This window comes from Lichenostomus cassidix, chromosome 10 (genome assembly GCF_008360975.1).
Source record: "Lichenostomus cassidix isolate B80296 chromosome 10, HeHo_3.0, whole genome shotgun sequence".
In the NCBI taxonomy this organism is placed as follows: domain Eukaryota; kingdom Metazoa; phylum Chordata; class Aves; order Passeriformes; family Meliphagidae; genus Lichenostomus; species Lichenostomus cassidix.
This window is the reverse complement of record NC_139491.1, coordinates 687,798-749,388: the sequence shown is the minus strand read 5'-3', so window position 1 is coordinate 749,388 and position 61,591 is coordinate 687,798. Positions and strand designations below refer to the sequence as shown.

Here is a 61,591-nt window from a genome sequence, read left to right as displayed (position 1 = left end):
CACTTTGTGCACGGCAGGGTGACTGGGGAGTCCAGCGAGCTCTGAAATGGAAACCTTCCCTGAGCACTCTGACCCCACATCCAACACAGATTAATCCCACATTTGGGCTCTCTGGAGACACACTGTTCATGCCCCGAATGCCATTTAAAGTTTGTGGTGTTTTTCTCCCTACAGAGCCATGTTTCAGGCACTGTCTCGATCCTTTCATTCCCCCATGGCAGCCTCTGCCCTTCCAGGGCACCAACAGGACTCCAGAGGTGACAGTGCTGGACACCTCTCACTCAGCCAGGCAGCCCCATGCCAGCTCTCCCAGGCCATCAGTCCCTTGGAACTGGTGTCACCACTCCAGCCTGGCACTGCCACCCTGGCACTGCTGGCACAGGCGATCTGACCCTGCCTGGCACAAAGCAAAGCAGCAGCACCAGCTGGAAACTGGGGAGATCTGGATTCTTTGGTTCTTTTCTACCCTTGGCAACCAAGTGCCAATAGCTTCCTATTTCCAATAGCTCTGAAGGTACAGGACTGGAAAAGCAAACTCCACAAGCGCACCCAAGGTGCTGCATGTCAAAGGGCTGTTTGCCCAGGGATGTGCACAAACACGAGGCAGCAATATTCATGTCCATTCAGAAATCCAAGGAAAACGCTCAGCCCTGGCACCAGCAGATCTGGGGCAGATGACCTGGTTTGAGTGGTTTGGATCTGAACCATTGTCTGCCAAGTTGTCACAGTAAATAGTTGGTTCGTTAAAAATAGACTTCTTTACCAAAAGTTTCAGCTTTACAAAAATATTATCGGATTCTCAGGATCAAGCTAACAGCAGTAGCTTTCCCCTTTTCCCACCAAATCTGCGCTGTTTAAAGGAAGCACCTTCTGAGTCATTCCAGTACGAGGGAAAGCAGAATCTTAAAAATAACTCTTTGCTCTCGAGTCAGTGCTGAGAAGCTGCACAGAGCAGTTCCAAGTGCTCGGCCAGTTCCGGCGCCGTTCCCTGTCCCCAGATAATCACACACATCCACACGTTACCCCAGCCAGCTCTGCTCTGCTGAGGGCTCAGCAGATGCTGCACTCGGAGGATGGCATCTGCCTTGCGATCCAGCTCCGTCCCTGGAGTCGATCCCAGGGGAAGCGTGTCCCAGGCACAGCACGGTGCTCACTGGCCAGATCTGTGCAGGGCAGAGCCTTCAGCCAGAGCAGCTGGAGCACAGCCTTCCCATTTTTTCCCTGCTGTCAAAGCAGGAAGTTCCCTATCTGAACACCATCTCCCAGCCCGATGTGTCAGCACCAGAACAAGATGTTTCACGTTGAATTACTGGAGCCTGACTTGTCGGTGTGAGTGGCATCCCAGGGAGCCCAGCTAACCAACCTCACCTCCCAGTCCCCAGGCCAAGCCAGGACATTCCAGTGCAGTCCGGACAGATTCCGTGTCTGGCCCTTCCCTGGCCACACTGCCAGAACTATTCCCTCATTCTGGACACTTGTACAGGCTTTTTCTCCAGACTTCTCACTTCACTCTTCAAATTAATTCAGGCTGCTGCTGCTAAGATTCTTGGCACGTAGTTCCCACTACATCACCCCTCTGTACATCCCATCCCTTCTCTGTCTGTTAGCTAGATGATATATCATGGAATCATAAAATCCTGGAATGCTTTGGGTTAGAAAGGACCTTAAAGCCCATCCAGTTCCAGCCCTTGCCATGACCAGGACACCTTCCACAGACCAGGTTGCTCCAAGCCCCATTTTTGTTCCTGGTTGTTTTTTTTCTGCTCTCGCCATCACTCCATTCCTGGTTCTTGGCTCCTGTCCCTCATTGTCTGGCCAGACATTCTCCCAGCTCTCTTGGAAGTGAGACGAGCTGGGACAAGCCAGCCTGCTGTGGTTTGTGTTCCCAGTGCGTGGGCACCAAGAGCAGAGCACAACCTGAGGCTGGTGAGATAAGGACACTTCATGCTTTCCAGAGAGAAATCTGGAGCTCTCGCTGGAGATTTGTTCCCCGCTCTCCCCAGCTCCATGATTTCTCCATCTGTGATTTTACCCTTCAAAGCACAGGTTTCCTTGGAGCAGTGGCTGACACTGCACATCTCTGTGCACTGACTCAGGGCTCAGTGGATGTTGTGGCTCAGCAGTTCTGTGAGCAGGGAAGCTGTGTCCGCAGGGCTGCCGGGAGCTGCAGGCACGGCTGCCTGCACTGACACACACTTAGTGCCATCCCAGTGACCAGGGCTGGCGGCTGAGCTCAGCGAGCAGCTTATGCAGCTCCCAAACCATCACCCTGTGTCTGCTCAAACGGCTCATTTTTGTGACAACCTTCGCTTACAGCAGCACAACAAAGGGGAGATTTATCCCGACAATGTTTGCCTGATAAGTGCCGAGTTAATGGCACACGAAATGTGCTGGCTGGTCCTCTGCAGGCCTGGGATCTAATTAATCTCTGGCAAGTCCCCCTGAAATAGAAGCAGTGTTGGCCTGCACATGTAGCAGTCGAGACTGACTAATTGGAGCCAAACTGTACAGCAAGGCAGGAGGAAGGAATTGCTGCAGCACGACAGGATTTCCAGAGTTACAGTGCCAGAGCCTGCCTTTCTGCTCCATTGGAGGAGCATTTGTGCCATTCTCTTACCCTGCTCAGAGCTCAGAAAGCTTTTGAATCAGAGTCACAAAAGCACCGAGCCAGGTAGTCACACACTCCACAAAATGAGGTGGTACCGACTGTCTGAGAGGGTGAGGCCCATTTCCATGGGGATGTGACTCTGGCACCTCCACCTGCGCTCAGTGACACTTTCCTGCAGCCACAGAGGAGCTGGACAAACCATGGCAACAGCTGTCCTCAGAAAGAGTCTCAGCAAGCTCTGGTTCTCTGCAGTTTCACACCACAGAGAAGCAGATCGGTGTGAATATATTCCACTTCTCCAGGGGGTTCATTTATCAATCAATTTGTAACGGGACATAAAAATCAAACCCCAGCATGACTGAAAGGGAAACACGCTCTTGGCTTTCTATTTCCACCTGGGTCATTAAATTACCCAGCCACCTCCTGCATCGCTTGCTGCCTTAATCATCTGGATAAATTAATCCCCATGCTAGGCACACACACGGAGGAGGATATAATTTTATCTCCCTTTGCTCTTGAGTCCAGGAAGAGTCCCAGTCTCCACTGCAAGGCTAGAGTGGGGCCTTGTTCCCATGGGGTGTGTGACACCCTGCAGGGTGCAGTGTCCCTGGCAGGGCACAAGGCTCCATCTGATGTCCCTGGGAGCTGGGTGTCAGGGTCACAGCAGGCACGTCAGGGGAGCAGTGATGGCCACAGGGACAGGAGCATCCTGTCCTGCACTGCTGCATGGGGAGGGGACACTGCCCCAGGGACGTACAGACAAGCTGTGGGAGGTTTAACAACCCACAGCCAAAGCAATCTGGTGTCCAAGCTCTACAGAGTCATGGCATTATAGAATTGTTGAGGCTGGAAAAGATCTCTAAGGTCATCAAGTTCAGCTGTCAACCCAGCACCACCAGCGTGCTCAGCACTAAACCTTGTCCTCAAGTGTCAAATCCGTGTGCTTTTTTGAACACTTCCAGGGAGGGTGATCACACTGCTTCCCTGGGCAGCCTCTTCTAAAGCTTGATAACCCTTTCAGTGAAGACATTTTTCTTCATATCCTACCTAAACCTCCCGTGGCTCAACTTGAGGCTGTTAGCTCTTGTCCTGTGGATTGTTCCCTGGGAGAAAAGCCCAACCCCACATCACTACAACCTCCTTTCTTCTTACTCCTTTCACCCCCATTTTGCTCTGGTTTCCAAGAGAGGGAGGAGGAAGAGAGCATGTTTAGACAGCAACCTGCGCTCAGCAGTGTTTGCACACTGAGCTCTGAGCCCGCCTGGCCTGAGGCCGAGCTCGGGAAAACAAAGCGTGTGCCAACCTCTCAGGAGCCGAGCACGACGAGCGCCCGGTGCCAGCTTGGCTGCTCTCCCTCGCTCCTCGCGGCTACTGCAGAGCAGTGCCCGACAGGCACAGGGAAAGCTCACCCTGCGCACGGAGCTGTGCCCAGACCGTGCCTGGCAGGAGCTCCTGGAGAACTGCAGCCAAAGGGCAGCGCTGGGAATGGGAACAGGTGGGATAAGGCTTTCCAAAGCTGTACGTCAGGTCACAAGTGGGTGTAGAAACCAGGGCTGCTGCCTGCTGCCAAGGCAGCCTACAGAACAGGCTGTCCTGAGGATTCATTACCGATTAAAACACACCCCAAAAGAAGAAAACACCCCAAAGGAAGGGAATCTGTTTTGGCAGCAAGAGAGTGTAAAGTTCAGGTTGTGGATGAAGACTAAAAACAGTGCCTCCGTTTTCCTCAACTCACACATGCTTTCAGGGAAGTGGTGAATTTAATCTTCTTTCCTGCAGTAAACTCTTGTTCCAGATGCAAGGAGGAAGTTTTGGAATGCCACTGAGGAAGATGTACAGTGAAGGCATCTTATCTTGGGGCTCCAAGCCTTGCTGAGAGAAAGCAAATACACTCTCAGAGAAGTGGAATTGTGCTGAGGCACAGAGAGACAGCCAGCAAACCTGGGTTCACTGTGTTCACAGCATCTGTGTGATAAATGATGTTAATTAAGCAGCACATTCTGGCAAGTGCAAGGGAGCTGAATTCCCGAGTGAACCAAAGGCAGCATGTCCCACACAGACTGAACTGTGTCACATGTGCTGTGGTCCTGCCCGAGGGTGGGAAGTAGAATTAGAAACAGAAGTGGGTGCGAGGGACATACCAAAAATTTCTCACATTCCCATCAGGACATTATTGCCAATAGGTTCTGGTTCCCCACACCTCAAACAGAAGCGAGGTTTACTGCTGCCTTGGCTTGTCAGCAGGAGCAGGCAGGAGTTTCAATGGGATGATGCAACTCCTGAAACACAGGAGCAAAGGGACCAGGACTCCCAGGGCTGCAGCAAGGGACAGAGCAATGGCAGGAGAAACCCTGATTTCCCCTGGACTGACCTGATTCCAGAGATAAAGCCTTACCATGACTATGGTAAATGGCAGGACAGACAAACAGAAGGGATAAGGAGAAGCGATAAGGAGCCAAAGGAATGTAAAGATCAAAAGGAACTGAACCAGAGCTGAATACCTTCCTGCACAGAGCAGTCTGGCCAGGGAGTGACCATGCTCTGGTTTAACTGTTTCATTTTCAGCAAAAGAGAGAGAAAAACAGGTCTGTGTGGGACCACAGTGAGCAAATCCATCAGAGCACTGGCAGAGCTGCAGACAGATCTTCGGAGAGACAATGCTCTGTCTGTGGGGAGCCAGCCCAGCTCAGAGGAAAACATCTCAAATAGCTGCTGTCATCAGCACATCTCCTCCATCCTCATGGATGGGCTGGCAGGCTGCACTGGAAACCAGAGCTCCCAGGCAACCACGGTGCACTTTCCAAAGCTTTAGAGTCAGTAGCAAAGGCAAAGCCCTTCCTAAGCTCCTTATCCCTGTGTGTGTGTGATGGCTGGGGTTGGACCATCAACAGCTCAGAGCCGTGTTTAAGCTCTAATGGATCAACAGTGAAACTGGAACCCCTTGACCTTCAGTAGCTCCCTCACCCTCTGTCTCTTCTTGGGAACTCCTGTCAGCACCGGAGAGATCCTGGATTCATTTTTAGGTTGATGAGGAGCAAAGCAAGCAGGGTCCCAGGTTAGCAACCATCCAGGCATGCAGGATTTGCAGTGTAATAATAGCAACTCCAGCATCTCCCACAGTAATCCCAACCAGCAGCATCTCCTGAAGACAGAGAAACCCCACACAGCTCCCCGAGCCTTGCAAATTAGCTCCATTATCTCGGCTGTGCCTTCCCTGCTCTCCATCTGCTCTGAGCAGTGGGAAACCAGTGGGGTTTGAATTCCTGCCTACTCTGAGCAGCTGAACCTGCAGCAGCCAAACTCACCCAGGCTCACAGAATGGAGCTGCAGCACAGGAAGAGGAGAGGCTGCAGCATGAACAACCCCAGGGTAGCACAGGAGAACAGGGTGACCTGAGGCTGGCACACGAGTGTCACTCGCACCAGTTACTGCAGCCCCGAGTTCATGGTACTCCTGGAAAATAAATCCTGTGTCTGCTGTTACTGCTCTCTCTTGGATGCTGGCCGATAGCAAACGGGGCCTGAATTTCCTGTGAATGGGATTCAGTTCTGGAAAGGAGCTCCAGCTCCTGCTGGGCAGCAATCTGTGCACAAATCCGGGAGCTGATCTCACTGCAGAGCAGAGGCCTCAGCCCTTGGAGCAGCCCTGGAAGAAGGGGCAGGCACACTGTGGCCTAATTCCACTGGCACCCCACAGCTCGCTGGACAAAGCCGCGAGGCTGCCCGAAATACCTGCTGGATGGGTTCGGCAGCTGGGAAACCTGAGCCGGCTCCCTGCAGATCTGTGCTGCCAGAGCTATTCAAGGATGCCTTTTCTCAAAGTCTTGTCATTTCAAGAGAAGGGAAAAAATACCCGTGGGTCAGAGCACCCAAACAGCCTGGGAACCTCTCCGGGAGTGTTTTGCTGTGCTGTTTTGGTGTGGTGAGTGTCTGGATCAGACACCAGACACTGTGCCAACATCAGCCCCTCCAGCGCCGCCGGGATGGCGTATCTGCCCCAAAACATCCACCTGGGAATGCTTCCCACTCCATCAATAAAATAGCCTCTGTCCTGAGGCAGACCAGCTTCCACACTCAAATCCCACCTTGCATCCAGCCTGGGATGCATTCCAGAGTTGTCTCTGCTGCAAGAGACTCTCAAGCAATCAGCTGTATGGCAGAGATCACGGTGTGTGTGATCGCACAGCTTTGCTCTCTCTCCATCCCCTGCAGGGCCCAGCAGCCATCCAGGAGTGTGCAAGTGGGGGAAGAGGCACAGCTAAATCCAAACCAATTCCAGTTCTGCTGGACTGGGGTGAACTCTGCCCAGGGGTTCCCTGTGTCACACTCCACAGCTCCACGTCCTCCTGCATTTCCAGCTCGAGTAAGAACACAGGATCACAGAATCCCAGACTGGTTTAGGTTGGAAGGGACCTTCAGGCTCTGGGAAGTCATTCTCCCTTGTCCTGTCCCTCCAGGCCCTTGTCCCAGGTTTCTCTCCAGGTCTCTTGGAGCCCCTTTAGGCACTGAAAAGGGTTCTAAGATCTTCTTGGAGCCTTCTCTTCTCCAGGCTGAACACCCCCAGCTCTCTCAGCCTGGCTCCTTAGGGGAAGAACAGGAGGAACCTGAGTTACTTCAGAAATATTACCTCTGAAAACCTGGTAAAGAAGAGCCAGGATAAAGCAAGCAGGAAAAAGCACTGAAAACAGGGAGTGAACAGTCAAACACAAGGTAATATTTAGTGTTAAAAACCCAAAAGCTCAGGAGATAATGTCCAGGCATGAAAAACCAAAACCCCAAGAAATGTCCTTTCAGAGTCCCCTCAGCTGCCCAGCCTGGCTGTGTCCCCTGCAGCCCCACTCGGTCACCAGCACTCTGTGACACTTCTCCCTGGCAGTGCAGTGCTGGGAGCAGCATGGGCAGCGATGTTTGTGCTCACACTAATGAGCTGCTGCTTTGCTGTGTCCTCAGCAAGCGTTCCAGGCTGCTGCACACTCCACATGCTGGTCACAGCTGCTCTGCACTTGGACATTCTGGTGTTTGCACCGACGAGGGAGAGAAAATTACTTGTATTTTAAATAACAGCTTAAATCCTGGAGCACGAGACCCAAACATCGGGGAGGACAGCCTGTTGCCAAGACACCCTAATCCCAGCCTTTTCCTTCTCTGTGTTTAGCATTCCTGCTAATGGAATTTGGAATAATACAGCTCATGCTGATTAACATTTCCATGTTAGTTATTTCACGTAATCTTTTCTCCAGCTGTGGCAGAGCCTAGAAATGCACCATTTATCCTTGTTCAGTCTCTGCTTCCCGAGCTCTTCCCAACCAAACCACTGGCAATGAAAGGCTACTGTGTTTAGCTGCTCCTAATAATGCCTAAATGCAGGAATTGTGTTTTTTTCCCTCTAAAGCTCCACCTGCATAACAAAACAGTGATTGCAGGCTGATCCTGGGGTGGGAACAGAGCTGGTTGGGAGGCAGCAGCACAGACACGACTGAATTGGACATTTCCGTGATGGAGCACTGGTAACCGCCAGCCCAGAAATAATCCAGCTAATTTTACACCTGCACTCATTCTTCCCTGCAGGAATTCAGCACCAGAGACCAGTGCCTAAAATTAGGGCAGGTTACAGACATGATCCTTAACATGTTAAAAGTAGAAACAAGCCAATGGGTGCAGTGCTCTCCTCTCGTGGCTCCAGCTGCTTTCCACTTGGGTCACAGGAACCTACCAGCCACCACTCGGGCATCAGCCAGCTTTGGTTACAGGGCCCTGGCTGGGGCAGCCCCCGGCTGGCACACACAGGGCAGGAGGTGCTGGGGTGGCACCAGAAGATGCCCTGGCTCTGCAGGTCAGCCACTGAAACTTCAGTCACCTGTGTCACACCCGGCTGTGCTGGGCAGACCTGCCGTGCTCCTGCCACAGCTCCAGCCAGCCTGGCACTGCCCCAGCCTCTGGCACTGCCCCAGGCTCTGGGATGCAGGAGCTGAGTGCGGCCCAGCAGAGGTGACAGAGTCCCCAAGCCAGCCACTGACAGCTCTCTGTGACGAGAGCTCTGCATCTGACTGCACCTTCTCCTTCCAGCACCAGCCTGCTCCACCTCCCCTCCCCTCTGTCTGCCGTGGATTTTCCTGCTCCTGGGGTACTGATCCTATCTCCTCAGAGATGCTCAGGTATCAGTTTGGGATTATTCTGGCATAACTGTTTTTCCCTTATTAAAAAAACAAACAAAAAAACCCCAACCAAAGTTCAACTTTGTGAACTAACTTTGGGACACACCAGTTGTTAAGCAAAATTAATTTTTCTCTATCATTAATACTCCCAGGGTGGAAAAATAAATATGATGGCCACGGACATGTATGACTGCATCTGTTTGCAAGATACAATCGGAGCCCACTGTGATGGTGACTTTCTGGAGGCCCCAGCGTTTTCTTCGCCCGGGGAAGGTGAGGCAGCAGCTGCCACACAGGTTCAGCTGGGGCAGCGACACTTCAGAGCAAATCGGGAACGGCTTCTGCTGTGAAACTCCGTGAGACAAAAGATCACGAGCAGCTCCTCCCCGCCGCTCCCAAGCGCTAATTGCCGAGCCGCTGGACCAAGAAACACGCAAGGACGGCCCGGGCAGTAATTATCCCTCCTCCTCCTCCTCCTCGGAGCATCACCTCCATCCGCGGCCGGGTTCAAGCGCAGCCTTGGCGGTGTCGAGGTCAGTGCTCCCCGCGCAGGTTTGGGTGTGGTGCGATACCTGCCCTGGGCTGGGCTGGCAGCAGGGCCAGGCTGGCAGGAGGAGCTCGGCCAGCCCTGCATTCCTCGCTCCCGGCATCACTCATGGACTGAGCAACCCACGGAGCGAACAGGGCAAACCAGCACAGCCCAGTGCCTGCCGTGCGGCTCTCCTGTTCTGTCCCTCGGATGTCAGCGGGCACTGGAGCAGCAGTGGTGGGCAGGGAGAGCGCCAGGAACCTGCCTGGCTGCTGGACAGGATGCGCAGGTCCTGGGAGAGGAAGGGCTAACCTGTCCCTTAAGCACGGAGCATCCTCTCAGTCCGGGGAGGGGACAGGGATCGGAGCACCCTGTCAGTCCGGGGAGGGCACAGCTCTTTTGGGGCCAGCTCGGAGCCCCGGCATGTCGCCCAGCCCTGATCAGGCCAGCATGGCTGTGGGACTGGCGGGATGATGCTGATGCCGTTTCCATGGAGAGCTCGATAGAGAGCAGAAGAGATGGAGAACGGTGAGAGCTCCATTAGTGCCATTCCGAGCGCTGGATAACGAATCCCTCCTGCTCGTACGGGAAGGGGACGCCGGGTTTCCACTCCCCACCCGATTCAGAAACAAAAGCAGCGATTGCGGCAGCGGCAGCGTCCGGCTGCTAGTGCGCCCGCAGCTCCGCAGGGAGGTTGTCCCGAGCCAGCGCACACCCGGCTGGCCTCTGGAAAAGCCACTTCCCTCTTTCCTCGGGGTGTGCCCGCCGGCTGTCGCAGCGCCGGGAGCCAGGCAGGTGCTCTGCGGGATCTCCCGCCAAGGCTCCCCACGTTCAGGTGTGCCCGAACCACACCTGAGAGCCACGGAGCCACATCTGTGCCGCAGTGGGGCCAACAGCCCCGGGACACAGCAGGGAGGAGCAAGTGGGAATGGGGACACATTTCATCCCAGACTCTCGGTACTCCCGAGGAGCAGCACTCCAGTCTTGCTGCAGAACGAGAGCCATGAGCTCAACAGTGACAGTGACAATGGCCAGCAGTAACAAATGCAGCAACAAGCCACGTTTTGAGAAGAACTTTGAGGTAAAACATTTTTTTGTCTCACAATGTTTCCAAATTTAAAAAACAAAGCCGAAAACTCCCCAAACTTTCTAAAATGTTGGTGTCATGCAGCAGCAGCAGGGTCCCCAAGGGCACACACGGCTCCTGGCAGCCCCTGGCACACCCTGCTCATGGCCCAGAGCAGCCCAGAAAGCTGCTTTACTCCCAGAGAAGCTGATTACAGCTCCCTGACACCCAGGAAGGCCACACAGGCAGCAAAACCCACGGTGGGCTGGAGGTTTTGGTGCTGTGTTTGCTGCAGGGGCACCAATGGGTCCTTGGGGTCATGGGCTGGGGGAGCATCCTCTGCAGTGCTCCCTATATCCCTCTACCCTTCATCTCATTAATTCCAGTCATTAATCAACATGAGTGAGTAGGGCAAGGCCTTGGCATAATCCCAGCATGGCATTAGAATGCATGGAAAGCCTGGTGAGCACATGCCTACTGCAGGTAACAGGGAGCCCCATGGAGCCCTAATGGGCTTTGGGACCCATTAGCTCCTTATCCCCTGGAATAAGCTCCTAATCTTTTGCAGGGAGCTCCAGAACCCCCAGCAGCTCTGCCAGCCCCAGCTGCTTCCCTGGGCCGTGCTGGGGCTGAGCCCCCTACCTGTGACCCAGCCAGCCCCATGGCCACACACAGTGCTACTGTGTGACGTTTGCATGGCCAGCACAGAGCCCTGGGCAGGGCACGGCCGCCCTGGCACACCCCAAAGCACACGGACATGGCACATGCAGGACACAGCCAGGACAGCAGGGACGTGGCTATGGGGGACACTCACCTGTGGGGATGCCATGGCTGAGCTCGGGCAGAGCCACAGGGATCGCTCTGCTCCCTCCTCTCCTCTGCCGGCCGTTCTGTGGAGCTGAGGCAGCCGAGCTCAGGGCAGGGACTGGCCCTGGGCATGGAGGAGCTCTGGGATTGCATCTGGCAGGCTCGAAAGGGCAGCAGGAAAACAGGGCGAGGATGGACCCAGCCCTCCACACCCCGTGGCACAGGAAATCACCCTCAGTGCAGCAAAGGAAGGAAAAAGGGCACACAGCACACGGGGCAGGCAGGATGCATGGCTGAAACACCGGGAAAGGCACAGCTGGAACACCAGGAACAGCACAGCTGGAACCCTGGGAACAGCATGGCACCACCCTAGCACCAGGGTCACCCTGACAGGGACAGTTCATTGTCACTGCTCCCCCTGATCCCCTCACACAATCATTTTCCAGGTGTAAAAGCAGGTTTTCCAGGAAGGAACTCAGCCAGCTGAGCTCCCCTTGGCTCTGTCACACCGTGCTGTGCCAGGGACTCCACTTGCAAGAGCCTCCCTTCCTGGGCACTGGGCTTGGCCTCCAGCACTCCATTCTCACAAAGATTTAACTTCCTTCTCTGCACACCCTGCCAGGTGAGCTCTCCTGGGAACCTTGGTTTTCCAGCAGGACCCCAGGGATGATCCCACGTAGAACAGAATCCCCAGAGGATCCACACAGGCCTTGGTACAAATGCTGTCTGAACACCAGCACTGACAGCAAAAGGCTGTTTTCACTCTTGGGGCAGTTGGCAAAGGATAAATCCATTGTTCAGATTGGAACATGATCCTGGCTCGGGTAATGGCCAGGATAAATAACGAGCAGTAGCTAATTAACAATGCTGAGACGAGCAGACAGTGATTGGAACAGCACCAGGAGCCAGAGGAGCACCCACCTTCCCCCACGGGCTGAGCCTGGAGCTGGGCAGGGAACCCACAGTCCTCCCCTTCCCTCCTCCCTGCCTGCCCTGAACAGAATTCCTAATAGGAACCGCCTGGGAAGTGCCACAGCTGCTCCCAGCCCTGCCTCAGTTTCCACGGCAACTTCTCCTCACCCCATTGCTCAATATTGTTCTTTTTCCATGTAACAGCAGATCCTGCTGCTCTTTCTAACAGCTCCTTATCCAACCAGACCATCCCAGCCCCACAGCCCCTGGGGGTTGTGCTCGGGACAGGAGGGCACCGGGGCAGGGTGGGACACGAGCCTGCTGGATTCCTGTCCAGGGAATGTGCTCACACCTTCCCCCAGCACTGCTGGGAGGGCAGGATGGGCTCCAAATCCCTGGATTCTGTGGATTCTCTGATGTTACCAAAAAACCTGGTATTCTGCCTGCAAAGAACAGCTCCTCAGAGCCCAGCCAAGTCATGCAATGCCTCTAAAACCCCTCATTCCTTGGAGGAGCCAGGCCAGGACACTCACACAGCAGTGACTGATGCAAACACAAACATTAGAAACCACATTTGAAATTAAAAAAAGTTTATTTGCAGATCTGTAAAACAGCTCTGTGAAAGACCAATATTTCCAAACACTACGAGATGAGAATGCATCTTCCTATGGTTAGAATATAAAAAAAGTCACAGTCCTTCAACTACCCCAAGAAAAGCAGACATTTATGAACCAAACATTGAACTTCCAACACCAAAAAGTCACTGGGGTGAGTGAGACAGTCAATAGCACCAACACAGGTGACACAGCCCTCGTGGGTCTGCCATTACTATGGAATAAAGCAGGTTAGTGAGGCCAAACCTCCGGGGAGAGCAGCCCTACGAGCACTGAGTTCAGACAATGACACAGCAGAACACATTCCTCTACATCCCAGCGATGCAAACACCAAGCCAGAAACACCACAGAGCTCCTGGGAGCCCCAAGCTTCCACTTCAGGACAAGAAATTCCATTGGGGAACAAGGAATCTTCCCAACTTACATGGCAGTTCCATTTCACACACACAACTTTATTCACTTTATGTCGACAGGAGCTGTGTGACGGGGAGGTGAAGGACAGGATGCAGAAGTGGACAGTGGTGCAGATCCAACCTTGCTCCATGGAGAAGTGGGATTACACCGCTTTCCGGTGGTACTCCGGAGGAGCCACCTCATAGTCACTGGCACTGAACAACGCAGAGGAATTCTTTGCTAAATACCTACAAAAATACCAAAAATGTTCCATTACAGCCAGAGCTCTTCAGCACCTGCATTTCCCTCAGACTGCCCAGGGCTATCCCAAGGCAGCTCTACCCTGACAGGCTGGTCCCTGTCAAGCTCTGCTGCAGAGCCATCCTGGATTTACTGAGGGTTTTCTTTCAACTTCCAATAGCTCCTAATCATGGAATGGTTTGGGTTGGAAGGGACCTTAAAGCTCACCTCATTTCACATTAAAGTGTTTTATTATTAGCAGGATGTTTTCCTCCTAAACATCCCATGGCTACAGAGCACCACAGCACACTAAAGCCCCAATGACAGTCTGTCCCAGAAATAACATTCCTAAAGTTCATCAGTTTTTAAACATTTGCTCAATTGTTGTTGAGTAACTGTTGTGTAACTTAATAGCTTGCTGGCATTATCATCCGCTTTTTTTAGCAGCTATAAATAAATGCTGAAGCCTTTATTTTGCAATGAGGAGCAGTGGGACAGGGTAGCAGTGCAGATGAACAGAACCAGAGAAGTGGATTCTGAGAGGCTACACTGTAATTCCTGGGGAAGATCCCACAGACAGGCCCCAACTGTCCGATTCACTGAAAAGTGCAGCCTCACAGCAGCCTGAGCTCCCTGAACTTTCTCTTTCTCGCTGGAAGACTTTACAAGTACTCACTTTAAGAAGTCATGCAAGTAGTTTAAGAGCAAAGCCAGACTCTTCTCATCCAGGGGCGTGTAGGCCAGCATGGCTCCGATCCGCACTGCTCCAAAGGAAGGACACTTGTCACAAACACTGCTTCAAGTGCTTCTTTAGCTCCACTTCACAGCAGCACAGAAACCAGCCCAGGAATCTATTCCACCTAAACCAACCAGACTTAAAAACCCATTTCCACAGCAAATCCCCCAATGGCTCTGAGCCTTTTGGATACACGGATGAGAAAATGAACCCTCACTGCAGAGCTGCCTGTCACAGACTCCAGAGAGGCAAAGAAGCACTTAAATCCTTCCTCTGCTCCTCCTCCCCCTGTGCAGGTGGCACTCACCGAAGAGCCTCAGGAGGTGTGGGGCTCCATACACCTGGGACATGGGTGCATCGGGGTGATCTGCCAGGATCTCGGCGTACTGCGGCCTCTCGAACTTGTAGAGCAGCTGAGTGCCCAGCATGACGTTGAAATACTCCTTAATGCCAGCCACCACCTCGTTGACAGCGTATTCCCTGGGGACACAGAGCTCTGCAAGGCCTGCTCCACGGACTGCAGGACAGGGCTTGGCTTGGGGACACCACCAACATCGGAGGGCCTTTCAGAGGTGCTCAGATCTTGCAAGGAAATTTGCCTGGGGAGCTTAAAATCTGGAGCCACAGGCAGGGATGCAATTCCAGACCACCCTAGAAAATGGGCTGCTCTGAACTGGGCCAGGATTTTGGCAAACCAGAGCAGCAGTTTTCAGTCATCCTCTCCAAGAGAGGGACTCTGGGAGTGGCCCTTCTGAAGCACTGAGGACATTCCGCAGCTTTTCTGGTGTCATCAAAGCTCATCCCAGCTCACAGCAGGTTCAAAGGACAATGCTGGAGTAATTGCACTGCACAGAGGGACAGCCCCCCAATATCTGAGACACCTGCTGCCTTCCTCCCAGGCCTCTCCTGCCAGATTCCTCAGGCCTCCAACCTCACCCTGCCTGCACGGAACTGGCAGTGCCACTGAGGAGCACAACCCTCGCCCCACCCGGGAACAAATTTAGAACAGGCATCAGGACAATTACATCAAAGGAGGTTAAAACACCCTGACAAGTCAATAATCTGCTTCCTCTTGAATGGAAGAAAATTGCTTCCCCTTTCTGTTCTCCCTTTCAAACAGGAAAGTTTCCTGCAGTGTAAACACACCTTGTTTTGCTCAGGGCTGTTTGCTGGGGTAATTACAAACAATAATTAGCTTTGCCCATCTGAGTATTTACAAGTCCTTGTGCACCTCCCTGGCCCTGGGCCTGAGCCTGTGAGGGAGCCCAGGGGCACTGAGCTCAGCCCACACAGCTTTTCTGGGAAGTTTGTATCAGCTTCCTTCAGAAAATGGCTTAAGGAAAGTGGGGAAGCAGCAATCATAGCCAGAAAGCAGAACTGCAGTCTGGAATGACTCCCTCAGAATTTCTGAACACCTCCATCACCTTGGGCTTGGAAAAGAACACAGGATATGGGGCTGGGCTGGCTTTCACAACCTTTTTCCATTTTCCATGGAATCCAAGCCCAACAAAGCCAAGGAAGTGCTGAAGGCTGGCAGTGACCACTACTCACTTGTTATCAGTATTCCCTCGCGATTTTTTGTAGTTTGCATAATCCTCTAAAATGGAGTCCACATTCTTCTTGGCAGGGAGGTAGAAGAGCTACAAAAGTAAAACAGAACAAATACAAGTCTGTCTCGTTTTTGCAGACATTTATACCTGGAAGCTGAATTGAAACCAGTGCTCATTTCTAGGACAAAACCAGCAGGTTGAAATGGTACAGATTATGAAAGGAACACCCCTAGCTGTTCTAGTTGGGCATTAAAAATCCTCAGCCAAGCTGGGATAGTGAAAGGTGTCCCTGCCCATGGCAGGGGGTGGAACTGGATGAGATTTAAATCCCTTCCCACCCAAACCATTGCAGGATTCTCTGACTGTATATATATACACATATATCCATTTAACACTTGCACTGCTCAACAGCAAGCTGCTGATAAACTCCTAAATGAGATATTTCAGTGAAATCAGACCCAGAGTGACACACACAGCAACACACCCAGCTGTCCCCCTGAGCTGGGCAGGATTTTCTCCTGTACCTGTTTCTGCCTGGTGATCAAGTCCCAGTCATCCACCAGCCATGGCTTCAGCTCCTCAGGGATCTTCACCTTCACTTCAACTCTGTTCATAAACGTTTCTTCCTGAGAAAAGCCGAGCCACACTAATTATTCTCAGACACTAATTGGGAGCACAGCACCCTTCTGTTTCCCACCAGAAATCCCTGGGAGGGAATGGAAAATACTCACACTTTCAACTGTTGGGTCCACCCGAGCTCTCTTCTTCCTGGGAGGCTGGGGAGTCTCACTGGTGCTGCTCCCCTCTCCAATGCCTGGAGCTGTGACAGCACAGACAGCAGCAGGAAAAAACAGCACAAGATTTAGGAAAAAGATTTCAAAGGCTCAAATTTTTCTCAGGTTTGCACCTGTTGGGCTTTGGATTTTTTTTTTCGTTTTGTTTTAAATATTACTTATGTTCTGGGTTTGGGGTTTTTTATTTTTAATATTACTTGTGTTCTGGGTTTTGTTTGGATTTTTTTTTTGTTAAATATTACTTGTGCCCCCATTTGTGCCAGTTTAAACTGCTGCACTGACACTTATCTAAGGGAGGTTTCTGCACTAGAACCAAACAGGTCTGTCACATTTTTGGGGAGAATTTTTGGACCCAGCAGCTCAGCTTTGCAGCCGTGTCACATCTCCTTCTAAGAAAACTTGACTTAGGAAATTATTTCAGCAGATCAACTTTGCTTTTCAATTGCAAGAGCTCAAAACCCTGACAGACAGAAACAAATAAATTTTTTACTAACCAGAAAAATGTGACCCTTTCCCTCCTGAGCAGGGAGAGCCCCAGGAGTCCAGGAGCACAAGGTGGTTTATTGAATTATTAGAGCAGAATGAAGGTTTTATTTCAGCTACCAACCCTTCACTAAAGAGATCCCCTCAGATGCAAAATAAGACACACTTACTTTTCTGCTTGTTCTTTTTTGTTTTCCTGCAAGAAGAACACACATTATTGCACATATCACGAGAGTAGTACTTAAGGAAGGCGCAGCAGAAAGCCAGAAAATGCTTCAAGCATTCAGCACAGGGAGAAGATCCTCAGGGGCCTGAGCAGTGCTCAGCTAAGGACACTAGGAAAATGGGATGTTTTGTCCTTCCCAAGTGCTCTTGGAGAACTACATGAGATTTGTGGCTGTTTTATTTCGGGCAGAATATAGCACAAGGAAATGGAAGTGTTGGGAATTTCCAGAAAAAAAATCTCACTCAACTGAATTAACTTACAGTAAAAGATTGGAAAAATATCCAGTTTTAGCTCTGAAGCAGCACAGGGAAGTTTCAGTAGCACTTTATCTATTTACTACCCATTTTCAGGGAGTTTTAACTGGAGTATCACTACTTATTCTCAGTTTGCTCCCTGCCAACAGCAGCCTGGATCAACTGCTCAAAAACTGCACATTGGGTGGATAAAACCCTACCAGTCCAACACTGATTGCTTGGAAATTCAGCTCTCTCTCAAGTGACTCTTGTTGTCAGGCTCTGAACTGGGTTTATCAGGGCCAGGAAATAGGCAGAGTTCTGAGGAAGGGCTGGAGATAGGAAGAGTAAAGGTTTGTTTCAAGTCAAAGAAGCTGAAATGAGGCTGAAAGTGTGGGCAGGACAATTCCCAAGTTAAGTCATTAATAGTGGACTGGTGCATTTCAAACTCAAAGTCACCAGGGAGGGAGAGAGAGTCCTTCCCAGGATTAATTCACAAGACAAAAATCATGTTATCAATTAGAATACAAGCAGAGTTTTTTTTAAAACTGCATTTTGATCATTTAAAACCAGATGTTCTTCCCTAATTTTGTATTCAGTGCCATATCTTCCCTCCAGAACACTGACTTACCCTTCCTATTTTTCAAGCACCCATTAACTCTGACTGTTTCCTGGGTTTTAGGCCCATGAAATGTAGAATAAACTCTTGGAAGCTGGAATTCAGCAGAGCTACATTTAACAGAGCCAAAAGGGGTTGCATAGGCAGCCACAAAACCTCCTTTAACTACACATTTTCTGTAACAGCCTCCAGTTATCAGAAGATGAGTAATTATTTTAAACCTGCATTTCATACATATTTCTGTTTGATCACAGATTGCTTCAAAGCTTTTGGACCCAATTGCTGCAGTTTGCAGTTACTCTGAGCAGATTCAAATGAAAATGCAGCACAACCAGGACCACATTCTGAGCTCTCCTTTCCATCACCAGCACTGCTCCCAAGGCTCCAGAAAACTCATTGTTAATGCTTTCCATGAACTCCAGGGAGCAGGCAGACCACTGGAAGCTTCTGGAAGGATGCAGTGCTAAAGTCTGGAGTCAGCTGGACACAGAGAGTGCCTTCCCACCACACCCAAAAGGTGAGAAACCACACCAAAAAGGTGCAGGGTGGAGGAACTGAAAAGAACCTTAAATAACCCCAAGCAAGGCACTGCTGCCCAACTGCCCAGGGCTTGCAGGGTCTGCACAGAAATCCGGGAGAGCAGGGAGGCTGGGATGGCAGGCAGGAGTGCTGGGGTGACAGTGTGACAGCCCAGGGCTCACTCACCGTGTGGAGATGGCTGGGGTCTCCAGGCAGCACACCGTGTGCGCTCCATCCCGCCGGAAAAACCTGCAGCAGGTGGGAGACAGAGCTCAGGGCAGCCTTGACACAGTGACCTGTCTGAACATCATTGCTGAACAGTGCTGAGGATAAGCTGTGCTTGCATTAGTGCCATTATTGGTTGGTTAGCTGACAAATGTATTTTAGAATATGAATCACCTTGCCCTCAGATCCTCCAGGAATGCTACAGAAGGTAAATTCTGAGGCCCACAGGGGTTGAATGTTACCTTTTGAGAACAGCAAACACATGGGAGCTGCTCTAACTCACTGCCCCCAAGCCAGGCTGCTGCTTTCCCTCCTCCTGCTCCCAACTCAAGCAATTAATTTTTCCAATAGCATGAAACAGAACTTTCAGAGAATTACCTTACACCTGCCCTGCCCTGCCAGACACACCATAAAAGCTCAGGACAGGGATGGCAGCAGAAAGCCAAGACCCTCCTGTCCCAAAAGTGGCTTCAGGCCACAGTGAGCTCAGGCCTGGTGCCGTGGTTTGAGTTCAGCCTCACAGAGGCTCAAAGCTTTGCTGCTGGGGCTGCCAGGACACAGCCCTGGGTGTGGGGAGGATGAAGCTAACTCTGCCTTTGTGCCCAAGGGACCATTGAGAGTCACTGGGGCAGAGAGGAACTGCCCTGCTCTGATCCCTGGTGACTCCCAGTGGCAGCAGTGGCACCTCCTGTGCACTCACTCCGGAGCACAAAGCACATTTCCAGCTGAGTCACCAGTGCCTGGCAAACCCTCACTCATCAGCTCCCCTCCCAGCCAAATCAGTCATGGTCATCATCCAGACCTGTTTTAATTGGATTTTAATGACCCTCCTTATCAGCTGCCTACACAGATTCGGGCTGGGTTATGTCTGATTCCACATGAGGGCAGGCAGTGCCTGATCCCTGGGGGAGGCTGGCAGAACTCACCTGAGCTGGAACACCTGAGCACAGGGGAGCATCAGGCCAGCCAGCACCAGGATCCAGCAGATCCAATCCACTGGGATCCCTTTCCCCAGAGCAGGGGCCAGTGACAGCTTTGGCCAGACTTTTCCTAAGCCCAAAATTAAACTGCTCCAGGATCCAGAGCAAAACCCAACTCCCTGTCCCCACTTGTGCTGCACTCCTCCAAGCAGTGATTCACATTTCATGACAAACCTGCCCCTGACTGAGCCATGAAAGCTGAGGCTGCTGCCAAATCCACTTCTTAAGGACTGATGCCATTTCAGCAGCTTCCTTATGAAGGCCAGGACCATAAATGAAGTCAGGAATTCAAAACATCCCATTAGTAATGGCCCTCCTCATCATTAAGTGAAACACTGCCCAGATAGAAGAGGGTGATGACAAATGAGCAGAGCTGGACTGACTGTCTGAAAATCTACCATAAAATCTACCATCTGTCCTGAAACACCAAAAGGATGGAGTGAAGGAAAACTGACAGTCACAGCTCAAATTAATTTTTCTGATAGATGTCTGAGCTTGCTTCTGATCTCTCAGGATGCAAACCCATTTTTAATTGGGTATTTATTGGTTTAGTTTTGGCAAAACCAGCCAAAGAAAGGCTCCTGAAATGCAGTTTTTACAACTGTACCATGAGAAAGCAAAGCACTGTAAGGATTTTATTCCAAAGTGCTTGGAAGAACTGGGAAATTCTATAAACTGATTTTACTGAGATACATAACAGTGATTAGGAATCACCACTTTTTGAGTGTCAGGTCACCAAATTAAACAGAATAAAGAAAAACAGAGTGTGTCTACTTAGCACCTCAATTCAACATTAACTCTACACCACCTAAAAGGCATTTCTAATAAAATACTTAAACAAAAGCCTTTTGCATGGGCTGGGTCACAAGAAACGGAGTTGAGCTGCAGAGCCATTCTAAGAAAAATACTGAAGGTCAAGAGTAACACTGACAAGCAGAAGTTTGGGAGGTGTTTTGGGCAGGGTTTGAGGGTGGGTTGTCTTGTTTGGGTTTTTACTTTTAAATAAAAAAGCATCTTACACTTCAACATTCTTCTGCTGCAGACCAGAAGTCTTCTTGCCTGGAGCAGCTCCTCTCATCTTCCCCTCTGCATATTGTTCCCTTTAAACAGAGCATATTCAGAAATCAGATTTTGGTCGGAAAAGAAGCTTGTTTGATTTCAGTTTTAAACTCAGAATCTTCCCTTGATAACTTTGGATTGAAGTTGTGTTAAACAAATATTCCCTGACAAGGACTCCTAGTACTCTACTCACTGATTGGCTTTCTGGAGTTCTTTTTGTTTCTGCAGGTTGGTGTCCACGTATTTGAGCACTCTGCTTTCTGGAACCCATTCATCCCAGCTGGAAAACACCCAGAGAGAAATCATCACTCAAAGCCATCCCATCATTGCCTTCTACACACAACAGTCAATTAGGAGCTTCACAGAATTTGGGACTAAACTCTGCTTTGTGTCAAGTCATGGACTGGCACAGCTCAAGGTCCAAGTTAGCAAATGTTCCCCACTGACTGGAGCTGGAATGGTTTTCTAGGGAAGTGTAACCCTCTGTCATCTCCAGTTTCCCAAACTTGAAGGAGGGGCAATTTACGAGGGAGAACACTGTATTTAATTCGAAAGAAACATCACAGGAAAAAAAATATTCTACGCTTACAAAATTATGGGACATCTGCGGCCATAATATATTACTGAGAAAGTTTCCTTTATCTACTCCAACATTTTATAGGTTAACAAATTCAGCAATAGGATCTTACTGTAAGGAGAAGAGCTCTGATTTCTGTCTGTGAAGGAAACCAAGATGGCATGAATATTTGAAGAATCTGAACGATTTAAGAGAACAGGTGTTGGGGAAATTGCCATTACCAGCAGGAATTCCACTTCAACAGAGTGCCTCATCTGAGCAATCTGACAACTTATCTCAAACAAAACACATTAAAAGTGGCCAAGGTATTCTAAAGCTCTAAAGCTATTCTAAAGCTCAGTTAAAGCTCTTTATAAGGAGTTCTGTGCCATTTTTCAGGAGCTGCTAGTCTTGGAGCATCATGTGGCCAAACCAATATCGCTACAGGAGCACCAGGACTTCAGAGGGTGGAGAAAAGGCAAAGGCAGCAGCTAAAAATCACAGAGAAACATCTCCAGCTGTACCCAAAGACTGTGGGGCTTGGGTAGTGCCTTGCCCAGCAGTTTAAGCCACTTATCCCACTCCTGCCTGCCCAGCTGCAAGAGACCTTCCAGAGTCATTTATGGACACATTTATGCCCCATGGTGACAAAGCTTTTTGGTATCCTGACTGTTGATATTGGCAGAGTAACTGGGGAGTCACACCAAATGAAGGCTGTGCTGCCCTGGCTCTTGCAGAAACGCCACTTTTAATGTCATTAATTGGAAGCTTGAAGGCAAAAAAAAAAGCTCAAACAGCACAAGCAAGAAAAGCAGGATCAGGACACCACTTCTGGCCCCCTTCATGGCATAAACAAGGGAAGGAAGGGCCAAATTTCTGCTGCCTCATTAAGAGAAGTCACCACACCAACTGATTATGCTCCTCTAAGTGTTGTGTTTACTCTGGAACATCCCCTGCCCCTCTGGCAGGAGGGAGAGCGGATGCAATTAAAAGTCACAATCTGAAACATGGGGTTGAGCTTTTAGTCACATCACAGAGATCAAGACAGTTGTGACTAAGAGTCCTGAGCACTGAAATGAAACCAACCCAAACAGGAAACTGCTCTCTGAGACTTCTGGGTCTGCAGAGCTGAAGTTTTTAATCACTAAGAAAAACCTCCACTTTTCCTAAATTCAAACCGAGTGACACGAAAAAACTCAAAAAAAAGGGAAAAAAAGTACTCAAGAAAAAAAACCCTCATAGAAGTTTTCATCTTTAATGGGCTCAACATTTATCTCACAGAGCTGCCTGTAATTCTCAGCCACCTCTCGCCTAGAATGCTGCCTTTTGCAGGAGGGGATAGTATCTGAAAGTTTACTTTATGCTGAGAGGCTGGAGCTGAACCAGGCTACACCTGCTGCTACCCCAAAAAGCTCCAAAATCCCTGTCATGTCTGGGGTGAAAGGCAGGGACAGGGATTTTGAGTGGGTTTGCCCCACCTCAGCACGAGCTGCCTTTCCTACCAAGGCATGACAAGGAAGTTTTCCCAGCAGATATTTCTGCCAGGGAGGAATTCCAGTGCTTCCCACCCTGAACAGCCAGAATGCTCCAGAGGGTTCCCCACAGCTCTGCAGGAAATGGCCAGTTTGGCAATGTTCTCTTTGTGTTACACAAATCACCAGCTCAGGTGTGAAAGCATTTGGGTCAATCCCAGAGAATCTGCCATGGCTGCACCCATCACACTCAAGCAAAGCATCTCCCTGGGAAGGAAACAGAAATCCTGCTTTCCTTACATGCAACACTTACTTTTTATTCCAGCCACTGTAATGGATAAAGTATTTCACTTGCTTGTCCTTTATGGCAACCTTTACACACTGGAACAGAGAAGAAAGGTCAGTCAGTTCCACAGAAAACCAGGAGCTCCCAGGGAGCTTTGCTGCTTTAGCTTGCAGAGTTTTCCCTGGCCCTGAACTTCTTGCCTGTACAAATTCAATCCACCAACTCAACACCTCCTCCAGGAAGTTCAAGTGCTGTTCTGGAGCTGCTGAGATTCAGCTGCCACTGTCCCCAAGCAGTGACAGAAGGAGGCTGCTGCAAAAAATGCAGGAAGCCCCTCTGGGGCTCCAGATTTTAGTCCCTTTTAAAGGAGTTTTTCTTCCATTGAGGCCAAAACTGCTCACAGAGGTTGTAATTGGTATTTTCCTGGCATGCAGAGCCACCTCTAGGTGCTTGAGAGAGCAGAACCTTTGGCTACACAACATTCTCTCAAGACCACACTGTGCCATACCCTCTTCAATCAAAAAAATTTGCCAGCAGAGAGGAACCTCCTATTTCAGGGAACACCTGCAAAATGCCACGTATGGAATTTAACCTCAGGCTCACCCAGACTTGCAGCAAGGACTAAGGTTCTCCTGCTGGATCCTCTGCTGCACCATGGCTTGTTCTGACAGCCTCGAGTTAAAGCCAGCCTCACACAGCCTGTGCCTGTCTCTGCTTGTCTGGGAGAATAAAGGGGCTGAGCAGGAAGCAGAAGATGACTCAAACAGAGCTCTGTAGCAAAATGTTTTCCCTGCTGGAGGTTAGAAGGGCCTGAAGTGAATCTGCTTTAACTCTGCATTGCAGAGAGGCACAAACAGCTCCTGTTTGCCACAAGGCCTCACACTGCTGCAGCACAAAGAGCTGCTCTGACCACCTTGCTGTGAGACACCAAGGATGTGGTCAGGAACAAAACAACTGCTGGACTGGGAACCACCAGAGAAAAATAGATCAAAGGAGCAGGAAGAAAGCCGAGGGTATTATTCCTTACTACTGACAAAGCACCTTTTAAAATGAAACCCTTTAAAATAAACAAATAAAACCCTTTAAAATTAAACTTCATTTTGCCAGTGCAGGAACTCAGAAGGATCCACTCAATATAAACAGGCAGCTGGGAAATCCCTTGCAGCACCCAGCTGGCACAACCAGCTCCTGCAACACTCATGCCAATTTGGGCAAAGAGAGGGACACAGCATGGAGCAGCACAGCTGCTGTCCAGCTCTAGGCTGTCTGTGTGACACAAGTTTCTCTCCACAAAACCAGAAGGCTCAATCACCCTCCTGTCTGCAGGCACTGGCACAACAACCCTGAGCACACATTCCCAACAGCCTCATCCTCCTGCTCCAGAGCCAGCAGGGAGCAGAGGAGGAACACCAAAGTGGGAATGGCTTAGAGCAGCCCAAACCCCCTCAGTGCTCTGGGTGCTGTTTGAGCATTGCAACAACTCTTTCTCCTGAACAGAGAAGTCAAGTATTTCCCCTGGCTCCCTGTGTTAACATTTCCTGACGCTAAATCCCGAAGGATTTAAATCCCTGCCTGAGGTGCCCCAGGAATTTCTGCAAGCCTTCTGACCCACCCAGCCAAAGAGCTGGGGTTTTTTCCCTTTCAGAGGGGGTGGAAGCACTCAAACCCAGTGCTTTACTGCAGTAACACCGAGGCAAATCTGCAGTGCAGGTTGCTGGGGTTAAAAAGGCAGAGCTGGGAAGCAGAGCTGGAATGCCACTTCCTCTGGCACTGCAGTGCAGCTTTCTCTGGTGCACTGGTGGTGCTGAGGACTGTCTGGGCTCAGCCACCTCCCCCCGAGGAAGCCCCAGGTGCAGCTCAGGCACCAAACCCTGCAGGCACAAAGGCTTCCCAGTGTTCTGGGATATTCCAGCAGCCTCTGGGAGTTCCCACAATAGCTGCACAGTGCCACTGGGCTTCCTGAAATTGTTCAGGAATAGAGCTCCAGGGTTCAACACCGATTTCAGACAGGCTTTTGCTAATTTTAGCTCCAGTCCTTGATCCCATCTAGAGGCAAACTGAAACACTCCCTGGCAGTCCTGTGGAACAGTGAGAGCCACCTGCAGCCACACACCTACCTTGGCTTCGTAGAGGAGAGGGCCATGGAAACAAAGCACTCGCTCACCTGCAAGGCAAGGGCAGAGAAAGCTCAGAGCTCCAGAGGGTCATTTCCACCTCCTGTGCCACCAGAACAGCACACAGCCAGGCCAGGGGCAGCCGGGGAAGCAACTCCTATCAGGTATTGATGGAGAAGCAAACTGCCTCTCACATCAAAGGGGATCAGAGCAGTGATTATTGGGACCCTGGAGCAGATCCCTGAGGATCTCTGTGCAGGAGCAGCTGCACACAAACAGCAGTGCTGGTGACTTTGGCAGCCCCTGGCACCAAACCCCACATTCCTGGCCTTCCCTGAGCTGACAGACATTCCCAGATCCCACAGCAGGACTGGCTGAGCTCCTCCCCAGCCTCAGCTTCAGCTGCAGCCCCCAGAGCACGCTGGGCTCCCACACCAGCAGGTCCAGGGAGGGAGGGAATTCACTCTCCTGAGAGACCCCACCTCTGCACCTCAAGCTTCTGACACTGGCAAGCCACTGTCATCCATGTCCTTCTCCTGCAGGAAGAGCAGCACTTGGCATTCCCATTTCAGGGTCAGGAAGAGAAGCAAGAGATTCCCCTTACTTTGGGGGTTTAAGCAGGATAAGATTGTCCTTCAGCCTGGTTTTATCCCTAAATAGTCAAGTCTCATTGTGTGGTTACATTGTGGGAATTTCAGTACACTTAACACAGGATATCTGAATCCAGACATTTCCTTCTGGAAGCTGCAGAGCCTCACATTTCTGGGGAGATGAGCTGCAGAACTGTAAAATGCTTCTGTGCATCAAGAAAGAAAAAAGGCTTAGAAGGGTTCTGCCAGAAGTGCCCATTCTGATACATCACACAGTGCTTTCATTTAAAAATGTCCCTACAGCCAGGGCTGACAATCAGAGGTGACATTTTCACCCTCATTGTCACAGCGCTCACTAGTGCTGGTGGAAAACACATCTCTGCTTCAAAGCTTTTTCTAGGAGGGATGTCCACAGTTACTGAGGAGTATTGATTGTTAAAAACCACACGGCTGATCTGCAGGAAGGGCTCTTTGTCTCCGTGAGAAGCTGGCAGGCTCCTGCTCCCTCACAGCAGCCTGTCCCTGGATCCACACTGCTCCTTGTCCCAAATTCCACATCCACCTGCCATGGAAGGAATTCCTTCCCCTACCCCAGGTGGCTCCGAGCTCATCCAGCCCTGGCCATTCCAGGGGCATCCATCTTACACCAGATTGCTATTTTTATCTGCCTCGCTTATATCTCTCTCAACCACAACCATCACCTAGAAAGCCAAATGAGCGCAGAGCAAGCCTCCTAAAGCCCGATTCACCTCATCCACCCAGAGGCGCTGCTTTGTTGCAGATGTGCATTCCAGCTGTGCTGCGCTGGAACCAGTGCTGCCTCCGTGAATCCTGCACGGGGCTCCCTCCGGGGAACAGGAAATAATAACCATCCCTCAGACGCGTTACAATAGAAAATCGCCACAGACTGAGAGATTCCAGCAGCTTCACCGCCAGTGAATGAGTGTCCGCGCAGCAAAATGAAGGCTATGTGCAATAACGGGGTGGGAAGGGCCGCGTGTTACTGGGGGAAAGAGGAGGGACGGGAAGAGACAAAGACTGCGGGAATTCTGCTCTTCCCTGCATTCCCACCCCTCAGGGCTGCAGGGAGCGGCGAGAGCCAAATCCCCGGAACGGGGAGCGGCGGGGAGAGCGGGGAGAGCGGACAGACCGCCGCGGCCCCTCAGCCCCTCAGCGCCGGGCCTGCCTTCCCCCCTACCCTCCTGCCTCCCTCCGTCCCCGCGCGCCCAGCCCGGGCCCTGCCGCACTCACCCTCCTGGAACTTGGGCTTGGGGTCCTGCTTGGGCGCCATTTATAAGGGCCGGTCCCTCCTCCGGCCGCTCCCCGCCGCTCCCCGCCCGGCCCGGCCATGCGCAGCCGCGCCCGGGCATGCCGGGACATGCAGTCCGCCGGCTCCCCGCGCCCCGCCCGGGCAGCACGGTGCGCTTGGCTGAGCCGTATTGGCTGCCGGGACCGTTTGGAGAGAGAGAGGGAAAAAATAATTAATAAAAAAGAACGAAAAAAAAGAGGAAAAAGTAATGCGCCCAACGTGGGGCTCGAACCCACGACCCTGGGATTAAGAGTCCCATGCTCTACCGACTGAGCTAGCCGGGCGCCACGCTCACCCATTTGCAGGCTCAGCTCTCGGCACCGCCCAGCCCGCTCTGCTCATTCCCGCTCCGCCCGCTAGAGGGCGCGGAGCCGGCTGGTTTGTGTATTTAACATTATCTCCTAATTAAACATCATCCCCTCACCGAGCCGGCACGAGCGGGGAGCCAGGAGACGTCCGGGAAAGCTGTGGAATGCCGGGGCCGCGAGCAGCCCCCGAGGGTTATTGAAGAGCACCGAGTTATGCCCGGTTTATGCTCCCGCTTGGTTTAAACCTGAGAGAAAATAAAAAGAGAAAGCGCCGGGTAGTGGAGAGGGGGAACATGGCAGCCTCAGCGGCCGTTTTTCATTTTTGACCGAAAATTCACCTTTTTTTTTCAGCCACCGCTACGGGGCGCCATCGAGCCACGGCGGCAACGCGCAGGGTAAGCTCCGCCCCTTGATCTGCATAACCCCGCCCAGCTGATCTACATAATCACGTCATCCTAATGTGCATAACCCCGCCTTCTCATGTGCATAACCACGCCTATCTAATGTGCATGACCCCGCCCACCCGATCTGCATAGCCCCGCCCCCGCCGTGCCCATCCCGCCCGGCGCGGAGCCCCCAGCCCGCCGCAGCCATGGCGGCTCTGGCCGCGCTGCTGCCGCTGCTGCCCCTCGTCCCTGTCGCCGCCGCGCTGGCGCTGGCCGCGGCCGGGGGCGCCGCGGGGACAGGTCCGCGGGGACGGGAGCGCGGGAGGGGCGCGGGCTTCCCGCGGGGAGGAGCGCCGTGTGTCCGCGGGGATGCGGGCGGGATGTCCGCGGAGCGCGGGGTGTCCGCGGGTGTCCGCGGGGCTGAGCGGGATGAGCGCTGGGGGTCCGCGGGGATGCGGGCGGGCTGTCCGCGGGAATGAGCGGAGGATGAGCGCCGGGGGTCCGCGGGATGTCCGCGGGCTGTGCGCGGGGATGCTCGCGGGGCGCTCGGCGGGACGGACCGGACAGCTCGGTGTCCCCGGCGCCCTGCGCTCGCCCCGGCGGGCTGGGCACGGTCGGAGCCGCAGCCCCTCTCCTCTCCCCGCGGCTCCTCCCGGCTCTCTCCGGCTGGGGAGGCTCCGCGGAGCTCGGTGCCTGGGGCTGCTTTGCCCCCAGAGACGGCGCCCCAACACCGTTTCAAAGCAGGGATTTGATTTTCGGGCGCTTTTTCGTTGTTTGTGTGGTGGGTTTTTGCTGGCAGCTGGAGCCGAACAGCGGCAGCGTGTGCGGGGTACCGGCGGGCAGCCGGGACAGAGCCGAGCTCCGGAGCTGCCCGAGCCCACCTCGCCCCGCCGTCCCTAACCCTGACCTTAACCCTGTCCCACGGCAAACCCCGGCCCTGCTCCGTCCCAGCGCACACCAGTTACCAGATCCAGCTGGGCTGTGCTACCTCATGCCGCTGCCGCGGGAGGAAGGGGTGGGCGAGGAAAGGTGAGGAGCCCTGCAGGTAACCACCGCTCCCGCTGTCCCCAGAGCCACCCCCGCCGCGCTCCGGCAGCGACATCGTCCATCCCATCAAGGTCGACGAGAGCGGATCCTTCCTGTCCTACGACTTGTCCCACCGGGCCCTTCACCGCAGGTCTCCTGCCTCCAGGAGCAAGTTTCTTGCCTTCTATGAGCTGCAATACAAAGGGCAACCCCTGAAATTCAACCTGAGCCTGAACAGGCACCTCCTGGCCCCGGGGTTTGTCAGCGAGAGGCGTTTCGGGGGCATCGCTGGTGCGAAGATCCAGCCTCACTCCTACAACTCCTGCCACATGCTCGGGGAGGTGCGCAGCCGAGTGCTGCAGGGAGGGCTGGCTGCCCTCAGCACCTGCGATGGCCTGGTGAGTACAGCCCCGACCCACGGGGATCCTTATCCATAAGGGAACAGCAGGAGCTGGGGGAAACCCCTTTTCCTGCCAAAATCCCCAGCCGCAGCACAGTCAGCATCTCCTCACGTAGGTCTGCTGCAGCCATGGATGAGCTGACTGTAAATTTCCCGTGGATTTCAGTGGTTTGGGAATTCTCTGGGCTGTGTTTACTTGCTTGTGGCCAAATTCCCAGGGGGAGGAATTCTCTGCCTTCTAGTCCATGACTGTGGGATTGTGAGGAGCACCTCTGGAAACGAGGGGCTCAGGGCTGGAGGTGCTACTATAACACAGCTCCCAGGTAGTGAAGCTACTTGCTGTTTCCTAAACTCTCTGCTGCTTTATTCCACTGTAGATACTTCCTAAGGCAAAAGTGACCTGGGAGAGTGGCAGTCTGGGGGAGAGAGTTTCAAACCTCCTGTGGGGTTGAGGAAGTGATCCCATATAACTGGAGATGCAGTGCTCATGCTGGTGTCTCAGTTTGGAGGGAAGACAGCTCCATCAGATCCTTCATGGCTTCCCACTGCCAGAGGGCAGGGATGGATGGGATATTGGGAAGGAATTGTTCCCTGGGAGGGTGGGCAGGCCCTGGCACAGGGTGCCCAGAGAAGCTGTGGCTGCCCCTGGATCCCTGGCAGTGTCCAAGGCCAGGTGGGACAGGGCTTGGAGCAGCCTGGGATAGTGGAAGGTGTCCCTGCCATGGCAGGGGTGGCAGTGGATGGTCTTTAAGGTCCCTGCCCACCCAAAGCACTCCATGATCCTGTGATTCCATGATCACTCCCATTCCCAGGTTCCTCGGGGTCAGCCTGGGTGCAGGTGGCCTCATTGTGCCACTTTGTGTCTCCTGGCAGAAAGGTGTGTTCCGGCTGATGAACGAGGACTATTTCATCGAGCCTGTGTCCAGCAGCCCTCAGGAGGAGGGAGCAGCTCAGCCCCACAGGATCTACAAGCGCCAGGTGCCCAAGGACAGGCCAGAGCAGGGCAGGAGGTCCCCAGCTCCACAGGAATCCTGTGGCGTGCCAGGTACTGTCCCTGCAGCTGCCTTTTGGCAAAGCTGGTGACACCAGTGACTGATGTGTGCTGGAGCTCTCGCTCTCATCTGCCCCTCCCAGCGCTGCTGCAGGCAGGGGATGATGTGGAGACTGAGCATTTGTATCATTTCCATGAAAACTTTGCTTTTTGACCTGGCAGAGCATTGGACTTTGGGAGTGGAACTTGGTCTCTGCCCTGGGGATTCCTGCTGTGGGCAGAGTGCTTGTGGCTCCTTCCTTGTCCAGAGCAGATGGGTTGGGTAAACTCCTAAATCCAAGATTTTAAGTACTGAGGAATTTGCTGTGTTCCCAGAAGTTCATGGGCACTTTACTCCCTGATGAAGCTGCATCTTCCAGGCAGTGCATTATGTGCTGCACATTTCCTGGAGCTCTCTGCTTTCAGAAACTGGGATTTGTTTCTCTAACAGGGTTATCTTCAGGCATTTTTCTGATAATCTAAATTAATTATTTAATCTGTGGTAATGATCTTAATAGCTTCTTCTAGGCTTTGAAGTCTATTCTTGACTCAAGTGTATTCTGGACTTTGAAGTCTATTCTTGAAAATTAATTTCTCTGGGCATACCATGGCCTGTGTGTTGGTCATGTGGATCTCCTGTGTACTCAGGGCTAGAGGGGTGGATGTGGATGTGATATGGGGAGGAATCCCAGGGTCTGTAGGGTTTTGGTGCCTGCCAGCCTTTCCCTGTGCTCTGGTGTTGCTGGCTTGCTGTGCAGAGCCCCAGCTGCTGCTGGGCTGCTGATGTTTAACTCCTGGCAGCAGCAGGGCAGCTGGGTGAGTGCTTGACAGGGATCATCCCGAAGGGAAATACCCCTGGGACCCCTGGGACCCTGTGCTCTGCAGCAGCCAGGGACACAGAATCAGCTCCAAGGAAGCTGCTGCCATCAAACTGTCGCAGTGGAATTAGCAATCCATCAAGTGCTCCAGATAGTTGGGATTGTTCAGGCTGGGGGATAAAACGCCCTTTCACAGCTAACGTTCAGCACAGCCCAGGAAATGTAGGAGTCCATTGTTAGGGAAGTGAGGCTGAGCCCTCAGAAAGCAGCCATGAAAGCGATTCCCACTGAGTGGGATGAGGTTTGTAAAGCCTTCACCCAGCTTGGGGCTGACCCTGACCTTGCTCTTGGAGCCGGGTCACAGGAAAAGTCCCGCTGGACAATTCCCAGTTGCTGGTGTGCGTGAGGAGCTGCTGAGCCCTCACCGCCTCCAGACTGCTCAGCCCAGTGAACATTCCCCTTGTTTCCCCTTGGGAAGGAGCAGAGCTTGCTCTCCATGTGCCTGAGGGGATCTCTGTGCTGTCCTGCAGTGCCCAGGACTCTGGGGTTTGTGGGATTTGACTCCAGACATCAGTCCAGCTCTGGGGGCACAGAGTTTGTTGTGCTGGGAACTGTCCCTTCCTGAAAAATACAGATTTGGGATGATCCGAAATGTTGAGCCACCACGTTTTTTTCTCAGGTTGTTTCTCAATCATCTCTGCAGGGTTGGCTATAAATTCCTGTGTCAGCACAAACTCTAAGACTCTGCTCTGGGAGGCTCCTTGTTCCTTGTGGAATATTGCAAACCCTGTTCTGGTCAAAGAAATGGCTTCAAATGCTTTCTTTTGGTTGTTTTTTTTTTGTGTTGTGCTCATGTGCAAGCTCAGAGCCCTTTGGAACAGAGCACAGCAAAATGCACAGGAGCTATTGAGTTGTGGGTCTGTGTGTGGAGCCTTCTCCACACCAAAGGTTAATCCTTTGAATTAAAAAATAAGATCTTTTATCAAACTTGCAGACATTTTATCAAGGAGTAAAGTCCTTTTTCCCCCCTTAAATCGCTCAGAGTCCCAGGAAAGCCTGGAGCGGTGGGAGAGGCGCAGGGAGCGGTGGGAGCAGAAGCAGCACAGCAGGAGGAGGATCAAGCAGCGTTCCATCAGCAGGGAGAAGTGGGTGGAGACGCTGGTGGTGGCAGACACCAAGATGGTGGAGTTCCACGGCAGTGACAACATCGAGAAGTACGTGCTGACCGTCATGAACATGGTGAGTGAGGAGCCATGGGATCCTGGCATGGTGTGGGTGCAGAGGGACTCAGAACCCATCCAGTTCCACCCCCTGGCCACCCTGCACACCTTCCACAGGTCTGAGCCATGTCCATCCCCTGTCCCATCCCGTCCCAGGGAGGGGACAGGCACCACCTCCCTGCATCAAAGACCCCAGGGCTGCAGGGCTGATCCCTGGGGGACCTTGGCAGACCCTGAACCTGCAGGGAGCTCCCACCTGCCCTTGGCGTGGCTGCTGTGCCCAGTGCCCCAACCCCAGCTGGGAATGGGTGGTTGGCAGCAAACCCAAAACCTCCCTGTGGGCAGGAACAGCTCAGCCAAGGCCGTGGCACCTTCCTGAGGGGCTGCAGGGCTGTTCCCTTGCTGAGGGAAGGACAGCCAGGTCGTGATTCTCCACTGGGGATCTGGGGGGCTTTGCTGGCACCATCAGACAAGCAGATGGGTCTGGGGGAGGTGGCTCAGTCTGTCCTCTGCCAGGGTAGCTCCTCTTGGCATTCCATAGGAGAGCTTTGGTGGGTGCCAGGGCAGGGTGGGATTGGGCACAGGACCTCAGCTAACATCCCTGGGTTTCTGGGGGGTGAAGGTGCCCAGAAGCACCAAATTCCTCTGAGATGTTAAACACATCCATCAGAGTGAGAGCACAGGGGTTCCCCGGGCGTTTCTGGCTGAGCTCCAGCTCCACACAGATCATATCGAGTAAAATGGATTTCATGGCAGCCCTCACTCCAGGCTGTGCCTGTTCTTGTCTCCCATGTGGGGAATTCCCGAGATGCTGTCAGCAGAGCTTCCCCTGGAGCTGTGCAGCTGGGGATGCCAGCAGGGCTGTCCAGGCTGCTCTGTGTCCTTAGCTCTGTCCCCTGGCTGTCCCTCTGCAGGTGGCAGGGCTGTTCCACCACGCCAGCATCGGCAACCCCATCAACATCGCCATAGTGCGGCTCATCCTGCTGGAGCACGAGGAGGTGAGAGCAGAGCTGAGCCCTGGCAGGCAGGCTGGGGTGGGCTGGGAGGGCCTGGAACACCAGCATCCCTCCTGGGCTGTCCTTGAAAACCAGCATCCCTCCTGGGCTGTCCTTGAAAACCAGCATCCCTCCTGGGCTGTCCTGGAAAACCAGCATCCCTCCTGGGCTGTCCTGGCCTGGCTGACTGTGTGTGAGAGAAATCCACATTTGCTTCCTTGTCTTGGCTGGTAGAGCTGGGGACAACACGGGCAGAGGAGCTGCAGAGGCTGGGATTTGGGGTGGTTTGGGATAACACAACATCAGTGGGGTGGCAGAGGGCTCTGGGTGACTGAGTGGTCGTGTCCCAGCTGCTGTGGTGGCTCTGGGGGGTCTGAGGCCATCAGGGGCTCCACAGCCTTGTTCTTCACCCCCAGCCAGCACAGAGGGTTCCTGCAGGGGTTCTTAACCCCTGTTCCTGGATGATTTAATGTTTTGGTTGAAGCACAGATGAAAAGAAAGCAGGAAAAGGGCTGTCTTCCCACCCAGCCTGCAAGCTATAAACATGGAGCAGTTCCATCTGGATGGCAATCACTCCCAGTTCCACTCTGCTGTGTCTGGGATCAGACCTCTCCCCTCCCCATCCCAAAATCCAAACAGCTCCAGCAGATTTCCCTTTCTGTTGGCAGGAGGACCTCAAGATCTCCCACCATGCAGACAACACCTTGAAGAGCTTCTGCAAGTGGCAGAAGAGCATCAACGTGAAGGGAGACTCTCACCCCCTGCACCACGACGTGGCTGTGCTGCTCACCAGGTGAGGAGCCCCTGCTCTGGTTTGGTGCTGTTCTAGCAGCCAAAAACTCACCTGGGGGCAGCCAGGGGAACAGCTATGTGGGACATGTTGAAATCTCCCTGCCTGGACACCTCCATGTAGGAGCTGAAATGTGAAATCTGGGGATATCTGGGTCCTGGTGGCTGGAACTGCCGTGGGAGGTGTTCCTGCTCATGGCAGGGGGGTGGAATTAGGTGATCTTTGAGACCCTTTCCAACCTAAAGCATTCCATGAGTCTGTGATTCTGTGAACTGTCCCACATCTCAGGTTTAGACCTGGACACAGCTCCCAGCTGAGGTTTCCAAACCAGGTTTTCACCTTGGCCCGATTGCCAAGCCCCAGAACAGTTGGATCCTCCCAGGATTAACTCTCCTTTTTCCCTTGGAGGCTGGGCTTGGCAGGGGAGCCTCTGGGAAGCCCCTGACCTCCCAGGAGCTGGCAGGAATTCCAGCCTCTGGCCAAGTTTGTGTACCTTGCAGTCAAAGCCTGGTTTGAGGCTTTCAGGCTGCCGGGAGTTGGCTGTGGTGGTGCTTTGGGTGATGATTCACAACCCACAACAGCTTTATCTTCTCCGGGAAGTTGCTTTGTAGAGAAATGAGGCACTGCAGGCCTTGTACTTCAATGGAGCTGCTCTGCCTGGGTGGCTGGAGCTTCCCTGGCAAACCACAGCACCTCTGGGTTGTGCTTCCCCATAGCATTGCTTGATTATCCCCAGCATCAGCTTTATTTACACAATGGAATAAACGTAGCTGGGCTGGCCAGCAGCACCCATTAATCAGGCTTAATAATGAGCTGGGGATACTGGGAGAGGAGAGGGGAAAGGAAAGGTCATGAATGTTTCCCCTGTGGAAGGATGTTGGATGTCTCCATTCTCACTCCTGTTTGGCCACCATCCTGCTCCTGCTGCCTTCCAATGCCCTCTCTGCTCTGTGTCTGTCTGTGTGTCTGTCCGTGTGTCCCTCGGCCAAGGAAGGACATCTGTGCTGCCATGAACAGGCCCTGTGAGACCCTGGGGCTGTCCCACGTGGCTGGGATGTGCCAACCCCACCGCAGCTGCAACATCAACGAGGACACGGGGCTGCCCCTCGCCTTCACTGTGGCACACGAGCTCGGACACAGGTAGTGCCCCTTCCTCCTGCTCCTCCTCCTCTGTGTGCTGTGGGGTGGACAAGGATGCACGGGGGGAAGTTGGGAGATGGTTCCCAAGTGGTTCCTTGCTGGTGCAAACTCTCCCTTGCTGCCTGGGGGTTTCATTCTGCAGTTAAGTTTTGGGCTGTCTCAGGTTTAATGAGAACCACGTAATCCCAGCAGCCTGGAGAAATTGCACCTGGGTATTGTCCTGGGGTGGACAGGAAACCTGGGAAGGTTTTGGAGCAGGGCTTGCCCATTGAGAAGCTTTAAAGTGGGATCTGGCTGCAGTGTCAGCAACAGAATTTTGCTTGCCCCAGTCTCAGTTAAATTTTGATAAAATCACTTGAACAGTGCAGTTCCCAATAGACATCTGTGTGTGGCAAAACACCCACAGTAGGTTTAACTACTCGATCTTGTTCAATATTCCTGAGTTTTCAGTGAAATAGAAGCACGGGCCCAAGGTCAGGGCAGTGTCCTGGGTGTCACTAGAATGCCCCCAGGGCAGATCCCTGTCCTGTCCCTGCTGGGAGCGGGGCTGGGGCTGTGCCCGGTGTCGCGGTGGCTGTGGTGGCTGTGGTGGCTGTGTGTGGCTCACCTCCCCTCCGTGGGCTGTGCTCTTACACAGTTTTGGGATTCAGCATGATGGAAGCAGCAATGACTGTGAGCCAGTTGGGAAAAGACCTTTCATCATGTCTCCACAGCTCCTGTATGACACGTCCCCCCTCACCTGGTCCCGCTGCAGCCGCGAGTACATCACACGCTTCCTCGAGTGAGTGCTTCCTGCTCTTCTTCCTCCCTGGGGGGCTGGGGGGGTCAGGGAGCCCAGGGCATGGGGGATGTTCTTATCTCTGAGATCGTCTCTCTGAGGGTGTTGGGGGTTTTTGCTCAGAGGAGCTGTCCCTGGATCCCTGGGAGTGTTCCAGGCCAGGTTGGATGGGGTTTGGAGCAGCCTGGGACAGAGGGAGGTGTCCCTGCCATGGCATGGCATGGGGTGAGGTGAGCTTTAAATTCCCTTCCCACCAAACCACTCTGGGATTCCTCGACCTCGCTGGTTGCCTCACCCTGTGCTCTAAGGGGGGTCAGGAGTGTTTGGGGTGGCACAGATCAAACCGGAGTGTTTTTCCTGGTGCTCTCTGCAGTTTCTGCAGAATCTCTTCGATTCTCTCTGCCTGACATGGCCAAGCCAGACCCAGCCAAATTCTTCCCTGCCTTTGTTTATTTTTAGCAGCTACCCGTGGCTGATTTTTCAGCCTGTTGTTAGGAAGTTCCAAGGAACTCAGCCCGGAGTGTGGTTTGTCAGCCAGTGGCTTGCACTGGAGGAACTTTTTCCTCCCTTGCTACGGGAAGGTTTGAAAGCAGTGAGGAGCAGCGAGGGGAGAGCTGGGCTGGGAGGCTGCTAGGGCCAGGTTGCTGCTCCCAAACCCCAGCCTGGGACACGTGGGCTTGGCCCCGTGCAGGGGAATTACTGCTGATTTATGGCTTTCAGAGGAATGGAGCTTTCCCGCATCCGCAGCGCTCTTGGCCCTCAGCTTTTAACCTTCACTTTGGGATGAAGAATTTCCTGCTTGTGCTGACCTTGGGCTGCTGCGAGCTGTGCTGGGGGAGAGACAGAGCAGCTGGAAGCTCCTCTGGTGGGGTTTTGGTCTCTTTGCTCCCCCAGAAGGAGCAGCTCTTCCTTGGGAGCAGCAGGGTCTGTCACCGGCTGTGACACCCCCGGGGCACGGAGAGGCCAGGGTGCTTTAATGGGATGTTGGCAGGAGAACAGCAGGGAGGGAGCCAGGAAACTGAGCCCTGCTGACCTGGGGTTGCTGGATGTGCTTGGAACAGACCTCACGTTTGGAAAAACCACCCTCTCGGATGACGATGATTATTATTTTACACGAGGTTATTATTATTTTACACGAGGTTGTTATTATTTTACACGAGGCTGTTGTTACTTTCCAAGCACTGCCGAATGTTTGAGCATCTGAAAGTGATTCCCAGCAGTGGCACAGCCCCAGCACTGCGGGTCAGCACTGGCTGCAGCTGGGGCTGGAGGGTCAGGGTCTGCCTGGACATGAGGGGACAGTCACTGGGAGAGGTCCTGTCCTTGCTGTGGCAGCAGTGTCCCCAAGGAAGGTGTCCCCTCGCTCAGGCCAGTGTAGGATGCTGGCACAGGGGGGCTGGTGATGTTTCTGTGCTGGAGGGACCCTTCAGGCTTTGCTCTACATCAGACAAGCAGATTTTCAGCCTCTTTCCTCAGTGCTGGAGCTCTTCTTCCATCATCCTCCTCTCCCCAGGGCCTGGAGCCTGCTGCCCTTCCCCATCCCATGCCACTCCTCTGCCAGCTCCACCAGCTCCATGTCTGTGCAGCTGATTCTTCCCAACCTCCAAGCCTTGCCTTTGTTTTTGTTGAATTCTGTCCTGGCTTTCTTGGACCCTTCCTCCAGTTCTCTGGGAGCTTTTGGAATTTTAATCCTGCTCTCAAATGTATCTGCAGATCCTGTCAGGCTGCTGACAGATGGGGATTCAATCATCGTTCCATCTCCTCCATCCTCCAGCTCGTTAAGGAATGGGCTGGAACAGGCAGAGCAGCACAGCCTCTGCTTTTCCCTGTGGATTAGGATTTACTGCAGATCCCTGCAAAGCCACGGGGAAACTCAGGCCAATTTTTCCAGGCTTGGAGAAGTGTTTTGGCCAATTGAACAGGCCAGTAGAATGCCTGTAAAATATTTAACAAAGAAATTGATTCTGGAAAAGCTGGAGGGCTGAGGCAGATCCCAGGTGCTGTGCAGTGACCCCACAGTGTGCCTGGCACAGGCTGCACCAGCACCCCCTGTCCAATCCATGCTCCATCCAGGCTCAGCCCCACATCACCCACAGGGATCCTTCCCTTCCCTTCCCACCAGGCTGGGAGCAGCAGGATGCTCCTGCTGTTTGGAGTTTGCAAATGGAGACTTCCAAGCTGCTGGGCTGCTGAAAGCAACCCATTTCCTGATTTTTCCCATAGGAAAATATAAATATATTGCAGTGAGGATATAGATGGGGCTTTAGGGTCTGTCTCCAGCCAAGGAGCTGTGTGCAGATGTCCCGTGGGGAGCTCAGTGGTGGGATGGGAAAGGGAGGAGGGGTGCTGGTTCTGCTGGGCATCACTCCGTGGCACTGCCAGCATCCCAGAGCAGGAGCTCTCCTGCTTCCAGCCCTTGTTTCCATGCTGGTTTGGGTTAGAAAGGAATCTCATTTCAAGTTAATTCAGAGCCATTCCCAATCACAACAAACCCGAGTAATCTGATCCACCTCCGCAGCCTTGCCAGAGGCTTGGCCTTGCTGGAAACAAGTTTGTTTAAATCAACACTGAAGGCTGAACTGGTGACAATTCCATGTGTGTTTGGGAAGTATCAGAGCAAAAGCAGTTGGAGCAGAGGGAGGAACTGCCTGCCTTGGCCACTCCACTCCCACCTCTGCTCCAAAGAAATGCTGCCCAGCCTGGCTTGTGCACTTGTGTACTGGCAATGTGGGGGTGAGCACCTTTTGGCTGCTGATAATCTCCTTTATTCCTGTTAGCAGGGACATTTCTGGAGGCTGTGGGTCCACCGGGATGCTTCTGGTTGTTGCCTCTGCTGTCCTTGGCCCTTTGCCTTCCCCATGTCCTGCCATCCCTGGGGGACACGGGGGGATCGCTCTGGGGGTGGCAAAGGTACCCAGAGGTGCCCATTGGCACCAGAACAGCTCCAGGGACTGCAGAGCCAGGGTCGTGTCAGTGGGACATTCATCAGCTGCTGCTCCCCCTGGCACCTGCCTGGGGTGACGCTGCTGTGACCTTTCTCTTTCAGCCGGGGCTGGGGGCTGTGCCTGGATGACCCCCCAGCCCAGGAGGTGCTGGACTTCCCCTTGGTGCCCCCGGGTGTCCTGTACGACGTGGGCCACCAGTGCCGGCTGCAGTACGGCCCCTACTCCACCTTCTGCGACAACATGGACGTGAGTGGGACCACAGAGCGTGGGACTGGGGGTTCTGTGGGGTTAGGGTCTGCTGGGGCTGAGCTCTGCCTGCTGCAGGGCTGGATCTGTGCAGGAGGGCTGGATGTGTGCAGGAGGGCTGGATCTGTGCTGGTCAGGAACCGTGTCCCTGTGTTCCCACAGAGTGTCTGCAGCACGCTGTGGTGCACGGTGGGGAACACGTGTCACTCCAAGCTGGACGCGGCTGTTGATGGCACAGCATGTGGGGACAACAAGGTAACAGGGGGGACACCCCTCATGGCCTCGGGGACCCCTGGTCAGCCCACACAGGAGCTGTGCAGGGTCCAGTGCAGGGACTGTGCTCCCCATCCTTACCCTGTGCTCTCCTGCCTGTCCCTCTGCAGTGGTGCTTCAACGGCGACTGTGTTCCCGTGGGATTTCGGCCCGAGGCCATCGACGGCGGCTGGAGCTCCTGGAGCTCCTGGGCCTCCTGTTCCCGCAGCTGTGGCGCAGGAGTGCAGAGTGCTGAGAGGCACTGCAGCCACCCCACGTGAGCCAGAGCCCCAGGACCCCTGGCAGGAGTTACGGAGTCCTGCAATGGTCTGGGTTGGAAAGGACCTTATTCCATCCCCTTCCACTGTCCCAGGCTGCTCCAAGCCCTGTTCAGCCTGGCCTGGGACACTTCCAGGGATCCAAGGGCAGCCACAGGTTCTCTGGGCTCCATGTGCCAGGGCCTGCCCACCCTCACGGGAAAGGGTTTCTTCCCAATATCCCACCTAACTGCCCTCTGGCAGTGGAAGGCCATTGCCCATTTTCCTGTACCTCCATCCCTTGTGCAAAGTCCATTTTGCAGTTACTGGTCTGAACGATGAGCTTTTGACCATCAGGGCATTAATTTTTTGGGATTACCCATGGGAGCCTCTGGAGGGGCTGGACTTGCTCTGCCTCCTTCCACACATCCCTCCTGTTCCGTGCAGGCTGGGAGCTTTGCAGGGTGACTCAAGCAAAGGGCAGAGGCTCCACACTGGGAGATGTAAAACATTTCCAGTGTTCTTCAGTGACAGGACAGCAAACCAGGCATTCTTGGAGCCTGATTCAGAGTTGTTTTGAAAAATCCTGCTGCAGTTTATCACCCTGCTGCATTCCGTGAGCCAGCTCTCACTCCTGCCTGGAAGTGTCCGGGCACTGCTGGAGGAGCTGCCATCTCCATCCCGGGATTTCTGGGCTCACCCATCTGCTCCCCAGATGTCCCCTTGGTCACCAAGTCACTGTTGCACTGGATTCAGCCAAAACCTGGTGTCAGAGCACCCTGGGATGGGGAGGAAAGGAGCTTTTTAGGGATGTCACTTTTCCCTGGCTTGAGGAGCTCTGGCAGCCCCAGGCATGGGCTCCTGATGTGTTGTGTCCATCCTCTTCCTGGGGTGAGTTCGGCATGTGCTGTTGGGCTCTTGAGGGAAGTGCTCTGTCATCTCAGTCCTGGATTGAGGCCTGGATTTGTGTTTGACATGAGCTCCGTGGCAGAAGTGCTGTGGTGGTTTATGGAGTGTTCCAAACACAGCTGTGGACAGGCAGGAGAGCAAACATTGGGAATTTCCCGGGCAGTTGTTTGCTTTGGCTACTGGAGGTAAATCTTCGGCTTTGCCCTTGGGATGGAGTGAGAAAATGTGTGCTGGGCATCCCCCCTCCCTCAGGGCAGGGCATGTAAACACAGCCCTAAAATAATCATTAGCTTCATTCCCTTCAGCAGAGTGTGCCCAGGAGAAAGAATTTTCCTGAGGTCACGGGGCCATGGAGAGTGGTGTGACAAAGGAAAAGGCAGCGTGGCAGGAGGTGGTGGCTGTGTTGTGAGGGTCTCTTGGCATCTGAAAAGAAATGGTTGATGCTTCTCAAGTCTCTCTTGCTTTAACAAGTGCTTTTAAAAAGTCAGCTTTGCCATGCCCTGGGGCAGCAGAGGAGCAGAGTCAGGAGGATGCCCTGGGTGGGATGGAGAGCAGCTCCTCCAGAGCAGCTGCAGGTTGGGCAACAGGCTGGACAGGGCTTGGAGCAACCCAGCGGGAGGTGTCCTTGTCCATAGCAGGGAGTGGAACTGGATAGGCTTTAAGGTCCCTTCCAACCCCAACCCTTTTGGGATTCTCTGATTCTAAGCTCTCTTTCACTCCAAGCCCCCTGACCCCTGGTTTTCCCTCTCCCAGGCCCAAGTACGGCGGGCGGTACTGCCTGGGCGAGCGGAAGAGATTCCGGATCTGCAACGTGCGGCTGTGTCCCGCAGACAAACCCTCCTTCCGCCAGCTCCAGTGCAGCCAGTTCAACCCCATGCCCTACAAGGGGAAGCTCTACAAGTGGACACCAGTGCCCAACAGCAGTGAGTGCAGGGCAGAATCCTCAGCCCCGGAAACGCCCGGACACGGTCCTGCAAATGGCCGGAGAGGGCTGTTGGTGTCCCAGCGGTGCCTCGCAGCCTGTTGATGCTGTATTTTGTATTTTACACTGTGGCTGGGCTTGCAGGGTTGATTTGTGTTTTCGGAGGCGGCCTGGGCGCTGGGGTTGAGTGTGTGCCTGTTCCCCAGTGAACCCCTGCGAGCTGCACTGCCGGCCCGAGCATGAGTACTTTGCGGAGAAGCTGCGCGACGCCGTGGTGGATGGGACACCCTGCTATGACAGTGACAGCAGCCGTGACGTCTGCATCAACGGCATCTGCAAGGTGGGGGGACCTGGGGACATCCCAGGCCTGGGGAAACACAGGAGGGGACAGGAGCCACCCCTGGGTGTTCAGCATCCCCTCCCTCACGTGCTGAGCTCACTGCTTTTGCCATTCTCCATTCAGGAAGTGTTCCTGATTGCCCAGGGGTGTGTGGTACAGGCTGGGTCAGCCTCACTGCTGGCCTCAAGGGACAGAGCACAGCCCAGGCCAGGACAGGGCTTGGAGCAACCTGGTCTAGGGAAGGTGTCCCTGCCCACGGCAGGGATTGTCCTTAATGGAAGTGCTCTTCCATTGGAAGTGGATTGGAACTGGATTGTCTTTAACATCCCTTCCAACCCAAACCATCCCATGATGCTGTGAATCCTCTGGAGATGGTGCAGTTGGTGCTGGGAGTGCTCTGGGAGGTGCTGCTGTGGGGCTGACGAGGTTCCCTTGCAGAACGTGGGCTGTGACTACGAGATCGACTCGCACGCCGTGGAGGATCGCTGCGGCGTGTGCCATGGGGATGGCTCCACTTGCCACACCGTGCACAAGACCTTCGAGGACAGTGAGGGGCTGGGTAAGGCCACCTCCTGCTGCCTGCTGCTGCTGTGCTCCGTTGGAGAGGGGGTTGATCCCAGCTTGTCGACTTTTTGGGGATAAGACAGCAGGGAACTCAGGTGGGCTCAGGGCTTGGTGCCCACTGGAGCCTTACAGAGGTGTAAGGATTGGCACAGTGCTGGCACTGAGGGGACACAGCACCCACTGAGGGGACACAGCACCCACTCAGGGGACACTGGCACCCACCCAAGGACAAAAATCATCTCAGACACCTCTGACTCTGCCAAGACCAACATTTGGTTCCATTCCCAGGTTATGTCGACATCGGGATTATCCCCGTGGGAGCCCGGGAGATCCGGATTGAAGAAGTGGCAGAAGCTGGGAATTTCCTGGCGCTGCGGAGCGAGGACCCTGAGAAGTATTTCCTGAACGGCGGCTGGACCATCCAGTGGAACGGGGACTACAGGGTGGCAGGGACCACCTTCACCTACAAGAGGACAGGGAACTGGGAGAACCTCACCTCTCCAGGGCCCACCGTGGAGCCTGTGTGGATCCAGGTAGGATGGATCCTGCCTTCCTTGTGGGCTGAGCTGCTGTGGGCCCTCCCTGATGGAAGGGATGGGCTCTGCACCTCCTCAGGGTGTGTTTCTGCAGGATCCAGCAGCAGAGCAGCCAAACACACACTGCCAGCCCCAGGGAGTGTTTCCAGCCCACACCACTTCCAGCTGAGCCTCATCCCCTCTGCAGCATTCCACAAAGTATTTACACAGGAGAGGGAGTGTGAGGAGAAAGAGCCTTTTCCTGAGGCCTTTCCCGTATCTTATCAAGAGCAGGGAAGGAGCCCCCAGTGCTTCTGGCTGGGCTGGGCTGGGCTGGGCAGTCAGCAGTGAGGGAGCTGTTGGCTCATGCAAAGCTTTGGGAGTCAATATCCTTGTGGCCATGAGGCCAAGACATCCTCTGGAGAAGCCAGGGGGAATCATCCCACGGATGATAGCACAGCTGGCACCAGGCTGAAATCCCTTATGGGGCCAGGGGTGGTGCAGGGGTGGTGACAGGCACAGAGCTGCATCCCTGGGCCCCCAGGACCCCCCTGCCCCAGCGGTCATGGCCCAGCCAGACACTCTCCCCGGTGCATCTCCCCCTTTGCCTGGCCTTGCCCGGAGCTCAGTCACCCTGAGCAGGCAGAACCTTGTCCTTGTGCCTTTCCTTCAGCAGCAGCTCGGGATGGGATGTGAGGATCCTGGGCCTGCTGCCTCCAAGGGCTGCTGTTAATGGGAGTGCTGGCACGCTCAGCACCCACAAATCACTTTCTGGGATTCACAACCTAATTAAAACCTTTGGACAAGAATGTTTCAATATTCATGGAGAGGTTTTGGAAAGACGCCCTGGCTCCTGCCAAAGCTCCAAGAACAACAAAGCTTTGGCAATAATGGGAGTGCTTAGGCTAAGAAAAACAGGGATGAACTCCCGGCCCTGGCGAGCGCGGGTGCGGGAGGCGCTTTGACCAGACTTGTGTCAACCACAGGAGCTGCAGGAGCCCCTTTGGAGTGGGGAGCAATTTGGGAAATTCCCCCACGGGCAGGGACACCTTCCACAGACCAGGTTGCTCCAAGTCCCATCCGGCCCTGGCGTGGAGCTGGGAACAGTCACATCCTTCTGGCCCTGCTGGGCAGGTCCTTCTCTCCTGGGAAGCCCCCGGAGCAGTGCCACCCTGCAGTGCCACCCCTGACTGTGCCCTGTGTCCCCCAGCTGCTGTTCCAGGAGACAAACCCCGGGGTGAGGTACCAGTACACCATCCAGCGCCCAGCCGACAGCGAGAACGAGATCGAGCAGCCCGAGTTCCTGTGGCGCTTCGGCTCCTGGACCACCTGCACAGCCACCTGCGGGACAGGTGAGTGCAGCTCTGCTCCGACCAGTGCAGCATCCCCAGACCCTGGGAAATTCCTGGGGCTTGGGTTTCACAGGGTCTGAGGGGAAGAAAAAAGGGCCATCTGCTGAGGTCACAGCTCCGGTGCCCCTGCAGCACTCGCCGGGAACCCCAGGGCTTTATCAGCGCTTTGCTGCGGCTCGGTGTCCTGTTACCCGGCAGGGCAGGGAGACAAAAGAGCTTTAGAGAAATCAGCGAGTGTGGAAGGGCTTGTCCCCTGCCTGGCTGGGCCTCTCCAGGGGGGAGAATATCCCTGGTTTTATGGAGAGCACACGGGAGGGTGCCTGGTGCAGGCAGAGCTTTGGGGTCCCACACTGTCTGTCTGTGGACATTGGATTCCCCCATCCTGTCCCACTGCAACACTGGCTGGGTGTCCCAGGGTCCCAAGGGCACCTTTTGGAGCAGCTGACGCAGAGGGACAATCCTGGAACCCAGCCAGAGGGAGGCTGGAACCAGCAAGCACTTCCTCGAGAGCAGCTGGCACTGGAAAAAAGGGGAATTCAAGGACACTCATGCTTTCTAGGTAGCACAGAGTGCCAGGACATGGGCTTTGTTTAAAACCAGCTTTCCTTTGTATGATTTGAGTGCTTGGCTTCCAGAGCAGAAGCGAAATAGAGGAGTGAATCAGGCAGCAGTTGGGTGAGGGAGAGCAGCTGTAGGAGGGCTGAGCCCCTCTCCCTGGCCTGGATGGTGGTGTGAGCTGAGACATGGATTTGGGAGAGCTCACACTGAGCCTTTGCTCAGTCCCAGCGCCCTGTAAGCTCCCAAGTGCTTGAGGCAGAGCCCAGCTGGGCAGCCTCAGCAGGGTTCTGTCAGTGTCAGCTGAGTTCATGGTGGCAGCTCTCCATGTCACAGGTCAAGTACGTGTTACAGAAATGGGGACAGAAACCAGAGTGAGGCAGCATGGTGAGGTCACCCTTAAAAACCCCTGTGAGCAGGCTGGGGACATGAGGCTTTGGCCAGCGATTTGTCCCTGATTTGGGCTGGGGCAGGGCTGCCAAAAGAGCTGGGTGCTGCCCCTTGGCTTCCCACAGTCCCCAGAGCACAGGCTCTGGGCAGTGGTGCCAGGACAGTGCAGCTCTGTGGCTGCAGCCCCTCCAGCTGCCCCCCTGCCCCAGCTGCCCTGTGGGGCTCCGTGAGGGCAGCACACCCTCAGCACAAACCAGCTTGCAGCTTCAAGCGGTGCTGCCATTTTCTTTCCCCTGTTCTGGTGGCTCAGGCTCACCAAGAGCATCCTGTCACCTGCTGCTGGAGGGTGCTGGGTGGTCCAGTTTGGTTTCCAAAGCCTCACTGGTGCCCATGTTGTGTCAGTGCCCTCGGGGGTGTGTGTGTCAGGGTGCCTGTGCCCTGTCAGTGCCCTCAGGGGTGTCTCAGTCCTGTCCCTCCTGCAGAGGTGTGTGTGTCAGGGTGCAGGTGCCCTGTCAGTGCCCTCAGGGGTGCTCAGTGCCATCCCTCCCGCAGGGGTGCAGCGGCAGGTGGTGCACTGCGTGGAGAGGCTGGCAGGCCTGGTGGAGGAGAGGTTCTGCGATGCACTCACCCGTCCTGACGACCAGCAGCGCACCTGCAGCGAGGAGCCCTGCCCAGCCAGGTGTGACCCTGCCCTGCTCCTCCCTCTCCCTCACCCTGGGGTGGGTGCCAGGCCCTGGGCTGGTCCATGACAGCATCCCTGAGCACCGCAGGGCATTTCCTGTCCACAGGAGGTCCCAGCCTGGCAGGATGCTCCTCTCTGCCTCTGTGCACACTACCCTGGCACAGCTTGGGGACTGTCCCATCCCTGACCCTCTGTCTAGGCTCCCAGACCTTGGACTGGGATTCTCCTTTCCCTATGGCTCCACATGATGGGCTATGAGGCAGACCCTGGTGTGTGGCCACTTGCTCTGGCTGACATCTTCCCTTTTCCCCCTTTTCCCCCTTTTTTTCCCCCTTTTCCCCCTTTTCCCCCTTTTTTTCCCCCTTTTCCCCTTTTCCTCTCCCCTTCCCTGCAGGTGGTGGGTGGGTGAGTGGCAGAAGTGCTCAGCCACGTGTGGCCAGGCAGGGCTGATGAAGAGGACAGTGCTGTGCATCCAGAGTGTGGGGCTGGACGAGCAGAGAGCCCTGCAGCCAGCAGACTGCCAGCACCTCCCCAAGCCGGATGCCACTGCGCCGTGTCACCCAGAGGTCCCCTGTCCCTCCCAGTGGGCCGTGGGGAACTGGTCTGAGGTGAGAGGGAGTGTTGGGGGGAGGTGGAAAGGGGTGGGAGGTGGGGACAGGTGCCTCCAGACACCTCAGCCTGCCCAGGGTGTGCTCCAGCTTGCAGAAAATCCATGGATTGTCTGGATGGGCTCAGCAGCTGCAGGGATGGGAATTCCATTGCTTGGAGAGGTCTTGGAGTGAGGAAGGAGCGTTGGGCAGCTGAGCTCTGCCCCATCTCTGGGCTTTGCAGCTCCTCACACAGGGTGAGGGCCATGCTCCCTGCTTGGCACCAGGAGACCAGAAATGAGGTTTCCAACTGGACAGGGCTTGGAACAGCCTGGTGTAGTGGAAGGTGTCCCTGCCCATGGCAGGGCGTGGAACTGGATGATCTTTAAGGTCCTTTCCAAGCCAAACCATTCCACGGGCTGATTAATGGCGACACTCTGTGTAGCCTTGATTTATTTTTGTGTTTCTGTGAATCAGCTTAGCCACAGGCTGAGGGTTTCAACCAGAAAATGATAACTCCTAATTTCAGCAGCCGTTCCAAAAGTGTTCAGGGTGAAGACAAATATCAGGAGAGAAAGAAGAGAGCCTGGGAACGGAGCTTGTTGCTAAGGAACAAATGGAATCAAATGTGAACAGAGAATTTGAAGGCTAAATGAGAGCGAGTTGGAAATATTTTTCTAGGGGCCCACAAAAGCCACAATTAAGGGCTAAGAAAGATGGATGCAGTGATTTAACAGGAAAATTACTGCTTGTAGATGGGTCAGTGCTGGGCAGGGCCAACTCCAGCCCTCACAGTTGTCCTCTGTGGTGTTGGCACCAATGGACTTGTGAGCCCAGGAAAAATGCTTTTGGGATTTTGAGGTTCAGTCATTTTTCTGTCCTTTAATTTAAAGGGAGAGCCCTCTTTCTTCTCTGTGTCCACCACCACTGTAAGTAGGGGAATTGGAGGGGCTTGGAGGCTTCCCAGAAGCTAACCATGGTCCTTCTGTCAGCAGTAGCAGCAGGGATGGGGCAGTTTGTCCCTGCAGAGCCCAGGCAGGAGCACGAGTGCCTGTCCAGCACCAGAGCACCCAGCACTGCCACACCACAGGGGCTCTGTGGGGCTTGGGTGGCCCACAGCTGCTTAAACACTGGGATTTAGTGCCTTAGAAAGATCCCAAAGCTCTGTACATCCAGCTTTATGGACTTTCCAAGGAAGTTGTGCAGCAGGAAGGCTGCTGTGTTGTTGGTGGGTTCCCAGACACTGGCTGTGTCCTGGCAGGAGCACATCTCACTGTGCCAGCCAGCCCTGATGCCTCCTGCTCAAGGCTGAGCCCTCCTTCAAGCTCGGTGTGCTCCCACACGAGGCTCCTAGCAGCCTTCATTCCTTATCTGTGTCCCAAAGGCTTCCCTGATAACCCAGCCTTGGCAAATAACCTCCCTCCTTCCCTGCTGCGAGCGCTGTGATACCTGGAGTTTATCTCCTGGGTGGGACTGAAGCCTTTGCTGGGAAGTTTTAGCTTTGTGGGAGTTGACCTCTGTTCTGCCTGGTCTGGCAGTGCCATGGCAGGGGAGGAGCAGCTCCTTGCAGCTCTCTCACGGCTGTTGGTGTGTGGAAATGTTTGATTCTGGCAGCTGGAAATGCCTGGTGGTGGCCACATGGTGTTCTCAGAGAATCCTGGAATGCTCTGGGGCAGAAGCAACCTTAAAGCTCATCTTGTTCCACCCCTGCCATGAGCAGGGACAGCTTTCAGAAATCCAGGTTGCTCCAAGCCCAAATGCAGCAGAAAATGCTGCTGTTCTCCTCTCCAGCTTCTCAGTTTCTTTTGTACTGACCCATCTCAAAGAGCCCATTATGGGGGGACAGGGTGACCCCAACAGAGCTCCTTCCTGACCTTTGCTTTTTCCCTACTCGGACAACACCCATGTTGTTATTCCCTGCTTCAAAGAATGCTCTTCTAGAAGAAGAGCTGCAATTCATGGCAATAGGTCACAGGAAAGAGCTATTAGATCATCCTACCCCTGCCCTTCCAGCATGCATCTCCCGGGAAAACTGTGGCTGGAGTGCAGGCCAAGGATCACCCTGAGCAAAGTGCCACCAGCACCAGCCCTGTTTTGGGACAGTGTCCAACAGGGGAGCCCCGATTTGGGCAGTAATGTGTGTGAGCAGCACTCCCCACCCCCTGCCACGGTGGGACTGGCACAGGAGGTGCCCTGGTGGGCGCTGGGAGCTGGCAGAGTGACGTGGAGCCCTGTGGCCCAGGGGACAGTGGGGACTCACAGAGAGCACCGGGGGGCACAGCCACTGCTCACAGCCCAGCCCTGCTGACCTGTCCCTCTCTCTTCTCTCCCCAGTGCTCTGTGACGTGTGGCAATGGGACCCAGAGGCGCCCTGTGCACTGCAGCAACAGCACCGGGGCTGCGTGTGACCCTGCAGAGAGACCCAGCCAGGACAGGGTTTGCTCCTTGCCACAGTGCCACAAGAAATGGGACAGCAATGCCGACTGGTCTGGCAGCGGCTCCTCCAGCAGGGAGGTGTTCAATGAAATCCATTACATCCCCAGCAACCACATTACTAAATTTAACCCCTTAGTCCCAAACATCCCAGAGTCCAACGATGTCAATGTCATCACCCAGGAGGACTTCTCAGCCAGGAAGGGAAATGTATTTGTTGATGATTTTTACTATGATTATAACTTTATCAACTTCCATGAGGATCTGTCTTACTATCCCTTCACGGAGAAGGAGACCAAAGGTGAGGAGCTGAAGCCAGAGCTGAGCACTGATAACATGGAGGGGTCCCAGGAGGTGCCCACTGAGGCCCTGCTCACCACCGAGATGGGAGGAGAGACTGAGGACCATCCTGGCACCGATGAGGAAAACCCTTCTGCTCCTGTGGGTGAGCGAGAGACAGAGCCTGGGGATTCAGCCACGAATGACCTCCTGAACGTGCTCCCTGAGGATGTGGGATCAGCCACTCCCAGATACACCACCCCTGCCTTTTTGGGTGAGGAAGAGCAGGACGCAGTGCTTGTACCTCACTCTGAGCACCACCTGCTCACCCAGAGCACCGTGAGCCACAGCTCTGCAAGCAGCCACGGCCACCAGCCCAGGGATGAACCCCACGGAGCTGTGCCCACCAGCCATGGCCTCTCTCCCTGGGCACCCCACCCAGCTGATCCAGTGCCCACGGGCTGGGGCAGTGCCGGCGTGGATGTGTCCCATGGCAGTGGCCATGTGAGCACCGAGGGACATGGCATGGCTGGCCCTGCAGGGAGAGACCATGAGGACTCCAGGGAAATGGCCATCACTGGTGACACTAACAGTGCAGCCCCCCAGCCCACGGAGCAGCACGGGTGGGCAGGGATGCCCCAGGGGATTCTGGACACGCAGGCAGGCGGGCAAGCCCGGGGGATGGACAGGGCAGATCTTTCCTTGCCCACCCCGCAGGCCCCGGGCTGGGAGGTGGCAGGGAGTGCTGGCAGCCCCCACCCTGCTGTGAGTCCCCCTCCCATGGGTGCTGATGGGGCTCCCATGGGGCAGAGAGGGCACCAGCCAGAGCTCCACACCCCCACAGCCCCCACCTCAACCCCCTCGGTGGCCACAACAGCCCCACCAGCGTCCCTGTCCCCTGCCATGCCCCAGCCAGCCACCCAGCTCACTTCCAGGGGCCTCACCCAACAGGATGCCCTGGCCCCAGCCATGCCCACAGCCCCAGCTCACAGCCCCCCTGCCCACACTGCAGAGTCCCCCCTGCCATGGGGGACACAAGGGGTGTCCCAGCACCTGGATCTGGCATCGCCCCACACTGAGCTGACCTCCCATGGGACCCCACTCAGTGTCACTGCACTGAAGGAACCCTTGCCGTGGGCACCCCCGGGGACATCTGCCTCCAGGGATGGGGATGAGTTGTCCCAGCCTACCCCTCTGCCACCCCCACTCTGGGAGAAGAGGCTGGAGGAGGAGGAGGAGGAGGAGGAGGCTCTGCTCCCACCATCAACCACTGCAGCAGCCACTGCCAAGCCCAGCTGGGAGGTCGGGAACTGGAGTGAGGTACGTGGTGAATCCCATCAAAAGTGTGACATGGGACAGGTATTGATGTGACCCTGTCCTGGCTGGCTCTGGGATGTTGCTCTTGGCAGCACTCAGTGGCTGGGGTCATTAGTGCTAATTAAGAGAGAACTGGTAATTAAAAGCTAAAGGCACCTCCAGCTCAGGGTGGTGCCCCATTTTCCCCTGAGCTGTGGGCAGCAGTGGCCATGAGAATCTTCCTGGGAGCAAACCCTGAGCAGGGAGAGGAAGGGTTAGTCCCAGCCAGAGCAGAAACAGCTGGAATGGGATGTGGAGGAACATGTTCCCCCTCCTTCCCTGGGCTGAGAGCTGCCTGATGTCGCATTACTTAGAGAGGAAAGGTCCTCTCCCCACATCACCCCACAGCCCTAGCTTACCCAGCACCCTCCCAGTGCCCATGGGAAAGACAGGAGCTGAGTCCCCAGGGACCTTTCTGCTGGGTCACCTGGCTGCCTCCTCGGCCAGATCCAGAGCTGGGGGTGTCAGGGGTGTTGGGATGGAGAGCAGCAGGCTCACGGATGTCAGGATGGAGAGCTGCAGGCTCAGGGGTGTTGGGATGGAGAGCAGCAGGCTCAGGGGTGTTGGGATGGAGAGCAGCAGGCTCAGGGGTGTTGGGATGGAGAGCAGCAGGCTCAGGGGTGTCGGGATGGAGAGCAGCAGGCTCAGGGGTGTTGGGATGGAGAGCAGCAGGCTCAGGGGTGTCAGGATGGAGAGCAGCAGGGTCCCTGTGTTGCAGTGCTCGGCCACGTGCGGTGTCGGCGCGGTGTGGCGGTCTGTGCGCTGCAGCAGTGGCAGTGACAGTGGCTGTGCTGCAGCTGACAGACCTGTCCCTGCCCGGAGGTGCTCCCTGAGACCCTGCTCGGCCTGGCGTGTGGGCAACTGGAGCAAGGTAAGGGGCTGTGCTGGGAGGGAGGGAGCCAAAAACCCGCGGGACAAGGCAGGTCTGGTGTCACACCAGCTCTCAGGGAGGCTCCTTTCCCCATGGCTCACAAAGGCAGATGGTAGAGGTTTGCACTTGCCACAGAGTTTAAACTACTTGTCCCACAATATTTTCCTGCTCTGGTAAAAAAAGTCATGAATTTGGAAAAGCTAAGCAAAGAGTGGTTTGAAAGGCCAGCTTTGGTGGGGCTGGACAGTCTGGGCTAGTGGGTGTCATCCCATGGCAGGGCCTTGGAACAAGATGGTCTTTAAGGTGCATCCCAAACCATTCTGTGGCTCTGTGATTTGTCAGTCTCTGGACAATGTTCTGGGCACTCTGCACTGCCAGGGGATGTTTGCAGTTGGGTTGGATGAATGCAGTAGGTTGGGTGGTGCGGAACAGCCCTCCTTGCTCAGGGTGGTTGCTGTTCCTTGGGATCATGAGTTGTTTAATGCATAAAGGCTGTTCTTGTTACAAGTGGAACCCACCTGGTTTCAGAGGGGTGGTAGTGATAGATGAGCTGCAGGGACTGTGCTCTAGCTTGGCCTAGAGCAAGAGGGGAAAGAAGGTAAAGAGTCAGCTCAACCCAATACCAGGCAGAGCCTGTCCCTGGGGTCACCTCCCCTTCTCCTGCCCAAACCCTCACTCCTTCCCCATGGTGGTGCCTTGTCCTTCCCCAGTGCTCCCGGAGCTGCGGCGGAGGCACCAAGGTTCGGGATGTTCACTGCATTGACACCAGAGACCAGCGGCTGCTGCGGCCCTTCCACTGCCAGGCTGTGCTCGCCCAGCCTCCAGCACAGCTGCCCTGCCAGAGCGTGCCGTGCCTGGCCTGGTACACATCCTCCTGGAGAGAGGTAGGGCTGCCCAGGGGACAGCGTGTGCCACCCCTGCCATGGCAGGGACACCTCACACTGTCCCAGGCTGCTCTGAGCCCCAGTGTCCAACCTGGCCTTGGACACTGCCAGGGACCCAGGAGCAGCCACAGCTTCTCTGGGCACCCTGTGCCAGGGCCTCTGTACAAGGGCAGCACGGACCTCACTTTCAGAAAGGCCTTTCTGCTCCACAACAGTCCTGGAGCCCCTTTAGGCCCTGGGACTCTGAGGGCTCTGAGGGGCTCTCTGAGGTCTCCCTGGAACCTTCCCCTCCCCAAGTGAACACCCCCAGCAGTCCCCAGGGCAGAGGGCATGCAGCCCATGGCCCTGATGATGTTTTGTGTCCCTGACGATGTTTTGTGTCCCTGACGATGTTTTGTGTCCCTGACGATGTTTTGTGTCCCTGCTGTCCCGCAGTGCTCGGAGCCGTGTGGCGGCGGGGAGCAGGCCCGGCTGGTGACGTGCCCAGAGCCAGGCCGCTGCGAGGAGAGCCTGCGGCCCAACAGCTCCCGGCCCTGCAACACCCAGCCCTGCACCACCTGGGTGGTGGGCTCCTGGGGGCAGGTGAGCCCCGGGGAACGGCACTGGGGGCTCTGCGGGACACGGGGACTGTCCCCAGCCTGACCCCTGCGCTCCCGCAGTGCTCGGCTCCCTGCGGAGGGGGAATCCAGCGGCGCCAGGTCAAGTGCATCGACACCAGGACAGGGGTGGCCGAGGAGGACAGCAGCCTGTGTGACCACGAGCCCTGGCCGGAGAGCACCCAGAAGTGCAACCCCCAGGACTGCGACAGCTCCGAGCCGGGTGAGCAGCAGCCAAAACCAGGCTGGAAAATGGTGTGGGCAGTCTGTGGGGAGATGGAGTGAGTGTTTCATACATGGATTGTGTAAGGCTGACTTGGGTTACTCATGATGAAGTGGGAATGTTATAACAGTGTAATAAATGTCCAGAGCATCCGTCCCTCAAGGGGCCGAGCAGGGTTTTACTGGCACAGGGGTGAGCTGGGCTGTGCTTGTTGGAGTCAGCAGTGTCACCCAGCACAGGGACACCCGCGGGACCCTGTGGGGTGAAGGGACCCCATTCAGGGGCAGCATTCAGGAAAAGGAAGGCAGAGGGGAATACCCTGTGATGGAGCTCTCAGGAGGCTGTTTAGTGGTAAAGTCCTGGAATGCAGAGTTTGTGAAACAAGCTGGGCCCAGCTTTAGGAAACGGAATAAAGGAGCAGTTCTGCAGCATCTTCAGGTATGTCTGAGCAGGTGCCTCAGGGAGCCAGCCCCATTCTAACCTGGTTTTCCTTTACCTGCCCTGGCTGCAGCCGCAGTGGTTGGCCACACCACAGGCACTCACTTGGCTTCTCCTCCCTCCTCCCCTCACGGAGATAGATCCCACAGCGCCAAGCAGTTCCCTGGGAGCCAGGAATCTGGGGGCTGCAAGGGTTAACAGCACTTAGAGGAAAAGCAATATAATGAAGGATTAGATGTCACTGATACCAGCATGTCAATCATTTATCAGCTTTATCTTTTCAATGTGTCTGTGCAAAAGAAAAGCTCTTTGGGTGCCCAGAAAGTGTCGTTGGACCTCCAGGAGGTTTGTTGGACAAAGGGAGGGCTGAGAGATGGAGCAGGGTGGGCAGGGGGGCAGCAGTAGCTGGTGCCTGGGGTGGAGGAGCTGGATCCATGGCTGCTCCACACATCCATGCAGCCTGGGACAGCCATTCCACCCTTCCAGCTCTTTGTGTTTGTCCCGTGCCCAGCGTGTTCCTCCTATTCCAGGGCGGGCAGGAGCATTGGCTTTGGTTAGGTGGGATTTGGCCACTGGCACTGTTGGCCATCAGAATGTTTTTGGCCATCAATCTGCTCCTTTTTGGAGCATTTGCAGGGCCACGGGGCACTCCAGCATTTAGGAAATGATGAGTCAGCCCTGCTCAAGAAACGATGTGCGGTTCCGGCTGTTTTTGTGAAGGGAAAATTTCCGTGCCAGGCTTGGTGATGAGAGCTGTGGAGCCAAGGCTGGACCAGAATAACCACTGAGATGTGTAGGAAGCACACAAATAAATGGTAAAATCCTGGATCAAAAATGACATAAATGCTCTGGCTGCAGCCCAGGGCAGGAAACGCCTCTTGCAAATACAAACGTTTCCAGCCAAAGCATGAAGGGGAACAAAACTTTCACATGGCAGGAAATCCCAGATGTGTAAATGCACAGGCAAAGGCTCCCAGAAAGACATAAATGTAACTCCAGCCCTTTCCTGTGTTTTAAGGGATCTTTACTGCCCAAGGTGGATTCAGGCTGGAGCAATCCATGTTTTTGTGAGGAGCACAAGGAGCCTCTCCCTCCTCTAGCATGAGGTGCTCTGGTACCAGCAAAGCCAGGGCTGAGTCTGTGAGTGTTCATGTCCTCACTGGACACAAAAATGCCAATAACCCCAGCAGGGTTTAGCTGTTCAAACCATTATCAGATGGATTTTGAGCAGAGATGGAACAGATGAAGCACAAACAATCATCTCACGGCAATCAGCTCCTCAATTAAAGGAGGTCGGGATTAATTAGAACCAGAGTCTTGAGCTGTTGCCAGGTTATAAATTAATTGAAGATTGCACCAAGGTTATTTTTGAATGTGGCTGCTGTCTTACAGCTGCAGCCAGCTGTGAGTGTGTCCTTAGATGGCTCCTGGGAGCATCAGAGCCGAGGGCACCCCAGTGCCTCCGTGTGGTGCTCCAGAGGCTGAGGACATTTATTTGGGAATTGTTTGTGGTGTCTTGGAAGGGAGCTGAGCCCAAGGGCTTGGAGAAACCAGCAGCAGTTTATCCAGCAGATCAGAGAGATTTAAACCAGAAAAGTGGGAATTGCTGTGTACTGGAGGAGGAAGCAGGGGATGAACAGAGCTGGTCACTCGGCTGGTCACTGCAGGGTGGTGGCCATGCTGGACATAGCTTTTGGGCAGATCCTGGTTGTGGTGACACATCCCTGCCTAGGACAGAGCAGGGCAGCCCTGGGTGCTCATTGTGGTTATGCCATGATAGGAATCACTCCCTTGTGCCTGTTTCTCCAGATCCCATATCAGGGAGGTCTCTGAGTTCCTCAGATTCATGCCAGGCAGGTGATGCGGCCAGTTCTTGGCTCCAACAGCAAACACAGCTGTTCCACAGGTGTCTTAGCTTGGAATTCCAAAGGGATGAGCTAAAGACTTCACTGGCTCAAGGACAAGTGTGCACAAAGTGGTGCAGTTCCTCTGGGAGCAGGACAGAGCGGCGGGATGGAGCTCAGCCCCTATCCCGGGAATTCAGCTCCTATCCTGGGAGCAGCCAGCATAGGGACTGAGCTGGGGGCTGTGGGGGCCAAGGAATGAAGCCTCTGCTCACACTGGGTCAGTCCCTGACACCCCTGGCTCTCCCACTGCTCCTGTTTGCCGGCTCATTATCCAGGGCTGGCTGGATTTCCAGTTGCCACAAGATTAATTGGCAATTAAACGTGGTGTTGCTGCTTGCTCTGAGTAAGGAAATGAAATTGGTCGTGGTTCTGCAAGTCCCAGGGTTTGTCCACAAGGGATCCATGTGGGAAGTAATTGCAGCAAATCCCAATTTTCTCTGCCATTTGAGCGTGTAAGTCCCTATCCAAGCGGTGAGGCCAGGAGGTGCTGCTGAGCGAGGCATGGAAGGCAATTAATTAACTGCTAATTAACAGCAGAGTCAGTGGGAAAGGGATGCTCGGGAAAGAGCTCCCTGTTTTGATTAAATGTAGGAGAAAGATGTCCACAGCAGGGCTGACACCTGAAAACTGTGGGGTTTGTGGGTTTATCCCAGTTTTCCCAGCTGTGGCCGTGTTGGTGCCAGCCTGTGCAGGCCAAGCTGCAGCTGGGGGTGCATCCCATGCATCCCATCCATCCCATCCTGCTGACCAGAGACCACAGGGAGGCACCTCAGCCCCAGAGCAGGACCCTGGAATAATTTCCTTGTTAAATTCGGCCCTGGCTCCGAGAGCATCCCGAAGGCCAGAGGTCAGCAGCCTAATTCCCTGGATTTGCTAGCTCAGCTCTAAGCTCAACCTTTCCTTGTTTGTACAAAAACGTGTTCCAGGAAGTTTATTTTTCCCAGGAATAAAAGTAAAAGCTTAGGTCTGGCTGGCAGAAGCTTAAATGAAATTTAAAGCAACTTCCACGCCGACCTGAAAAAACAGCCCAAAAAAAAGTGGGGTTTTTCAGTCTCTAATGTGCTGACTTAGCCTGGATTTTTAAAGCCCTGCTTTAAGCTATTTCTTTAGCCTAAAATTTGGCATAGACTTACAGAACGTGTGTCCAAATGAAGTGTGAGGATGATATAAAAAAATTGTTAATAGAAAGAAATAGCAGTAAAAGGATTAAATGAAAATTGGGTGGGTTCTGTAGGTCCTTCTCTGAAGAACTGACAAATTAAGTGCTTATTACAGCTTCCCTTGCCCAAGACCAAATTCCAGGGAGGAACCATGAGCTCAGCCAAGATTTTCAGACCTGAGCTTGACCCTGCACACATCCACCCTGAGACTGCATCAGGATCTGGGAAAGTGATGGGAACTCAACCCCTCAACAACTCCCAGTGACTTCACTGAGTTCAGGGAGCATTCAGAAAATGCTCTCAGCACAGGGTGGGATTGTGGGGGTGTCCTGTGCAGGGCCGGGAGCTGGACTGGATGATCCCTGTGGGTTCCTTCCAATTCACATATTTTATGATTCTGTGAGGTCATTTTGCTTTGGAGCCCTGAGGTCCTGCCGGGGTCTCCTTAAGGTTAGCAGCCTCCAGCCAAGGGTGGTGGCTCTTCTCCCCCATCTCCAAGCCCATCCCAGCTGTTTTCCACGGTAGTCCCACACCTTTGTGGATAAGGAGGTGTTCAGAGAGCAGTAACCCCTGGCAGAGTGGGTGCATTGCTGCCTGGGCACGGCGCAGGGATGGGAATTTCCTGACAGGCCCAGGGTGCTGACCCCCTGGAAAGGGATCAGGAAAGAGCTAAACCATCACTCCAGGCCTGGGAAGCAGCCTCCTCCCCGTGTGGGCCTCCAGCAGCCTGGCCTTCACAGCTCTTTCCAGGGAAGGCAGGAGGCAGCTTGGTTGTGATCCATAAATCACTTTCTAGGAAGCTGCAATGAATGGAGCGAGTGCTAAAAATACTGAGGGGCTGGGCAGGGTCTGCCTGGGCAGAGCATCCCCCCAGCAGAGCCCAGGACATTCCCACCCATCCATGGGCATCCAGGCTGATTCCCCCTCTCATGGGACCCCCTGAGGTGTTTTAGGAGCCCTGAGCAAACAGGAATATGTGTATTCCTGTGCTCTGATGTCCCAGTGCATTTGGGACACAGTGATACACATATTGTGCTCTGGCTGGGCACAGAGAGCTGCAGCTCGGGAGGCAGGGAGGAAATACCTCAGCTGAAAGAGAAAATAAATTTTCGAGCAGTGTAGTGAGCTTCTCACTGCTGGGCTGGGGGAGGGGGCTGTGATTGAAATCCCAACCCAGGGAAAAGTCTCTGCTCTGCATCTGCTGTGTCCTTGCATCGGCCGCGGGTCGCTCGTCCCGTGGGAATGGGGGCAGCAGCTGTTCCCTCGGCACAGCCTTTGTTCCCAGAGGGGACAGGGCGAGGGACAGTGGTCAGCGAGAGCTCCCCTGGCTGGGTCCTGGTGTTTCCTCTGCAGAGAGGTGTCCTGAGAAAGAGAAAAGCCCCATTTGCCTGCCCATTTCTGCCCCTGCTCTGCATGGTCCTGGTGCCCAGGAAGAAGCAATGGGGGAAAGCCGGTGGGGTTCAGCCCCAGAGTGCATCAATTCTGTCCTTTTCCAAAGAAAAGCTGTCATTCATTTTAATTCCTTGTACAGGAGATAAAATTGGAATCACAGAATCATGGATTTTAAGCTTAGGCTCATTTTTGAGTTGATGTAATTTAGGCGAGTTGAACAGCACTGGGTGAGAAGCTGCAGACTCAGGGAGTCATGCCTTGCTCTGAGGTGAAGTACAGAAGGAGGAGATCAAAAATTCAAACAAACCAACTGTGTGTTCATGTAAACAGTGTGTATTTGGTGATGGGTCTTGGCTGCTGCGCTGAGCCCAGTGGGGCCTGGTCTGGCTGGTGGTGGAGTTGGGGGCTGCTGGTGGTGCAGGGAGGGTTTTCCCCTCCTTTCCACATCCCAGGCTGTTCCCTGTCATTCCCTGTCATTCCGTAGGCTGACATCTCACAACATCCTGTGGGATGCAGGGGTGGCAGGCGTGAGGCAGTTGGAGGTGGGATGTCTCACCCTCACTCCCTGGCAGCACTCACATCTCCCTGCTGTGAACCCCAATCCCTGACCTGGTGCTCCAGGCCCTGCAGTGGGAGCTGGGATTTCCAGACTGTTTGCAGAGAGGAAACAGTTCCTACAAACAGTTTGCTCAGCCTGGGGGTGACTCAGCAGGGGTGGCCGGGCTGTGGTGGCCACCATGGCTACTGCTGCAGCTGCCTGGGTGCTCCCCTACAGCAGAGCCAGCCGTTCCCAAAACAAAGCCCTTCCTCAGAGCAGCACCAGGCTTGTTTTGAGGCCTGCAGGACACCTGCAGGAAGCAAACCAGATGATGCAGGTTCTCAAAATAACCTAAACAATTCAAAGAAAAAAGGAATTCTGGCCTTTCTGCCGCTCTGCTGGCACGGGGGAGGTCTGGGGACTGGCAGGAGGTGTCAGTGTGGGGGGGTTTGTCCCCCTGCACCTCAGCTCTGTTCCCTGGGAGTGTGGCTGCACTGGGAAGATGCTCTGGGGCTGCTGGCAGCAGCACAGGTGTTGTTTGTGCTGGGAATGGGAAGTGCCATGGCTGCCCAGTGCCCAGGTGGGCTCTCCCCCAAGGGACCTCTGTGTCTCTCCAGCTTCCATGGAATCCTGGAATGGTTTGGGTTGGAAGGGACCAGAATGATCATCTCACTGCACCCCTGCCACTCGCAGGGACCTTTCCATCAGACACCCGATGGCCGTGGTGACACTGGCACTGACACTCTCCTTGTCCTCCTCCCTCCCTTGCAGGTGTCCCCTGCGAGCGCGACCGCCTGACCTTCGCCTTCTGCCAGACGCTGCGGCTGCTGGGCAGGTGTCACCTCCCCACCGTGCACGTGCAGTGCTGCCACAGCTGCCGCCAGCACGGGCTGCTGGCAGGGCCCGGCCGCGACCGCGGCGACGAGCGGCTCTCCCGCAGGTGACAGCGCCGTCCCCGAGGGCTCCTGTGGCTGCCGGGCCACAGCCAGGACTGGTGGCTCTGCCACAGCCCGGGGAGGCCCTGGGCTCTCTCATTCGTGCTACTCTCTAACGGTGCTCAAACCATCCATGCGGCTGCTGGGGGTGCAGATCTGCTGCTCCCCATGGAGCTTCCAGGACCTGTCGGGGTCACACTGCCCAGCAGGGAAGCATTTCCCTCAAAGCAGCAATAATTCGGGGAAGACTTCTCAGAAATGCTTATGGTGCTATCATTTGACATTTGCAGCCTCTCGAAGGTGTTGGCTGGCCAGCACAAACCTTGACTTTTATTATTATTTTTATATCTCTGAAGTGAGCATCCAGAATTCCACCAGCTCTGCCGACCCTGTGGGGTAGGGATTTTTTTTTCCTTTAAGGGACTTGAAGCTGGCAACCCTGTAATTTTCATTAAAATGTTTACGCACTGAAGCTAAATAGATTTAACTTAAGAAGTGGAGACAGGGCAGAGCAATAGAGTTTCAGCTTCAGTTGGGGGTGTGCAGGGCTTTGTACCCCACTGCTGGCTTTCTCTGCCAAAGCCACTGCTGAGTCCCTCTGGAGCAGAGGGGACCATCAGGGACACCAAGGTTTGGGGTCCACCAGCACATTCCCTTGCATGTATTTGGGCAAGAGAGGGAAGCTGCTCTGGCAGTGAATGGCACATCCCCTCCCTCAGGGGCAGCCAATGCTCATTCCCTGGATTTCTGTATGTGTAGCAGTGTAATGCTTGGTTAAGGTGTTTTTCTGTGGCCTTACAGGCTAAACCCCTTTTTTCCTGCTTATCTAGATTCTCCTCTGTAAAGGTTAGGTGATTTTTAACTAGAATATCCAATTTATTCTGAGGCACAGCCCCTACTGCCCACTCCTGGAGCAGTGTGGGAAGGAATCCCTCCCTGTCTCGGGCAGGGTTTGCCAGCAGATTGATTTCTGGAGGAGGGCAGGAGCATTTAGGTAGGAATTTCTTTCCCTATTACTCTTCAGGCTGTGGAGGATGCCCAAAAACTGGGGGACCTTGAAGGCAACCCCCCCTGCACTGGGCAGAGTCAGGCTGGAGCCCATCCTGGGCCACACAGCTCCAGGTGCATTTCCCTGGGCTGTCGGGAACAGTGCTCAGTCCAAAGGGGGAAATTCTTGAGTGTGATTTGTATGTAAAACACAAGCCATGACTTCACCATTTGTGCTTTATTCCTTCCTAAGGTGGTGTAAATTTTTTCTGTTCAAGAGCCTGTGTTCAGTCCTGGTTTCCTTGTCCCCAGCACCATCTGTCCCACACCCCGTCACCCTCCCAGGATTGCAAAGGGACAACCCTTCTGCTGAGGTCTGGTGGCCACAGCTCACGAGTGTGTTAAATTAAACAGTTACTGAAGGAAATGGGTGGGTTTCACATTTTCTCTTCCCCTTGGAGAATTCTGAGGATTTTCAGCTAATTGGAGATGGTTCAGGCACTGGCAGCAGGGAGGAACCATCAGTTTGCATCTGAAAATCAATCACAGCTGCCGTTTGCAACTGGGATTTGTTGATTAAAACGTGCGCTGGGTTGATGGGTAAATCAGTTCTGCAAATCAATTTATTTGTGGTCCAGGATCTGGTGAGCCCCTCTGTGGTGCCTGTCTGTGTGTAGGCTCCCAGCTGGGGCTGGCTGAGGGCACAGGATCATCCCTCCTGCAGGACACCAGACCATGGCCAGAGCCCAGTGGCACTGGAGTCTCTATCAGGTTGTGTCTCTTTGGCACAGGGACCTGCAGCAGCCAGGGAGGATCTTTTCCTTTCAACCAGAAACCTCTCCATTTCAACCCCAGACTCTCCTGTTTCAGCCCCAGATTGGTGTCCCCAGATGGGCCAGCCCTGCCAGGTCAGGAGTGCTGGGGTTTGCAGTGTGTGGTGCCCCAGCCCTGCTGGGACCTTCAGCTGTCACAGCAGAGCCCTGGGGCTGGGGTGTCCCTCTGGGAAGGGCTGGGAGCTGCAGGATTTACTGCAAACCCAAACCACGGCAGTCCCCGAGCCCAGCAGTGCCCGAGCTGTGGGGGCACTGAGGCTGGAGGAGGTTGGATCATA

At 54.4% G+C, this 61,591-nt stretch overlaps 2 protein-coding genes and 1 non-coding gene across 6 annotated transcripts; 1 reads left to right on the top strand and 2 right to left on the bottom strand.

Moving 5' to 3' along the window:
* Positions 1-12,649: 12,649 nt before the first annotated feature.
* Positions 12,650-27,169, bottom strand: MORF4L1 (mortality factor 4 like 1). Of its 3 annotated transcripts, none has more exons than XM_085070201.1 (14): positions 27,017-27,169; positions 25,179-25,225; positions 23,089-23,156; positions 21,437-21,502; positions 20,941-21,027; positions 20,708-20,788; positions 18,670-18,732; positions 17,057-17,082; positions 16,341-16,429; positions 16,134-16,235; positions 15,611-15,699; positions 14,367-14,539; positions 14,000-14,084; positions 12,650-13,331 (listed from the first exon to the last, which is right to left on the bottom strand). In XM_085070201.1, exons 1-14 carry the CDS (start codon positions 27,054-27,056, stop codon positions 13,247-13,249), a joined length of 1,101 nt encoding a protein of 366 aa, XP_084926327.1. In that variant the 5' UTR covers positions 27,057-27,169; the 3' UTR covers positions 12,650-13,246. The 3 variants fall into 3 exon arrangements, with proteins under 3 accessions (XP_084926327.1, XP_084926328.1, XP_084926329.1); XM_085070202.1 differs by having other exon boundaries at positions 21,437-21,463; XM_085070203.1 differs by lacking the exon at positions 21,437-21,502 and having other exon boundaries at positions 27,017-27,168.
* Positions 27,170-27,285: 116 nt separating this feature from the next.
* TRNAK-CUU (transfer RNA lysine (anticodon CUU)) lies at positions 27,286-27,358 on the bottom strand. Its single transcript has one exon. It is a non-coding gene; the product is annotated as a tRNA-Lys (tRNA).
* Positions 27,359-27,826: 468 nt separating this feature from the next.
* On the top strand, positions 27,827-60,907 carry ADAMTS7 (ADAM metallopeptidase with thrombospondin type 1 motif 7). Of its 2 annotated transcripts, XM_085070198.1 has the most exons (24): positions 27,828-28,068; positions 28,840-29,192; positions 30,068-30,239; positions 32,085-32,281; positions 33,177-33,260; positions 33,926-34,050; positions 35,038-35,187; positions 35,825-35,968; positions 39,012-39,156; positions 39,319-39,411; positions 39,540-39,685; positions 41,328-41,497; positions 41,703-41,836; positions 42,275-42,395; positions 42,689-42,933; positions 44,126-44,267; positions 45,765-45,891; positions 46,289-46,502; positions 48,816-50,513; positions 51,268-51,420; positions 52,131-52,304; positions 52,740-52,886; positions 52,964-53,123; positions 59,330-60,907. In XM_085070198.1, the coding sequence occupies exons 1-24, from the start codon at positions 27,975-27,977 to the stop codon at positions 59,500-59,502; spliced, it is 5,361 nt and encodes a 1,786-aa protein (XP_084926324.1). In that variant the 5' UTR covers positions 27,828-27,974; the 3' UTR covers positions 59,503-60,907. The 2 variants fall into 2 exon arrangements, with proteins under 2 accessions (XP_084926325.1, XP_084926324.1); XM_085070199.1 differs by lacking the exon at positions 51,268-51,420 and having other exon boundaries at positions 27,827-28,068.
* Positions 60,908-61,591: the final 684 nt, after the last annotated feature.

What these genes read in the sequence shown, in the direction of transcription:
- ADAMTS7 (XM_085070198.1), top strand. Translation starts at nt 27,975, where the DNA reads ATGGCGGCTCTGGCCGCGCTGCTGCCGCTGCTGCCCCTCGTCCCTGTC. An exon ending in GGAATCCTGTGGCGTGCCAG is followed by an intron (nt 30,240 to 32,084) that starts GTACTGTCCCTG and finishes TAAATCGCTCAG; the next exon opens with AGTCCCAGGAAAGCCTGGAG. An exon ending in CCGTGGGGAACTGGTCTGAG is followed by an intron (nt 46,503 to 48,815) that starts GTGAGAGGGAGT and finishes TTCTCTCCCCAG; the next exon opens with TGCTCTGTGACGTGTGGCAA.
- MORF4L1 (XM_085070201.1), bottom strand. Translation starts at nt 27,056, where the DNA reads ATGGCGCCCAAGCAGGACCCCAAGCCCAAGTTCCAGGAGG. An exon ending in CAAGCCCAAGTTCCAGGAGG is followed by an intron (nt 25,226 to 27,016) that starts GTGAGTGCGGCA and finishes CTTGCCTTGCAG; the next exon opens with GTGAGCGAGTGCTTTGTTTC. An exon ending in GAACTCCAGAAAGCCAATCA is followed by an intron (nt 20,789 to 20,940) that starts GTGAGTAGAGTA and finishes CTCTGTTTAAAG; the next exon opens with GGAACAATATGCAGAGGGGA.